Genomic DNA, 58,871 nt, shown 5'->3' with positions numbered 1-58,871 from the left:
ACGTCTACTGCTGGACAAAGCGCTCCACCAAAGATTTCCACGACGATCGGTCCTGCGCTGCCCTCATCCAACGTATTCCGGCGATCTTGACCAGATCGTCGGTCCATCTTGTGGGGGGCCTACCAACACTGCCTCTTTCGGTACGTGGTCGCCATTCGAGGTCTTTACGGCCCCGACGGCCATCTGTCCGTCGAACTATGTGCCCTGCCCACTGCCACTTCAGTTTCGCAATCATTTGGACTATGTTGGTAACTTTGGTTCACTTACGGATCTCCTCCTTTCTGATTCGACCTCGCAAGGAAACTCCGAGCATAGCCCTCTTAGCGACCATGAGCTTTCTCATAAGGCCCATAGTTAGCGACCACGTCTGCGTACCGTAAGTCATCACTGGCAACACACACTGGTTGAAAACCTTCGTCTTCAGACACTGTGGTACTTGGGACGAGAAGATTTTACGGAGTTTCCCGAACTCTGACCATCCGAGTTGGATTCGACGAGAGACCTCTTTGGCGAAATTGGACCTGCCTAACTGGATTATTTGCCCAAGGTAGATTCGTCGACAATTTCGAGAGTACAGTTCCCAATTGTTATTGGAGTAGGTGCGACATGTTCATTAGACATGATTTTCGTCTTGTCCATGTTCATTTTGAGACCTACTCCTTGGGAAGGCTGTATTGAGGCCATCGAGCATATGGCTTAGGTCTTCCATGGTCTCTGCCATGATTACGATATCGTCTGCGAATCGAAGGTGAGTGATGTATTCGCCGTTGATGTTGTTTGCCCAATCCGTTCCAGTCTAGAAGCTTAAAGACATCTTCCAACATTAGAATGTTACATATTTAAATAAAATACTTTTCAAAGGATTGAAACGCACGATCAGGTTATTGCGTAAAAGTTTAATATATTTTTAACATTATTTTATGTGTCTTGACCTTTCCAGAGCACGTTTTCAGATGGTCCCGATGAAAAGCCAATTTACCCCCTGAAAACAACTCCTTATGAAATAAAAACACGCTTATAGTAACATACTTTTATTTCTAATTGTTTCTCTTAAACAGAAACATGCCTCGCGCACTTAAATAACATAAAAAAATATTTCATCATTTCTTCATGATTTCAATTACACTACTTAGGTATAACAAAATAATTACTATACAAATTAATTACAAATCACTATATATTTCATAATATTATGATATTGGTTACTTATATATTTTCTGTAAAACTTTAGCGGCAGAGGGGTTAGGGCAAATGGCAAAATACGCCTAATTTATTGGAACGGGCAGTTTACCTCACCCAATTACATTGCAATGCACTTCTCTCCCTGATCCTTATAACTACCTCGTATACCTATAATAAGGATGGCATCATAGTTAAGCGTCAGCGTAGACTAATAATTAAAAAAATTGCGATGGAGTAAGGAAAAATACTTCTTAACACAATAATTGCCTTTTATTGGGCAAACAGCAAAATTCTGACCAGGTAAGTAAGTCATTACAACAGGGGAATTAGGGCAAACGCTTAACATTCATTAACGTATTAAATTATGTATAGTGATTGAAGAATATTGTAATAGGACAGACTGCATTGTATGTACAGTACCTAAACTAAATCATTTACCAAAATGATTTAAGGCAAAATTAGGTACCTAATAGGTAATAATTTCGGGTCACAGGAGATAGGCAAAATGGCGAATTAATAGTTATCCATGCTCGCCTGGTACAAATATAAAAATCTCCAATACGGCACAAAATACCCTATTGGTATTGAAAAGGCAAGTAGACGCAACGAACAACAAAAGGTTACAGAATCTTATAAAATGGCAAAAAATGTAGGATAATTCGTTCCAAAATACAAATAATTTCTGATAAAAGCGTCTTTGCCACGCTTAAAACAATCTATACGACTTGAGAGACAGCTTTAGATATAAATAGGTATGTATGTAAATTACAAAAGATATGGATAATAATATATTCATAAGAACTGCGGTAATTATTCTCAGACCGACTCCACATTATATAAAACTAGTGGTATAAGTTCCTAAATTATTTTTGTAACCATATTCACAGCGATCATTTCCAAATTAGAAATTGAAAGAATTAAGGCACTAAACATTATAAAATGTATCTCGGTGGCGAACGATAATTATATTACTAAGAGTTGCAAATGTAAAGTAGCTTTATAAAAAAGGAGTTTTTTTTAATGATAACAGATAACGAGACGGGTAACGCAGTACCTGTGTTATACCCTGCCCATTAGAATGTAGTGCCGCTCAGGATTCTTTAAAATACTAAAATTCAGAGTGGCAGCGCGATTGAGTTCGTCACATTCGGAAATTTGTCTCAGTAACGCGCAACATCGACTAACCACTAATCCGTCAAACACGGAGTTTATACTCTTCCCCGACAGACGCAGATATAGTAATCTTACTGCTGTTCAATACCAATTTAAGCCTTTTAAGTTAAATACCTTGGGGTTATTCTGAACAGTAAGCTGCTTCGGAATAAGCACATGAAACACAAGCTGGAAAAAGCGTGTATCATTTATTTATCTTTTAGTAGTGCAGAAGATTTATAGGGAAAACCTGTGTTGTTGGTCCAAAGATAAGTAGATGACTTTATACAGAATTCATAAGCAATTATCTCCTACGGAGCGATAGCTTGGTGTCCAAGGACAGAGATTGCGGCCATACAAAACAAACGTGCAGCGATTCCATTCCACGCTAACGTCCACCCCAAAAACCATACTTAAACACAGCTTGTCATACACCGATATGACACTTGACAACTTTAACATGAAGCGATAATGTCGCTTCTTCGCATGAAGCTGTGGTGTCTATGGAAGAATGAATACTGCCTTACAGCAAATCTTTGGAAGAGAGTTAAAAGGAGCATCCACTCTCCACCAGTTAAATGAATAATTTACACAGACTGTTCCAAAATGGCAGTTGGTGCTGGTGCTGGTATCTTCTCACGGGAATTGAACATACACACACCAATACCCGTGGGCACACACAGCATCATCCTCCAATGGGAGTGTGTAGCCATCAAGGAACCCGGAAACGCGATACTAAAAAGGAAAGTACATGGCCACAATATCAGAATTCTATCCGATAGTATGGCGGTTCTAACTGCGCTGAACAGCAATGCCTACAACTCAACGCACGTAATATACGAGTGTCGTGAATCCCCGGAACGAGTTGCCTCTAACAACTGGGTAACTCTGTTTGCATCAAGAGACACAGCAGTGCGTTGGGGAATGATGCAGCAGATGAACTTGCAAGGCAGGGATCAATGACCCAAGTGGACTTGCTTATTGCCAGCTTAGAAAATACTAGGTCGCTTCGAGAAGACTGCGAACACCCCAGCAGTGTCTAACTTCTGAAAGGAGCTTGTTGGAGTGGCTGGCCAACACTGCACACAAAATGGACCCAACTAAGTGGTTTAATTGCGGAAACGAAGCCACTATGTCATACAATACTTTAAAATAACATATAAGTTCTTATTCAGATAATGAAACGAGTTAAAATTTGGAAATAAACGTTAAGGGTTATTAGATTTGCTGCTATAGAAAAATGGTTGACATAAAACAGTGTACAAAAAGAAATTGTAGCTTTATGCGAAGAGACAGAAATACTGTGAAGACGGGCAAGTTTTTTAGCCCCCAGAAATCCCAATGAATTTCATTAAAATCGTTGGAGCAATTTCGGGATACATGATACACATCGTCGTGGGACCAGTGAATCAAAGGTACACAGTGGAACACATAATATTCAAATCAAAATCAGTTTATTCAAGTAGGTCACGAAAGTTACACTTATGAATGTCAAAAAAAAAAAATATTTTTCTTATAGAATCTACCGCTACTTCGTAAAGGGTTGAGCTAATGAGAAGAAGTAGCAAGAAACTCATTGCCACATTTTGGACGGAACGGTTTTACAGTAGCTGTCTATTTCCCTCGTTTTGCTTTCCACCATGCTCCGCTACAACTATAAAGTTTCTCAACAATAATCATGTTAATTTTGGTATATAAGTGATCATTATATTAAATTAATTCTCCCCAAACCAACCTTCGGAGGAAGCACAATACCCCAACATTCCTAAGTAAGAAAGAGAATAATGAAATAGGAACAATATCTGCGTTTATATAAAAGTATTGATGCACTGTTTCCAAAACGACTATGTTTAATAGAATTACTAATATACATAATATAACATAGAGTAGATATTGAACAGTGGCCTCGTCTGTTAGGTAGGTACCTCAGTGAATCAAATCAAATTCAAATAAAGGCCAAATGAAGGTACCTCGTCTAAGTCTAATCATTTAGCAAGCGAATTTAATTTATACTCAAATCATTACTAATTCAAAGGTATTTATTATAAATAGGTATATTTAGAATATAACAATTTAACTATCTAGATAATATGCAACAATTTCCATAATCATGGAATACACACTAATAGAGCAACTCCGGTGGGTTTAACAGTATCATTTTTTAAATGTTATTAACTAGTCTTAACTCAGAACCATGTTTATAAATATAAAATTAGAAGCCATTTTGGGAAATAGAGAGTGAAAGATAACTTTAGGCAAGATTTTTCTCAATCTAGAGAGATCAACTCTTTCTTTTTGGCCTATAAAAACAATAAATAAGAGAGGCTATTAGGTAAGAAATGTTAGCTTAGGATACTAAAATTCAAGAGGCTCTACAGTGGAGTTCTGAAGACCATGGCTATGTATGGGGCCCTTGTCTGCGTGGATACTATTTGCAGGAAGGGATGACACGGCAGATCACACGCCTAAATGTCAGTGTTCCGCCCGGACCTCTCAGTACCTAGCATGGTGAAGAGCATGCTGAGCAGGGAAGAGGCTTGGAAGCGGCGAATTTTGCGAACACGTTATGCTGCAGAAGGAGGATGCTTAAAGTATAAGAAAGAGGGCCGCAGTGGACCCTCAGTGAGCAACTCAAAAAAGGTGTCATGCCCATCTGAAAGCCTGTAAGGGGCCATCTGTCTTCTTTTCTCTTGAGGTTCTAAAGTGAAATAGCCTGTAAAGAACCCGCTGATATTCGCAATAAGGGTACTCGGCAAGATTCAAAGTTTAGTGGGTATTAGCACTTTACCTCTTCTACTTAAGTAGAAGAGGCAAAAGTGGTTTAAGTCTCGCACTCCCTGTGCTGCGCTCTTTGTTAAAAAAAGGAGAATAAAGAATGCGGCAAAAAGTATTTGAGGGGGTTACCTATCCAAATTTTGACCTTATGAATTGTTGGACTAAAATTAACTTTTATTACCACCTATTTATTACATATTATCTAATTCTCTGTTTCCTTATAGCAATCACACATTTCCCCAAAACTATCCATAAACTTAGAAAATTGATATTTATTTGAAGCTATAAAATTAATCAAACTCACACATACATACAGTCTGCTGATAGACTTTAAACAATGACTTTACACTTATCTAATTTTGTAACCATAACTACAATAGTTATGAAATTGGATGTGCAAGAAAACATTGCCAAGCAACTGCTGATTACTAAACATAACTTTAGTATTATTATTTTATACACATAAACAACACAAACAATTTTACATTTTCAACAACAGTGTTCTTTGCGGTAGATGATCTCGGCAGTTAAAAAGTGCTTATTGTCTGATCAAGACCTTGTTCATTCACGAAACCCGCTTTAAATAAAGGAGTTGATTAATTTACACTTGTCATTGGTGAAATCTAAAAAGGATGCGCCATTAAGCCAAACAATAATAATGAAAAAGGGAAATTATTTTGGCTATCAAAAATTAAAGACTTTATCACCCTGATTCAGAATCAATTGCAATAATTACAAGATTTACGAACAATTTTTTTATAATATATTATATTCCATTACCATTCAATGATTTATTGTCTCAAGTAATTTAATTTTAATTTAATAATGAATTCCCAATAAAATTCATGTATTATGACTAGAGACCGGATTATATGCAAATGCATATTGCATATTTAGTACCTTTTCAGTAGTACACCCAAACATTGCATTCAAATTTAAACACTGCCGAATAACCACAGTAGACGTAGAACACTCCTTTTACGCTAAATTTATCAAGCGATCGTAGACACAATTTGTCTACAGAACATTTAGAACAGTACTTAGTAGTACATATTTTTAAAGGTAAATCTTAAATTTCATTGTTACCTAAGTAGGTACATCTTGTAATAGGTTTTTTCACAAATAAGATTGTCAGTACAAGCCTCTATAAAATAAAATAAAAATATTTAAATATGACTTTTTATTTTTTATTTTTTCCTGTTTAATTGTATGCATATTTTGGCCCTTTTTGTGGATTTTCGTGCATATTTTAGCTCTTTTACTTGCATATTTGCTATGCAATGTAAACTATTCAGTAGATATATTTTAGGCATTTTTTGTAGCATATAATCCGGTCTCTAATTATCACAGTGTTACATAACAATCAATATTTTTAACAAAATTTATTGTATATTTATGTATAACATGTGATATAATATAAAAGTTGCCATGACCATACAAATCTTAAAACAAGAGTACAGTCTAGAGATCTCGATTTAAAGTAATTGTCAGTCCTACACACTACTTATCCCAATAATAACCTAAAATAATATAAATAATAACATTTTATTAGTTTATATGTTTATACAGGTTACATAATTCAAGTGGATCCAATTTTTACGGAAAGATTTTTTTTTTTTCAATTAATCAACCCATAGAATAGTAGTAAAACAAACTTGTAAATGTGCTTAAATATTAAAACATAAGTAAAATTATGATGTTGTGAAATGAAAATTAAAATATCTTCTAATCACATAATTTATAATCCCCACAGTTAAGTAAGAAATGATCCTCGAGTGTACTATAAATACTAACATCATATGTATGTATTTATATAATTAATCATCAGATTTTAAAAATAAATTGGATGCACTTTGAAAAATGGCCCTGTATTATGATGGTATTAAGTTACAACTCATAAATGTACAACATTAAATGCATTGCTAATATATTCCTTCAAATCTGTTGAATTATGTTGGTGATGAAACTTTTCTATTTCAAGTAAACTCAACAACTGAACTGATTAATTTCATTCATACTCAAACTAGTAGGTAAAAATGCAATAAGAATTTAAAAAAAAATACATGTCATTTTTAATCTCTGGACTTTAACTTTTGGCTGTGCACCATGTGCAATGTAAACTATTCAGTAGATAGATAATATTTCTTTCTTTTTTACGTAAATAATTGACATTTCTATTACTATAAGACACAAAGTCAGTTCTACCCAGCTGAGCACTGTATGTTTGGTGTGTATGATGCACTGATCTACAGGCATACTCTGCAACTTACATAATATCTATGCGCCACTAATGATTTGTACCATGCCAGTGATCCTGGCTATATTGAGGCAATTCCATGGGCAATTTCTTATAAACATTACTATTTTGTACTGGTTGAGGAGGAGGTGCTTTTTGTACATTAGCATTCCTAAACTTGGTAGAATATTTATAAAAATCAGACATTTCAAATGGCTTTGTTTCCTCTCTGTATGGTATGCACTTTCCCTGTTCAATTACCGTCATGTTTTTAGGTGATTCTAATGATATAGCACTTGGAGACATTACCTGAGGGCTAATCGGCTGACTAGGAGGACTCTGCATTGCAGAGTGGCGGCCCGTTGAGACCATTACTTCATATGGCTGAGACTTCCCATAACTTGGAGTTCTTTTAAGGCTTACACTTTTCTTCAATGCAGGAGCTTCTCTTGTTGGAGAATCTAATGATGTTTCATACCATTGTTTTTCCTTCACTTTCATATCCTGAGAGCCAGGTGAAAATTTGTTCATGCTAACAGAATCAAAGTTACCGTGTGAAAAACCTGACATTTGACTAACTGGACTAAGTGGATCAAGATATGATCTTTTATCATCCATACAATAGTCGTCAGTTGACACTTGTAGTTGCAAGTGCAGTGGATTTCTCACAGAATTTCGTTCCCGCAGTGGTAATGTATTCGGCACAGGGATATTTCGTTCCGTGGGTATATGAACTCTGTCCATTTCTTGGATATCTGGTTGGGACCTATGTTCATACATCGGTGCAGGTGGGCGGTACTGGACGGCCAGATTATCTAAATGGTGATTATAATCACTATGTGAAGTCAAATGATATGTCTGAGTTCTCTGTAATGTGTTTCTCCGAACACCATCTGGCCTCCGCTTTGACTGAATCTGCTGCTGATGATTTAAAGCACCCAAATGCTGACTTTGTGACTTTAACTGAGAAGCATACTGATATAAAATAGGAGTGTTTCTCATACCATTTGCATGCTGTGGTGGTATTGGTGGTGGGGCTACAGTGCCATGGGTGTAATGGGTTGTTATGTCTGGGTGACTGGAACTGAAGTGTGTTTCCCTCAGCCTAGACACATTGTGTGTATCAATTGGACTGTTATAGTAAATTTTATTGGTATATTCACTTGTTATTGTATGGTGCCGGTACACAGGCCCTTGTTGCAGTTCACTTTCAATGCTGTCAGCATCATGATCATGATGTGATAAAGCGGGGTAAGTATGTGATGTATGCATAGAAAATGTCTCTGGATGACGCTCTTGTGGTGGAGATGGGAAGAAGTTTGAGCAGCTCGTTTCCGGTCGACGAATTTGTCGAGGATGGATATTCTTGGTTGACATACCGGAAATGGATGGAGTTGACAGCCTGTGTGTAATATTCTTACGCATGAATTGTTCCGAATCTTGTCGATCCACTGTAGACCTAACACGCCTGGAAGAGCTGTCAGAGCCATCTTGAACGTCAGTACCATCAGTAGATCTATCCGTGCTGCGTATGCTACCCAATCTTTCTCTCTGAGGAACTTCTGGACTCAGAGGGGCTTCTGGAGGCATAATTCCAGTCAATTGCACTTCTTGCACGCACAGTTTATAAAGCTCTTCATTTTTAACAGCTAACATTTGCTCAAGTTCTTTCTTTCGAGCTTGAAACTTCAAAAGCTTGTCTTGTTTATCTGAATGTAAATCACTACCCATGGTGCTTGTACCCATATTCTCTTCGTAAATTAAGTAGTGAAATTCATTGAAAATACTATGGGTCCTACGAAAATTAATAGGATAATAGCATAATTAGAAAAAAATAGAAAGTCAAGAAACTAACATAAACAAAAACTTGGAAAAAATTTCTACACTCAACGCTGTTTTTTTTATGTTTATGGCTCGGTTCCCGGGGCCTTAGTCTAAGCCATTCTTTATACAAGTACAATCAATGATATAATAATATACCAAATTATTATTAAAGGAGGAAAATATCGCACTAGCGTCTAGCGCTTATTTGTTGTTGCAGACACAATAAATGACACATTCAGAAAATTGTTGTAATTTCTATTTATTGTGTCCGATAAAATAACATATCTTAAAATATGACAAGTTGTATGTTAAAAAAGTATAAAAACAATGATGCCAAGGTAAATTAGGGTGACGGAATTTTATTCCAAACGTAAGTATTTAATATAATGTGCAGCGGGATAAGGACAAGTATAGATAAAATATAATTCAAAATCATGTAAATAACACAAGTAGTAGAAAATAGGCATTAAAGGAATTCAAAACATGCAAAAGTTGGATTGAAGGCTTAAAGGTTTTGGATAAAGACCTTCACGGGCGGAATGACATTAGCACTGTAGCAACAAAATTATACAAATATATATTGCAGGAAGTCGTATTAAAACATTATACAAAAAATAATCTTGGAATATATTAACAGTGATCCCGTTAAATCAATAGACGAAATAAAAATAATAGAATGAATAAAAAGATTAAAAATAGAAAAAAGTGCTGCGAATAACATACCAAACGAGGCCCTTAGAGCTGCTCAAACGATATGGGCTGTACCATTAGCTCAGCCATAAAGCCTAGGATAGAGACATTTGGAGTTCTTTGGAGGAGGCCCTCACCCACACAGGGTTTCCCGTTAATAGTTATAAATAACCTACTAACAAAACTAAACAAATAATAATACTAACACTTGGAAAATAAAACAAAACTAATACTTGTGATATTATTTATTAAAAAATAAATACCTATGTTTTAACAGTCAAGTAATTAGCAGGTTCTTGATTTTCTCCTTTATTCTTATTTATTGATAAAAGACTTATATTAGGGACCTTCAAGAAAAGAGCATACTCCCACCTTAAAGCCTGGCAACGCGTTGCCAGGCAACAAAACACAGTGGTGACACCACTGTTGTTGTGGATGTCCATGGGCGGTTTAAAAAAACATTTGTGCAATTCACACGTGGTAGAAGTGCAAAAATTTTGGCATCAAGTTAATGAGATGAATGAAAATTTCGAGAAAAGGATAACTGTAGATTTTAGTAATTATCATAGTGATACAAAGTTTGATAATTATTCTACATTTTCTTCGTATGATATATTACATAGATTTATTCAGACTTAGCTTACCTTTTCGATAAATGATACAAGAGGCTTATGGTAACTAAAGTATGAAATTAATTCTTCGGTCTTAATATGGTCAATATATCTTTGGTACACTGCATCATTTACAGTTTATCTTGTTGTTAATACAGCGCGACTGCTGCACATTTTCAAATAAAATTTGGCGTCCAAAAACCGATTCTATAATGTAATGTGTATAATGCTTTCTATCTCATTTTCTCCCACGTTAAATCCTTTAAATTTATGTGCCCGTCTCTTTTTACTGTTACTTTTTCGTTGCATCCAGTTTCAAATCACAACTATGTTTAAAAAAGTTTTCTCTTCAAAAAGGTTAAATTACGAGGCATGTCATCATAATGTTGCTATTGAATAATTATCGAATATGGCTGTATAGGCTCCGAACCTTTTGCCTGTCCTAATAATCTATATATCGCATTACCGCGGGGCAGCCTAGCGAAACTAAAGCCATTGTATGAAACATGCAGTAATTTATAGATTGACAGATAACGGCTTTAATCTTGTTGGACATAGCCGAAATCCACTATATCAGCACCTATAGCAACATTGCGTTAAAGTTATGCTTGTTATTGGAACGAAGCTCCATAAAGGACGATGCGGAGAGGTACGCTAACCGGGAAAAAACGTCCGTAACGTAAGATTATTATTATTTATGTATAGGCTTTGTATGATGCCTATATAGTGTCTAATGTATAGTCTACGTGATGACTGTTATTATTATTATATCATTTAGTAATTACACCGTCTGGTGGTTAAAAGTGGAAACATCCGATCATTATTACTACGTTAGTTAAACGCATGGATGCTATGTATAGGTGTATGCTTACACGATGTATAGGTATACACACAAACGCTAACATTTCATTCTTAGCGTGGCTTGTGTTCGTGTTGAGTTATTTTGTGAATTACCCCCTGATACCTGATGAGGTAGCCCTAATAATTTATTAAAACATAATTAGGCTTAATTCGTAGCCATCTGGAGGGCAAAGCCAAATTGGCTTCAAAGAAATTGGGCGTCATTAATAGAGCACGGCAATACTTCAAGCCGGCCCACATTCTAGCGCTGTACAAAGCGCAGGTCCGGCCACACATGGAGTATTGCTCATCTCTGGTCTGGCGCACCCCAGTATCAGCTCGATCCATTTGACCGCGTGCAACGCAGAGCAGCTCGAATTGTTGTGGACCCAGTGCTCTATGAATTGCTGAATCACTTGGCGTTGCGTAGAGACCGCGTCGGTTCATTGTGTGTCTTCTACCTCATTTATCACGGGGAGTGTTCCGAAGAGCTGTTTAACCTGATTCCTGCCGCCGAATTCCACCTTCGCACGACAAGCCACTAGTTAGGATATCATCCCCACCATCTGGATGTGTGGCGGTCCTCCACAGTGCGGTTTTGATGGAGCTTTCTTCCACGTACTACAAAGCTGTGGAATGAACTTCCTTGTGCAGTGTTTCCGGGACGATACGACATGGGTACCTTCAAAAAAAGTGCATACATCTTCCTTAAAGGCCAGCAACGCTCCTGTGGTTCCTCTGGTGTTACAAGAGATTGTGGGCGGCGGTGATCACTTAATAATAATAATAATAATAATAATAATAAAATAACAGGTGACTCGTACGCTCGTTTGTCCTCCTATTCCAAAAAAAAAACAAAAATAATTATTAATATTCATATAAATAGCTGTTTCTTTTATAGATTATAATTATATATTTTTATAAATCACTGTAAATAAAATAAAGTTGATAACTGTATAAGTTAGTTTTTTTTTAATTTAATCAATAAAAATGTATACCGATTATTTTCTTTATACCTCGAATAGAACTTAAAATAAATATTTTTATAATAAGGAACTTCGTTCCTATCCGGTATCCCACGACACCACACGGTTTTTTATTAAATTATACTATTAGTAGATATACTAGATAAAGAGTGTCTCGAAATTAAAATATATTATCTTTGAAATATTAACAAAAATTGTAAAACCGTAATTGAATCAACTCTCAACTCAGCGCTAAATATTTAGTTTATTCTAGGATTAGGTGCAAGGCTTACGGACTTGCAAGCCGTGCCATGAAGTAAATTTAAAAAAATGTAGTTGTCAATTGTCGTAGTGTTTTCTCTATAACATCATAATTTGTCCAAGTGTCCAATCATCCATAGGGATGAAACCTTGGATGAAACGATAACCAAAAAGAATTTAAACAATACGTTCAAGAGACAGGAGTGCCAAACAAAATAATGATAAAAGTCGCTTGTATTGCACTAAATCTTGATACCAACATAATCAACTAATAATATCAGAGCTGCCAATATAATAAATATATAGGGTCGGAATTAATACATAATTTTTATCGATAATTAACTAATTGACCTGAGCAAAGTCTAACTAGTTTAAATGGATACGTTTTAGTTATCTCAAATAAAAAACAATTAACAATTAATATTTTATTGATAGTTTTGTTTTGCGTTGCAGTTTCGGTTTAGAGAGTCTTAGGTATTCGTTTTTCAGATGTTGCAATAAAGTCGTAGGCGAGGGTCCTGTATCTGAAATTATAACAGAATATATATTAGCAGAAGTTAGTTAACCCTAATTTTTAGGCTTTAAATATTTTTTGCACATCATAACCACAATATAATATAATAAAAAGGATTTTAAAGGTTAATAAACTTATAAAATATTTTAAGATCAATAAACTTATTAATCAAAAATATAGATACCATAAAAATGAAATAAATAAATTTAATAACAATGATAGTATAGCATTAAAAGAGGTAGATATGTCACTAGCGCGCCGAAAATCAATCGCCTAAATTGAGTCAATTGGTTCATTTGGTACGACCAAGTCCAGATGGTGAGAAAAAAGTGTCAAACACTACAAATAGATTTTAATATTATAATTTTTATTCTAGATGAATTAAATCAATACTCTATCACTTTTAGCATTCTATATTAGCTTATTATTTGTTCATAAGTGCTTACCTTTCTATATCCAAAAAGAATTTAGCCATGAAAATTCTCTTACTCCCATCTGACCAGCCAGATTTTAAACTACTTATTTTACACATTTTTTATTACAGGTTATACTTATTTTCTAAGTATCGATTCTAAAACTACTTGGTATCGGTGAAAATTATTGAGTATGTATTTGTATTTACTGGTATCGTTTTATCCCCTTCTTAAATTTAAATTGTCTTCATGTGATTACCTACTATTTCAAAATTATGTCAAATGACTGCACGTTTCATACTAAATTTCAATTTTTACTTAGGCAGTCCCGTCCACAAAATACTATTAGTATAACGAGGTCCCGTCTCTTGTGACGTAGTTATATATTTATAATATCCTCTTTGTTGAAAACTTCATCTGAATGTTGATTAGTTATTAAGAGACAAAAGAAGTTATAAACCATTATATAAATATATTAAGAATACAATTCTAACAATATAAAATAAAGTGAAGTGTTAAGTGAACTGTGAAATGAAAAGTATACATATTTAGATAATAAAAAAAGACTTGACTTAAAGGTCTTAGTTACCAGGTCATAAAATCCCAAAAAAAAAAAAAATGTTGAATTATCTCTACCTACGAGTGTTAAATATTAAATAACAAATTAATTGGCAACCCAATCTAAACCGACCAGATTTTCTTTGTAAACTATATATTTTCCCATATAACATTTATTTTTATCAAATTATGTCGAAAGTATACAAAACTGCGGTTTTAATTGCTGATAAATACGTGCCTCAAAAGCTACGACCCTTATGGGAACATGAAGCAGGTGCTTATTATAAAACAAAATATATTTTCAATGGATTTGTATTTCAGTACATAAAATGACGTGTTTTTTTGTTAACAGGTCCTAAAACAATATTTTTCTGGGCTCCTGCATTTAAATGGGTATGTTGATAATCTATCTAAAACAATTTCCAAGGTTATATGTCATAAACGACTTTGGGCAAAGGGCAATCAATTAATTCTTCTCGTAATTACCTGATTATCTTTTCAGTACTTACACGCAAGATCGTGAAAAAATTCTAAATTTACAGCAAAATTAACTTTTAATGTTCTGTAAGTTATCATCTTCATAATATTTTGTGTTCATGCTATTTCATATCGTATCAGATCACTGAATTTTCTCATTGTTACCGTAATTTCACCTTCATATTACAGGGCTTGGTGATGGCCGGTTTGGGTGATTTAACGAGGCCTGTGGAGACCCTCTCCATTCCACAGTCTGCATCCCTTGCGGCTACGGGTATCATTTGGTCGCGGTATTCACTTGTCATAATACCAAAGAACTACAGCCTGTTTGCTGTAAATGTATTTGTTGCTATAACAAGTCTGTATCAAATAGGAAGAGCTTACAATTTTCAAAAACAGCCAAATAAAAAGGCAGACAATTAATACATGATCTATTCATACATGAATAATGATTACTATTTGATAGTAAAAATAGAAATATTAATAATAATTATTCTTTCAAGGAGTGATACCAAGTGTTAGTAAATTGTTGATTAGTTGGTAGTTTTAGGTGAAAATCTCAGTGGGTAGTATAAAATTGACTCAACCTGTTCAGGTTGTTTCAAGAATAGTATATTTACTATATAGGCTATAATTTATAAGGTTACAGCAATATCATATTGTATGTCATTCTTTATAATATACATGAATTTACACCATGTATTACTCTAGTTTTTGTTGAATTTGGTGTACAAATATTATGTTCCATATAAAAATAACATTAACAATTTTACTTGAATGTCTTTAGCCATTTGTTGCATGGGTTGAAAGATCTTTCTTGGCCCCAACCTATGCCTAAATAATTGAACCTCATAACATAAAAAATTGGATTTACTCCAGTCAGTTTTCAGTATAGTTGAATTACATTGTGTCAAATTTGGCCTAAACTGTATATACAGTTGATATCAATGAAAGTGATTGTTCAAATCAAAAACATAATTTGACTATATAGAACATGTGACAGCCACTAACACTTCTGAATTGAAGAATATGTAGATGTTATATCTAAGTGGTGCTCAATCAGTTTAAAATGGTTATTTTAGTCTGTGATAATAATTATACATTTTAATAGGAATTATTATTTAGTGAAGATAATATTGTCTTGTATTTTACACTATATGGTAAGTTATTGAATGAAAGTTGTTCAATCTATTTTTTATTTTATTTATATGGGAAATGTATAACATACAAATCCTAATGATTTTATTATGTGTCAATAACAATCATATAAATTGATAATCATGTAAATAATGTTAATTAAATGAGTATCCAGAAATGATGACTATTTTTGTAACCTTTTTCAATTAGAAAATATATTTACTGTTTTAATTACTACTTTTTATTTCAACCACATTAATTTCTATGGTATTAAACTTGAATAATTTTGACTACTAGCTGACCTGGCAAACATTGTTTTGCCATATAAAGTATAATTCACGATGCGATAGTTTTATAAGTAATAAAATATTGCCTATATATATATTGTACATCATTTTGTTCTATTGTCAATAGTTTTTGCAGCGCACGCAAAAATAGGTTTTCGATTTTACACCTTGTGTTACAAAATAGCAATTTTATTACGGATCCCTAATTTTGAAAAAAAAAAACATAGCCTTCCTCGATAAATGGACTACCCAATACTGAAAGAATCATTTAAATCGGACCAGTAGTACCAGAGATTAGCGCATTCAAACAAACACTGCAGCTTTATAATATTAGTATAGATTATATCATGCATGTTGGTAATGTTTTTACAGTTACAGGTTACAGGGGTAATTTATATGGCATGCATATTGGTGATATATGGTTTCAGGATGATTGAAATTTAAACAGTTAAATATTTTGAAAAAGCATTTATTTCCGAGTCATGGATGTTCATGTTTGTATATGCATGTTTACAATTGTTATCAATCTATATATATAAAAATGAATTGCTGTTGATTAGTCTCGCTAAAACTCAAAAACAGCCTGACCGATTTGGCTAATTTTGGTCTTGAATTATTCCTGGAAGTTCAGCGAAGGTTTAAAAGGTTAATAAATATGAAAATGCTCAGAATTAAATAAAAACAACAAAAATGTTGTTTTTCCTTTGATGTGTTACATAATTTCTATCAATTTCAGTATAGCAACAGGGTGCATATTTTACGAAATAATTCTTGATGTTATGATATATTATTGACAAATTCATAAAAAATATTATTTTATTAATAATATACAGAACAACGTCTGTCGGGTCAGCTAGTCTAGTATAAAATATGCCCACAGTACCTACATGCTCTCTAGTGTGCGCCTAGATAATAGTCGAGGAGCTGGTCGTTTTTTTTCTCTAAAATATGGTTGTGGAAGGTGATGGCTGGTCCCACATGCTCGTGTGGCTAGTTGTGGTGATGATCCTGTGTTAATTTTAAATTTGATATAATAACTATATTTTCATAATGTAGATATAATGCTTTCATTATACTTTCATTTATGTAGTAACAGTGTGTGTGGATTGATGCTACTATTCTCTTGGTTTTTTTTATACTACTCATATTTTAATTTCTCGTTTCAGTCATGATGTCTGGGTATAATCTGATGTAGATATTTTTTAAAATAAATCGTAAAATGATGAATCTTTAAATATTGATTGATATAGAAAATAGTGGCAATGAGTTTCTTACCACTTCTTATTAAAGCTCAAACTTTTCCAAAGTGGTGGTAAAAGGTAAAATTTAAGTTTTGAAATTCTTAATTCTCGTTTTTAACCTAATTTAGTGAAATTTATACGAAATTTAAATTATGTAACTTTGAATATCTTTGAGAATTATAAATGATTTATATCTAAATGATCGGACAGCCTGGGACTAGATTGTGATGATTTTATAGCGATAGAAATGTCTACAATATTGTATATTTTTATTGAAAAGAGCGCAAAAAAAAGAATGCTGGGAGAGTTTCTTGCGCCGCTTCTTCTCTCTCAGAACGCCATTTGTTTCCGAAGCGGTAGTAGTATCTAGTATATTAGAAATGACATCAAAAAGAATTCTAAAGGAATCAATTTTGAGAAAATAAATTCCTATTATGCCCTTTTATTGCCGTTTCTCTTTTTAGTAACATAACAAAAAAATTCCTGTCTAAAATGAGGTGGATTGCGCATATTTATCATAAACTTGGAGAAGGCCAATGAGAAAGTGGTTAGGAATGGTGGAGGAGGTGGAGGACTTTGGCTATGCATTGGGTGAATAACGTACTTATAAGCCATGCATTCACTATGAAGGCTGATTTGTTACTTTTATGCCCTTTGCTTCCCCGGGGCATAAAGTTCCAGGCCCAAGGGTATTGTAAGAGGCGACCTAGGGCATTTACCAGTGGGAGGCTCCTTTGCACAGGCTACCGACTAGATTATGGGTACCACAACTGCGCCTTTTTCTGCCGTGAAGCAGAAGTGTAAAGTTACTGGGCAAATGAGACTTAACATCTTATATTATCACGTGCTCTGTAAGCAGCTCTATCGCTTGACGTTGCTTTACTGTCATCTACCGCATTTATCACGGAGAGTGGTCAATAGAGCTGTTTAGGCTAATTTCAACACTACACCACACGCTACAAACTAAAAAACCGTCCGCACCATTTGGATGTTTCGTGCTGGTCCTCAACAGTGCTGCCACGGAACTGTCTTACACACAACTAGGGAATGAGTTTCCAGGCCGATACGACATTAGTATTCCAGAAACTTACGAACACACACCTGAAAGGCCGGCATCGCTCATGTCCAAAGAGAATTTAAACACTACGTTCACTAATGTCATTCCTCTGGTGTTGCAAAAGAGGGTGTGTGGATGTAGTCACTGACCATTAGATGATACGAACGCATTTTATTCTCCTCTTCCACACAAAAACCCCATGTTATTTTTATTTAAAACTTTTAAATTCGTTCTCTATCATCCTCAAAACAAGATTATCTCTCATCATTCGTAAATTCCAATATCTAATTATTGTCATGTCAAGTCTGTTTGTGTATCTGTCCAGTTTTAATAATATTATGGTGGAACTTTCACCTAAGGCCTTGGCTGCCGGATTTTCTGTAGGATTTTTCTCCTTTAATTTTTACATACTCCTCTCTAACAAGGCATGGCTGAGGGTTTAATTTGTCTGCCTTCACTACCGTTAGGAATCTTTGTCCTCTAACCTTGTAGCCATTGACCAATTATTATCGGTCACCCAGACCCTTACATGAAAACCGCCATTTGGACGAAAAGGTCCCGGGTGTTATATCAATGTTTATACTCCTTCGGCGCCAAGGAGCCATGCAAGCCGTCTGGTGATAAGTGATAACCACTGCCTTCGCTTTATTACCAATAGCCCGTCAGTCTTGACAGTTTAATAAATGAAAATTAAGTACGTATATTTTGAGGGAATTATAATAATAATAAATTAAGTGTATTAATATTTCCTTTCTCAAGTGTTTTTATTTTTATCTACACCCATGCTTTAAATCCTCTATTAAAGATTCTGAAACAGCTTATTGCCAACATTAAAACACCCAATGTTCTAATAACCATTACATCACCCAAAAGAGTGTTGTAATGTTGTACTGAATTTCATAACAACACTCCTATGTTTTTTTTTATCCCTTTATGCGCAAAGAGTTTCAACATACAGCCACATTCTTATTGCTCGATGCGTGGTATCTGTATGAATTTCAAAAAAAGAACATTTTCGTTTACGCGCGCTCCACACTCCCAGAACGTCGCGTGCCGTAAAAAAAAAGTAAGTTATTCGAATCCCCGCCATTTTTCTTCGATATTTTTATTGTTTTGTTTACAAAAAATGAGCGATTCATTCTAAACGCTGCAAAAGAACATTATATTCGAGTGAATTTTAATTATTGCACTATACAAAATGTAAATTACTACTAAAATAAATAATTGTTTCTTAATACTTATTTTATTTGTATATAATCAGTAACGAATTATATTAGGTTACTACTTGGACTGGTGTTTTAATGTTAGCAGTAAGCTAACTGTTCCAGAATATTTTAGTGGATTCATATTCTGACTGTAGATAAAGTCTTGTACGCAACTGTTGATAAGTAGGTATTAAAACACTCATGTGATACTATTATCACACCCGGCTTCGCCTCGTGAGATAAATCCACATTCGTGTTTTAATACCCCTTATTACACAACAGTTGCGTAAATAACTATATTAACACTGAAAAAATATATATAATTTCAGAATTTTACCCATTTTCAGGCACTCGTATTAGCCTCGCTGGATGAATACCGGCGGCCATTAGATACAGTGTCGCCAACACAATCAGCAACGCTTGCCGCAACAGGGCTTATTTGGACGAGGTACTGTCTAGTCATTCGACCAATCAACTATGCACTCTCTATATGCAACTTCTCTTTGGGGCTGGCCAACGCTGTGCAATGCTACCGTGCTTATAGCTACCAACAACGTTATAAAGTTTCCGAATAATCATACTTCAAGGTTCTTAAATATTTGCATTTGGCGGGAATTGCAAAGATATAGTAGTAGAGTAACAGAAATAAAAGAAAAACTCTACTTACAGTTTAACACTAAAAAGTTTACATATTGTACAGTTTTCTGTCCATCAAGAGAACTTATTCCGCCACCATATTACAGAACTATTTCTGCCATTGATTTCTTTAAGTAGTAAGTAACATGTAGTAGACATCATCGAGCCGATAATATTACTCGACTGGTCTAAAGTTCGGTTACAAATAATAAAAAATGTGTGCACGCACGCAAGAAGTAATAATACTTCATTGGCGTAACAAAATAGAAAACCTTATTTTTTTTATTCCTCCTGCTATTTTACGTCTGTAGAAATAATAATCTTGTAATCGGATGACGACCACATCCTTTCCGTTTCCTTGGCCTATAAATCGTGCCAATAAAGAAACGACTCCAAAATGGCGTCCACTTATGATTCGCCCTCATTCGCACATGCAATATCCCTGTTACGCCGCCATTTTAGAATCGTTTCTATATTGGCACGAGGTGTATGAGCGTACATTTTGTCGTTTTCCTTGTTGTACCGCTTTTCAAATGTGATATTATATTATACTATTATCTGGATACGAATGACACCTAGCTTTTGAACTGTCTTGAAAATGACTAATGGCTCCATATCCGCTTTGTGCAAGCAAAGCTGTATCTGTTATCCTTAACACCCCATTCCATTATTGTTAATTAATATTAACCTTTGAAATGGCGGCAAAAAATAAAAAAGGAGAGCGTCTCAAACTCGAAACGCCAGTCTAGTTAATAACTTAATTACTATTACCTACTCCACTCCCATCTCGAATACAAATCGAACAATATAATATTTAGTAATCCTAGATAATTTATACGTCTGGATAGCCTCTTGCTGTTACACAAACAATAAAAAAAGGCCAGGAATATTAGTTTAGTGTGCGTGGCGAGCTACGTCTTACACTTGCGATTTGTATGACACTTCGTGTTAGTGTGTGTGAATTGCTCAAAATAGAGATTAGTTCTATTTTCTAAATTCTATTTTTTTCGACGTTTTCACAGCAGCTGTCATAGTGTATCTCGACGTATAAATAATCTAAGGTAGTAATATCGTTTTCCACCTATTTATAATAGGTATTTTTATGTTTATATATTACAAAATAATTATATTAAGTATGTCATATTATACTTTATAGGATGTATAAAATTTAACATAATAGTCTGAAAGAAACAATAATTTTACTTAGGCAGGTTTTATATCTATCCTCGAATTTCCGCAAGATGACGATATCTAGGAACCTACGAAATAATATCTATGTTATAAAATGTTGTAAAATTTACATATTTGTCTTTTTATCAGATATGTAATTAGTTACTTGTATATAATCTTTGATATAATTATTGCCTGTCACCTACATCTTAGAATAACCACCCGATTTTTTATCGTGTGCCATTATAACGTGCCAAATTTTATATGCAATGCTATGCTAACCTATGCAAATTGTAATAAAAATTATTTTATCTCCACACGTTTTTTATTGCAAAACAAAAACCTTTCTTATGAGATAAATCTCCGGATATTTGATTGAACCCAAAATTACATGCGGCATTGCAATTGCGCTTGTCACTTCGAGACAAGATGTTGAGTCTATGAGCTTATTAATTTCACTCGTTATGGCGCGCTTCAAGTTGATACAATATAATGATGCTCGCACATTACCTACTGCTAAAAAAGAAAAAAAAGGCAGCGAGGTACCTTTGTATAATGGAGGGTTGAAGCAAGGAGTATCATTTCTATAGGGAGAAAAGTTGAAAAAGTGTCCAGCTTTTACGTAGTACATAACAGTTCAGAAACCTTCCACAGTGGCGCTGGTGTAGGTATAAGGTATGGTAAGAACTTCAATGAAGTATTTTGAATGTAGCAATTGTAAACGAATTGAAGTATGCTTAGTTAAAAAAATTAATATTATTGTCGGCTAAAGTAGTTAAATAGTGAAAAATTCAACGACTTAGGTACCTTGTACGAAATAATGTAGTAAATGTAACTTTTAAGAATTATAGGGAAACGTGCGTCTAGAGTGATTAGTATTATTTTTTATATTTGGCGCTTCTTTTAAGATTTTCCCACCCTGATGCTACTGTGGCTCCACCCTAATTTAATGCATTTTAACGGTCACTTTTTCATATACACAGATTCTACTTACCTCTACCACAGTAGACATATTATGTAAGTCGACTGCGCCCTCCGTTAAAGCCTTCCCTATATATTATTATACTCTTTGGTTAAAGCTCAGCTCGGGTTCAAAGAGTCTTTCTATCGAATCTGAACGTAGTGTTTAAATTCTCTTTGATCAAATCTGATAATGTAATGTCAAAGAGGATTGTAATAATGTTTTTACAAAAGTATACGAGATTCAATGCATTTAGTAAAGATTGATCGAGATCATATCAAGAATTCAGTTTCGGTTTTAAACCATAAATGTCTAAAATATACAGAACAATAATTGCAGTTGCCGATAGATTTGTACCTGGTCCTATCCGGCCACTATGGAACCATCCAGCTGGTAAGGAAACTGCTTAACCGTATTGATTCCTTGGTGCTATAATTATTTCATATTACCTCCAGAGAAGGTTAATGGATATTATTTGATACCACTGCATATTATAAAAGAAAGTCCTCCGCCACGTCTGTCTGTCTCTTCGCGATAAACTCAAAACAACAGCAGCGATTTTCATGTTTGCTGTTTTCACTTGAAGGTTGCCCGATAATTCGTGACTAGTTTTGATGTGTCAATGTGTGTGTTAGCTAGTGGTTTAATAGTCAAAAATCTATGGAGCCAATTACAAGAGTGGCTGGCTGTTTACGACTTGTTGTAATTGTATCTCTATGTATTAAGTTCTCGAAACTCAAAAACTGACTCTCAGGTCTCGCATTAAGGATACTAGATTCCTCATGAACATGACCTAGGTACTTTTTCTTTTTAAAAAAAGCCAGCCAAAACTGTAGCAGTAATTGTATCTACAGCCCATATAGTAAAAGTGAACCCAACTTCGTTAGATATAACTGTTTATATTAATTCTAACGTTGATATTAAATTAAAATTTAGAATATTTTCATTCTCGTGTAGATTTTTTTAGTTTTAAAAATTTGTAGCGTGAAATCGTTGTTGTGGCAACTTTAAATGGACATGTATAAAAAATATTTGGAAATTCTTAATGCACGGGCGACACACGGTCACGCCACGGTCGCCGTGCCATAAGCTCTCATTGTAGCTCATACATTTCTACTGAACATGGCTCTCCGTGTGGTCCGTATGCATGTGAAAAGGCACTAAGTCATCGGACGATTTGGTGTTTCTTCAGTTGTTCGTCTTAATTCAGCGGTTTATAACAATAACATATAGCTAATAATACATCGCGATACAATAGCGACAAAACGCGGGTAGAGTTTTAACTTTAATCAAAATTAATCTAAAACTTAAAGTAAATAATTGAACATTTTAAATTTTTAAACAAATAAACTATAATAATATATTTAGGAAACAAAATTTGAATCACTACGCAAACCGGGACGGCATGGTAAAGGATTAAAATTTTTACCAATGGATATTCAAACATATTGATATAGAAAAACGACATAAATTGCTATTCTTTAAAATGACGCCTTGGCATCGAAAGGGATTTCATTCGACGGCATTAATAGATGAAAGAAACAAGGTCGATACATATTCAACAGTGCCTAAAATTTGTCATAATCCATTCTATGACAGTCATAAAATTTTGTAATTATCGATATATATAAAAATGAATTGCTGTTCGTTAGTCCGCTAAAACTCGAGAACGGCTGGACCGATTTGGCCAATTTTGGTCTTGAATTATTTGTGGAAGTCCAGAGAAGGTTTAAAAGGCGAATAAATTGGAAAATGCTGCTAAATTAAATAAAAACAACAAATTTGTTTTTCCTTTGATGTGTCCATACATAATTTCTATGAGAGAATTTATTGACGCATGGTTTGACAGTTCTGCTGTGAAGCAATTTCATTACGACAGCAGGGTGCATATTTTACGAAGTAATTTTCTATGTTATGATATATTATTGACAAATTCATATAAAACATTATTTTATTTATTATATACAGAACAACGTCTGTCGGGTCAGCTAGTATTTAATAAAGTTTACGTGGTTGCACAAGATGGCACACCTAGGTGTCAGTGGCTACGCTAGCGCGGCTGCCAGATTATTTACAGGTTGTTACAAAATGATATTAATAGACAATTGTTTTATTTTGGTGAATAATATGTTTATATTTTTAAATATTTTTTTATGTTTAAGGTTAAGTACTTATACCAGTGTATTCATTTGATTTCGCTATTGTGATTTGTAAGAGCACGCTGTATACGTTACTTCCCGCGCGTCCACTACCTACCGCATGTGGAGTTATGTCATTCGATTCATATTTTTTTATGGAATTAGGACGACCAACGTATCACCTTATTCACGTGTTCACTGATGCCTTAACTCGCTTAACCTAATAGAGGACTTACAGCAGCATTACACGCGTTTCTGATTCATTTACTCACACAACGTAACATTAGTAATTTTTTAGGTCCCAAGACAATATTCTTCTGGGCGCCAGCATTTAAGTGGGTAAGTTTTTTTGCAATAATAGAAATTGTCTTGAAATAAAATGTTTATAGTTGTCGTTCGATGTTTTATAAATGTATTGCGTAGATCTCAACTACGCTTTATCGATTATTTACAGATGATATATACTGCCTGTAGACAGATTCCACAAAAAGAAAATAAAAAATATCTCAGTTCAAACTTTATCAGAGTAGCAAAATAGCTTCCTAAACACAAACATGGACATATCATTCACAGTCTGATAGCGGAACGGCAAAAGTGCGCTTTAAGGCGACACTAAATGCCAGCGACCTTGAGCGATATGAGTTCACGGCTGCCGGCCCGACATCTATGTAACAAAGCCAATATTTTCAAACTTCTTGCGTGGAAAACAGTTTATATGCTTACAATCCTCGCTATTCACTACTAATCTGAATAAATGAACCTACACAAAAAAGTACAAGCTGTAAGAATAACTTTTCTGAGAAAAGTACCAAAAAATGCGTCACGCCATGCCACAAAACTTGTTTAACTTCAAAGAAAGTTGGTAGTTCAAAAAGGCTCGGCAGTGTTATCTATAACGAACAGCAAGCATTAGCAACCTACAAATAAGATTTAAGGGTATGTGTAACAGGATTAAGTAGTGTTCATAGCTCGAAATGCTGTACTTTCACCACAAAACTTGTCTAAAAACACCATATTTGCGTGTTTTCTGTTTACTCTTCGCCTTAAGACAATGTAAGCACATTTTTTCCTTAGTCGTGTGGCAACTGTCACTATTCGAATTTAATCTGAACTGAATAAATATTTTAAATTGCTGATTATTGACCAGGAATATTTGATAAATATAACAGGCGAGGGTTATAATGGTGTAATTTGTGGCATGTTCCATATTTCGGGTACACATTTGGAGTATTGCTCTCATTTCATTTCTGGTTCAGAACTTCTGGTGCACCCCACTATATATTTGACTTCGAGCTGCTTGAATTATCAAGAATCCAATACGCGCCATGGTCTTGTCAGTATCACATGAGATCATAAATAAATCACTTACGTCTCGTTTGTCACCTTTCATAAAGAAATGGTTGATAAAGTTTATGATTATTCTTACGCACTCATTACAGCTGCTTTGCCATTTTGAATTTTTAGTCTGTTAATGCTGTAACGGCCGTAGTGACATTACACATATTATATAGAATTACACTGTCGAAATACCGGGGAGGTACCACTTGGAGGTTTTCCTGCAGGCGAGTATTGTTTTAAGTACAGTGAATGTCAGCCTATATTTCTTTGCTGCAAACTCTGGTTCAGGTTTGTCTAAAGGACAAGTGAAAACTATCTGAATTAATTTGTAAGTGAATCGCTGCAAGATACGTACCTCGTTCGTTTGCTGCTAGCTATAAAAACTTTAACGGTCTTTCAAATAAACTTGGTAGAAACCTGAGAATAAACTAAGAATATGCAAAATGTAGAATATATCGCTGACAACACTGTCAATACAATGATAACTCTGCAGTTTTTGGAATGTCAAACAACCTTTCAAATAAACGCGGGAAACGTGATACGTCCGAATAAACCAATCATAAGCAAAAGCCTATTTGTAAACATTTTACATATTCTTGGTTTATTTTCGAGTATAACTTTATACCAAGTTTATTTGTAAGGCCGTAAAGATGCAACTCTGGTTTCAGAGCTTGGTAATAGCTGGTTTAGGAGACATTACCCGGCCAGTCGAGACAATATCCACGTCACAAACTTTGTCCCTCGCTGTAACTGGGATGATCTGGTCAAGATATTCTCTGGTGATTGTACCGAAGAACTACAGCTTGTTTGCAGTTAATATTGTTGTTGTTTTTATAAATTGTTATCAACTTGCCAGACTTTATAGCTATCAGAAAGCTGTGTGATGAAAATCTTGGTGTTTGAATAAAAACTCACCTCAAATTCATGCTTTATTTGCGGACACATTGAGCACTTAATGAGTATAGCAATAAGTCATAGGATACAATAAATATTTAACGCCACATTATATTACCTACGTATTATATTCTTCAAAATTATACAGTAACCTAGTTACTATCTAAGAAATCCCATTAATAAATTAATATGTAAATGCATTGCATCTAATGATATTTTATATTAAAATTAGCGCAAGGATTGCGGGACTCAAAAGCGTCCCAATTAAGACACATTTTGACAGTAAGTAACGTTTGTAACACAAAGTTTGTTAGCTATAAACACAAACTTTCTTCAAATTCTTCTATTAAATAGCTTGGTATGTATGTATGCACGTAACGGAATTCTTGAGTTTTTTTATGGAAAAGGAGGACAAACGAGCGTACGAGTCACCTGGTGTTAAGTGATTGCCGCCGCCCACATTCCCTTGCAACACCAGAGGAATCACAGGGGCGTTGCCGACCTTTAAGGAAGGTGTACGCGGTTTTTTGAAGGTCCCGTGTCGTATCGTCGCGGAAACACTGCACAAGGAAGTTTATTCCACAGCTTTGAAGAACGTGGAAGGAGCGTGAAAGGAAGCTCCTTGAAAACCGCACTGTGGAGGACCGCCACACATCCAAATGGTGAGGATGAAATCCTAACTTGTGGCGTGTCGTGCGAAGGTGGAATTCGGCGGCAGGAATCAGGTGAAACAAGTCTTTGAAACACTCCCCATGATACATGAGGTAGATGACACACAAGAAGAAGCGATGTCTCTACGCAACGCCAAGTGATCCAGCCGTTCACAGAGCACTGGGTCCCTTACAATTCAAGCTGCTCTACGTTGCACGAGGTCAAATGGATCGAGCTGATACTGAAGTGCGCCAGACCAGAGATGACAGCAATACTCCATGTGTGTCCGGACCTGCGCTTTGTAGAGCGCTAGAATGTGGGCCGGCTTGAAGTATTGCCGAGCTCTATTAATGACGCCCAGCTTCGTCGAAGCCAATTTGGCTTTGCTCCCCAGATGGCCGGGGAATTGGCAATCGCTCGAGATATCAAGACTCAGAATTCCGATACTAGGCGAGGCTTTAAGGGAAGTGTTATCGAAGAGCGGTGATACGACAAATGGGGTTTTTTTGTGGTAAACGCGCAAACTTGAGTCTTCTGGGGGTTAAATTGAACAAGGTTCAATTTTCCTCATTCCGCGACCTTCTCAAGAGAGGACTCGATAGAAGACACAAGTTTCTCCCGGCACTGGTCGACGATTTCCCTAGAGAGACCTGCATGGCCCGTGTATACGGCATCGCCCGTGCTGTCGTCTGCTTAGCAATGTATGTTGGAGGTGTCCAACATATCATTGATATGCAGCAGAAACAGTGTGGGTGATAGCACAGAGCCTTGGAGTACTCCAGCGTTCACGGGCTTCGGGTTCGAGCAATAACCGTCGACAACGACCTGTATTCTGCGCCCAGTGAGGAAATTGGAGGTCCGCTTGCATAAGCTCTCGGGAAGCCCAAATGATGGAAGTTTTGAGTGGAGCACCTTGTGCCATATACGATCAAAGGACTTCGCTATATCCAGGCTAACTGCCAGGCCTTCCCCCTTGCTTTCAATAGCCGCCGCCCATCTATGTGTTAGGTATACCAGAAGATCACCTGCCGACCGACCATGGCCGCACTGCCGGTCGTTGATCAACTGGTGACCCTCTAGGTATACCAAGAGCTGGCGGTTAATTATGCTCTCCATGAATTTGGAGAGCAGGGAGGTAATAGCTATAGGCCTGTAGTTTGCTGGATCCGAACTGTCTCCTTTTTTTTGGATCGGATGGACAAGGGCTGACTTCCATGAGGACTACGCCCTTTGTATATGAGTACCGCAATAGACGCGTTAGCACTTAATTACTTGAGTGCTTAGTTTAATTGAGTGTGATTTTCACCCACTTTGAAACGTTGGATTGAATTGAAACTTCACACAATCATCAAGGATTCTTTGTATATTTCCAACCCCTTCAAAACGTCGATATATTAATTTGGAATTTTGCACACTCAACCGGACCGAAGGAAATGCAATAATAAGTCAGTCCCCTTAGATTAAGGATTGGTCTCCGCTGCGCTCCAACTAGATACCGCAGGCGTAGTCGCAAAGTGCGGCAACAAATACTACGCCCAAGTGGGCGTACTCGAGCCAGTCTCGAACAATTTTTGACGTTGACGTGCCACAATTTCTGTTAAATTTGCTAATAATTGAAACTTGAATGCTGGGTTGCGTGGTAAAACTTTGTAAAAATAATATAACAAGAATAAGGAAGACACTGGGATCACATATCAGTAACTATTTTGTGTTTTATTAATTTACTGATATATACTCAAATAAATATAATAAACCTACGTTTTATTTTTCAAAAATTCTGGGTTCGAGTTTTATCTCCTTTATTCTTGTTACTGAAATCGATGACATGTTTCGTAAGAACTGAAGGCCTACCATCAACTTTTATTTAGCGATTGTTTTCCGATGCAGTTCAGCTTAAGTAGCACCTAAATTGAATCGCTAAGATCCTACAATGAAGTGCCTATAACTGAATGGCTATTAAATCGCTTATGGAAGAATGAACGAAATAAATTTGTCTGTGGTCCGCGGTGCGAGAAAGAGATGACGCTCTACAGTTGTTGCATCAGTCTGTGCCTCTTACTCGAACCATATGCGTTGCGTTTCGAAACCTATAATGATATGTTTTTAGTGGCTTTTTACTTTCTTAATTCATTATTGCGAACAGGCTATATCCAGTGGCCTTACTGCCTCGTCTTTAGTATTTTCATTTTCAGTATTTTGTTTTACAAAAAAAGTCTAATAATGTATTCTCATCTCATCTTTCATTAATTCTGTAGTGTAGACACCCAGAAATATTGTCTCGGGTTTGACGTGAATTGTCAGATATTACATAATGTGATTGATTGTTAAAATAACTGGTGGTTTCATTTCTTGCTCCTAACACGAGACATTATAAATTCCATTTTCCTTTTTTGTATATTTTCACTATTTTTCAAATGTTATTAACAAACAATTCACTTTCCGCTAAGAAACAGTAACTTTTTTTGAATCGCTCACTTTGACACATAAGCCATACATCCAGTTTAGGTTGAAATATTACCTCATGGTACGAATGAATGAACGATCTAAACGGTTTGCGATTCAATTTCAGACTTGAATTGACGTCAACCTAAATTGGATAGCTCTAATGACGCCGTGGTATGAAATAGCAAAGCAGTTCATTTTAGGTCGTCAATTGAATCGCAATAAGAGTTCATGGTAGACCGGCAGATCTTTGTATGTCTTATAGTTGCAGACTTGCCAATACTGACCGATCCTATAATTAAAAATATATACTAAAATAGATGACGGCTATTTCAATACCCTTTCTACGTAAATATTGGGAGCTGTCACAGTCTAACATTACATTGATTTTAGTTTTATATTAAAATCGTCATGTTTTTTATGAAGAAAATACAAACCTACTAAATAAATACATCTAATAACATACAAAGATAATATAAACAAGACAAAAATCACAGCTAATAGATCAAGATACAGCTTCTGGTAGAGCGGCAGATGAAGAGCTGGTGATCGCAGATGATGAGCTCCCCGAGTCTTCACCACATGCTCCACCCAGTGCACCAGCTCTGCTCCAGGAGGTACCAGTCTGTCGTGGTATATCACCGACAACTCCTTCACTTTTTCCATGTATCTAGTAAAAATAATAATTATTACTACACTAGCTGACACGACAGACGCTGGTCTGTCAATAGAAAAAAATTATGTAATTGTTCGCAGAACGTAACTTAAGTTGATCTTAGGCAGGTAGCCTAGTAGTAGGCAGGTAGTCATTCATAGATTACAAATGATCTTCACGATATTTCATGATATCACAAGAACGTGAAATAGAGTTTTCAGAACCCATTACAGACACTAAAAAGTAATAAATAAAAACAAACTGCATTTAAAAATCGACTTCAAAAACTAAAAAGTATAAAATAACTTAATTAAGATTGAATTACCTCTTATGCAAACCATACCATTAATATTATTGATAGGTTTAAATTGGGTGCCAAGCCCTAAACAAAACCTAAACCATTTCTTTTATTAAAACTATAAGTGTATCGTTACTTGTGACTCTATTCACACTCTTATTCAGTATTAGCACTTAATAAACTTTGCTTTATTGATCTAAACTCTAAGGTAAATAATCTATAAACTTACGTTGAATTACTAATCATTTCTTGAATAGCTTTCTCCAGTTCAGATACCATAGTGTAAGACATATCAACTAGAATAGCGAAGCCCCCTTTTACTGCCTTTTTAACGTTTATAAACTGGTCAGCAAATACGGGGATACCAATAATTGGTACCCCGAAATGGATAGCTTCTGTGGTCGATAGGAGACCGCCGTGCGTGATGAAGAGAATGCATTTTGGATGAGCTGAAACAAATATTGAGACTTTTATCCCTCTTTATATGTAGACAAGTGACGGAACGAGAAGATAACCCACGTTATTTGGTATTGTTAAGTGATCCCTCAAGTCTCGGATTAAATATACAAATTTAATTAATTCTTTATTTATTTATTAATTTTATTCATAAGAAACAAAACAGTCGGTTACACAAAATAATTATAAAATATTGCTTACAATAGGACCTGGAGTTTCCTTAATTTACATTAATGCAGTCTGTATTTTACTTTACTATAAGTTCTGGTGATTTATTGTAATGTATATATAACTTTGTATATAATATTATGAATTATGAAAGCCTATAAAAGATATTAGGATACAAAAAAGAGATACATTTAGGTACTTGAAAAGCTCATTTTAGTGCGATAACTGAATAGATTTTTTTTCTGACACTAGACTCTAAGATGTATTTGATGTAATAGTGAGGGGTAATCCAAAACATTGTGCATAATTTTATAAAATACCACGTAAGTAAGTTACCAGTGGTAGGCTCCTATGCACAGGATACCGGCTAGATACTGTATACCACAACGGCGTCTATTTCTGCCGTGAAGCAGTAATTTTGAAACATTATTGTGTTTCGGTCTGAAGGGTGCCGTAGCTAGTGAAATTATTGGGCAAATGAGACTTAACATCTTACATCTAAATGTGATGAGCGCAATTGTAGTGCCGCTCAGAATTTTTTCGGGTTTTTCAAGAATTCTAAGCGGCATTGTATTGTAATGAGCAGGGCGTATTAATTACCATAAGCTGAACGTCCTGCCCGTTCTCACGACGGTCACTGAGAGTTTCAAGGTTATGGTGGGTCACTTACTCTGAATAGTTAGTGTGAGTGTGACCAGTTCAAAAATCTAGGGTTCTGATAAACTTTTTTGTATCTGTTCTACTTTCCCTAGATCTTCTTCTTAAATAAAATACTCTTTAAAGGATATAAACGCGTGTAATAGGTTTTGCATAAATGTTATTTTTTATTATTATTATTATTTTTAACCCGACGTTTCGTGAACTTTGCAGAGGTCGTTTTGAGGGGGACGTGCATGTTAAAAGTTGGTATCAATATAAATCTATATTGAAATAACACACATCAAACCTAATATGCTATTCTGTGGCGCCCATTGTAGAACATGAACATTATCAGGTCGATTTAATAAATCATCTTCATATTTCCATAGAACAGTCTCTTTCAATCCACCAAAAACTCTCAACAATCCATCTTTGATCTCCGCAGGCAGTTCTTTACTTTTCAAGTTGGAACCGAGACTGAAGTAGATCACACCATGTCGTGAGTTATCCATTATTGATTTTATGTTCTACAACAAATAAATATAATATCTCATTCTATTCTGAACAAGTACTTCAGCCAGAGCTGTCTCACTCTCCGTGTACGTGCGGCGGCCTCTACACAGTAAGCCAGCCAGCAAGGACTCAAGAGCGTGCAGTGACGCACGCACTACTTTTGGTCACCTTCATCACCGGTCCGACTGATCTTTTAATAATGGAGAAACATAAAAAAGCAAAGTATGTTAAGGGTCAATGTGATCCATATTTAATTTTTGGAACATCCTAAAGGTTTGGTGTTTCCCGGACGATACGAAATGGGTACCTTAAAAAAAAGCGCGTACACCTTCCTTAAAGGCCGGCAACGCTCTTGTGATTCCTCTGGTGTTGCAAGAGAATGTGGGCGGCGGTGATCACTTAACACCAGGTGACCCGTACGCTCGTTTGTCCTCCTATTCCATAAAAAAAAATCTAATTTAAAGATAGCTAGATAGCTACCTATTTATTTCCTATATTAATTAGGTATGACTTTATAGTGGTCTTCCAACGCATATATATTATCTGCAAATAATGTACGTTTGACAACGAAAGAATATTGTTTTAAAATTACGATTACAAACCTATTTATATCATAGAAAAAAAACTAAACAATTTTTAAAAGATGACCTTATACTAAGTAGGTACAGATTTGGGTACTGAAGACAACCCTATTCTCGTCGGAATAGGTAAGAGTCACGCCATAGAAAGAGAGGCGATTTCTAGGTAAATAAAAATGTATTAATAGAGCTGTGCGATCTGAATTACACCTTATTGTATGGCAGCAAGAGTCCCTATTTCTTTAATAGATTTTGCAGAGTGAGACTTCTGTACTTGTACTAATATAATATATTCAGCCCGAATTCAACCGAGGAGAATCACATTGATAAAATTAACTTTAAACAATTGTTACATAATTATGTAGGTATGTAGTATATAATTATTTTATGATATTATGAACAATGACGTTCTACACACATAATAATATAAGGACATATTATCATTGCCAGTCTTATAGCGAAACCGCAATGTTTTAAAATTGCTTTACTTAAGAATATATTATTTATTGTGTTATAGAACTAATTAAGAATCTAGATGCATATGGAGTTACTGAACCTACACTAATAGGTACAATGAAGTTGGTAAGTATTCTATCACCAGCCTGATATTGGCAAAATTGTCTTCTTTGACCCTTAAATTATTGCTTTTCTTACCTCTGGCAGATCTTTAACACGACCATCAATGTGAAATCCGCCGATATGCTTATAATTCTGTGGAAGCCTCATCGGATTTTCCATGGTCACGTGTGAATTCCCCAGAATCAGGGAAGCGTTATACCTTATATCATTAATTGATGGTGCAATCCTGTTTCTTTTGCTAATAAATGGAACAAGAAGATCTTTGTAGTACTGCTCTTCCTTGGCATAATAATATCTGAAAATAAAATTGTTAAATTGAAGTGAAAAAAACTTGGTGTAGGAAAAGGATTTATGCGTTGCGTTACACCGAGAACTTAATGCGAGGCGATTAGATCGTTGATCACTGATGAAGAAGTCTATGAAGAAGAATGCTTCTTGCTTTAATCTCAAGATATATTTGCAGTACAGATCCGAATCGGATGGTTCTGCCCGGCGGTAAAAGTTTAATAGATAAAGCCCTTTCAATTCCACTATATTACACAGCATCACAGTGAGCCCGGGTTTTGCCACAGCATGTGAAGCCTGACAGACCGACCACGATTATGTTGGACGTTCTTGTCGCACGTGATCCACTTTTCATCACCGGTCATCTTCATTTTGCCAGGTGGAAACAAAGGAAAAGTAGCACGAAGCAACACAATACTAATTTGTTACTTTTTTTATTACAACAGCCAAAGAGATTTTAATCGACATTTAGGTTTATTATCGTTAAATAGTAAAATCTATATGTGTAATGAAATCCCCTGTTAAGAGTAGTAAAATAGGGGGGTAAGGTACGTACGTATGTATAGAAAAGTTGTAACTATAGTTATTTCAACTTGAAATTTGAAATGTATGTTTTTTGAAATGAAATTGCAAGTGCAAGAAAAACGGATGCTATGAAATCCCCCGGAAAACGGAGTGAATTGGGAGTTCGATGGTTGTATGAAAGTCCTATGTTTTTGAAGTTAAAGACGTAAAAATCGTAATTTAGGTTACTCGCTATAAATAATGAAAATCTTTACCTATACGTTATTTTGGTAAAACTCCCCTTAAGGGTGGTTAAATAGGGGATGAAATTTTGTATGGGAAAGTTTTAATAATTGTTAAATTGAAGTTTGGTAGGTCTTTTTAGGGAGTAGGTATCAGCTAAGAAAGATTTTACGAAAACCCTCTTAGGGGGGTGAAATTGGGTTTTAAATGTTTGATGAAAGCCTTATGAAGTTCGGCCGTAGTGGTCTTTTTTGTATAGGTAGCTATATAATTAAAATACCTTTGACACAGACTCCATTCGATTATAAAATTATTAAATAGAAAAAATGTTATACGAAAGACGGCTCAGTCTGCTTTCAAATTACCTTTTAACCTGAACACGGCACAAGTGCTTCGAGAAGCCATAATTATTATGTGAGATGAGTGTGCTATGGACCATAAAAAGGCATTGAAGCTCTAAGTAGGACTCTCCAAGATATAAAGAATTGTAACCGACTAATGGGCGGAGTCACTGTACTGGCTGGTGACTTCAGACAGATGTTGCCTGTTGATTCACGAGGGGCACGTGCAGATGCAGTGAAGGCTTTCCTTAAGTCATCAGTTCTATGGCCTAAAGTTAATATCCTTAAAAGTAAATATGAGTGTCTATCTTCAACATGATTCAAAGGCGGAGGAGTTTTCCAATTTGTTGCTAGACATTGGTGATGGAAACATTTTGAAACACAAAACAATATCATGTTTTTCCATTCATTTCCTACGCATGCGCTATACAAATGCAACTGCCGTAAAGCTCTGACCTTGCACTTTTAGATTTTTACCTGTTCCGGTATCTTTAGTATTATTTGGGTAGTGTCAGGTCATCAGGAGAAGACTGCTAAAACTACTTTACACATTTTTTACACGTGACACGTGACAATGTGCACTATCTACACGATGGCAAAAAGTCATCGAACAAAATGGAACATATTAAATGGAAATAAACTTTGAAATAAAAATGTCTTGAGTTTTCACATAAAATGCAAAGAAAATTTTTACCCACCCTAACCTTTATATATATTATAGATGTGAGTCGCTACAATTTACGTAAACTACATTATAATTAATCAAATTGATTGCTCATTGCGCGCTACTCTAAAATATTTTAAAGCAACTTGGCTTCGTCTGAAGACTTATAAAGGCTTGAGGTAGGTATATAATATAGAATTAGATCTTACAATTTTTGTAGAAGCAGAGCATATCCCTGATAGCACAGCTCTACGAGGCGCTCATAAAACTTAAATGGTATTACGTTCCTCGAGATGGCGTCAGCGTTGTACGCTGGGTTCGGTGCCTCGTCTATCAGCTTGAGGATCATCCAGTGAGGGTGCACCGACGACAACCAGACCATCGGGCAGCCGTATATTGCAGATATACTAAAATATAAAAAAAATACATGCATTATCATTGCATAGTAGTTGCTTTAATTTTTGGTCCAGTGCATTCCAGTGTGATCTTGAAGCTTTTGACGTTAGGCAAATGTTGCTTATGCTTTGAGACGTCGCTTCATTATGTGTCTTCTACAGCATTATTACGGTGACTGTTCCGAAAAGCTATTCGACCTGATCCCTGCCACTGAATTAGAGCATCGCTCTTGTTCGGTCTTTGCATTATGTATTGTTTGACAAAGTGCCAGTTAATATATACTGTGAATATCGGATACTCTAAAGTCTCTCATCTATCGCTGTTGTGCTAACCCTAAATTGAAGCCAGTAGGAAGTCGGTGAAATTAACGTCAGTGGCGCTAGGTGCGACCATTGGCGTGTCGTATCTGGGGGCGCTGGAAATTAACCTACACACTTTTGAAAACGCAGCGGCCGTGCTATGCGAACCGTTCTCAGTCATCCCTCGATTGTTGAAAACCACGTTGGTTAATAATTACTTATAATAAATAATTAATACAGTAAATTTTTAGTAAAGAACAGCTCCAAACATCATAATATTTGATTAATTCATCATCTGGAAGATTGGCATTCGCACAGTGTGCGAATTTAAAGAAGCTTTCTTACATGTCTTGTGACTTCATTCACATTATTACGAAGTGTACGATATCAGTAAAGATTACACTTTTTAAGGCATATTGCCAATCTTTCTACACCTGCAGCCTGTGGGTTGACTGCACGCAGAGGTTATACAGTGATCTACGAGTGCAATATAATAATGCACTCAGGGCACTGCTGAGGCTGCCGTGGCGTTGCAGTGCATCAGGGATGTTCGTGGAGGCGTCCATTGATTCGCAGCCATAATACGAAAAAGATGCGTATCTCTGCTCGCTCGAGTCCGCGGCAGCACCAACACTATCCTGAGTGTTTTTGCAGATCGGTGGGAGTCCCCTCTTTTACAAAGGTGTATGTGGCTTCACACCAATATAAAATAATTTTGATTTAGGTACTAACATTATTGCCTCAGTAAGACATTACTAACAGAGATATGGATCTACTCCGAAATAAATGTTTTATTATTATAAGTCCCTGTCTACATACAAAGAACGACATCAAACGCTAGGTGGCTACAGATGTCCCTTTTCTTTAAGTCGTCTTGCTGCACTCTCTTTTTCATATTTGTTTTCCACGCTTAATTATATGTTCAAATTAAAATACTTCTGATGTGTAACATCTTTCCTCGTGTTGCGGGATATTTTGCGGAGTGATTTCATGTAAAGGGACGGAATTATGTTACACGAATCCAGGGAAGATTATCTATTTCATTCTTGATTTCAGTGCTCTTTTTGATTTGACCAATGAGCGCGCGCGGTGGCGAAGATATAGACGGAGATTGTTGTGAAATGGGTGCCAACCCATTTTGCGTGACATTGGTACCACGACGTACTTTTGGTCGACTGTACGCCTTGCGAAAGTGGTAGGTAGGGATATACAGAAGGCGAACGCCGTGCACATAATATGGTATAATTATTATTCGAATAAATATTCAAGTGGGTTAGTTCCAGAAAAGCGCGTACACCTTCCTTAAAGGCCGGCAACTCTCCTGTGATTCCTCTGGTGTTGCAAGTGGGCGACGATGATCACTTAGCACCACGTGACCTGTAAGCTCGTTTGTCCTCCTTTTCCATAAAAAAATAAATAAAAGTGCGGATCTTTTTCATACTTTGAGGTTAATTCCTGACAACTAGGGTCGTTTGTTTAAAAATGATGAAAATTCGTGTAAATGTGTATTTTTTCGATCACTGTTTTTCAGGGGGAGTGCCTCGTGTTAATCAAAAAAAAATACCAAGCTTTACTATAACGTCTGTCGTTATATGTGGACCCGACGTCAGTTAGGGATCTCTTAAAAATTCGTGGAAAAACAAATCAGTTATCCTTTTCTGTACATCTGACAAAGTGTTTGCAAAATTTCATGGTGTTCGGTTGGGTAAGATAAGACGTTTAAGACTCTAATAAGCAATTATAAAAATATTTAAATATGGTATTATTATTAAAGAATAATATTTTGTTTCACTTTGTAAAGTTCTGTACAAGTAACCAATGGGAAATCTATTACTAAACTCCTCTGTCCGCTTTATATAAGTTGGCCATCTTCTGCAAAATTCTAGATGGATTACCCGGCTGGCAGTTCGGTATACATCCACTCCGCAATTATCACGTCAAAGTGTTGGTTGGTATCACTGAGAAGCTTCTGGACTGCTGAGTTTGATATGGCAGTTCTCGCAACCTCCAATAACAGATCTAGGAGAAACTTTAAGTTCGTCATATCGATCTTCTTGTCCAGTATTGCTCTTATGTTTAAAACATTTCCTGAAAAGAAAATTACTTACAATATTCATCTATACTAAGAAATAGAGAGACTTTTATTCCTTCGGTTATACTGCGAAATTCGCAGTTTTAATCTTTTATAATGTATTTTATTAAAATGTTATTACCTTTTGATATATTTAAATATTAACACAATGTATAATATGTATAATACTCACCAGATATAAACTTATTGTTTTCACTTATATCGATAATGCTGACGTTCTGTTGGCTTATTGTTTCCGGGCATCCAGTAATGTAAGTAATCTGAAATTAAACTATGTTTAAATGAAAACAAACCCTCATGGGATCACCTCTTTGTATGTCTCTCCGTCTGTCATTTTCTCCGAAACTCACTGATAGATCTCAAGTTGAAATTTGCATCGAAGGCAGTTGACAGGCTGACGTTGTGAAATGCTGGTGAAGTGTGAGTTGGTTTTGAATACGAGGGGCTTATATTATCATTGTAAAAGATATAAATCTCTGTACAAGTACTTTTTAATTACTAAGAAATATTTTTTATGATGTGCATGACAGTTATTTTGAATTTCGCCATTTTAGTTTCTATTATTATTATTTTTATATAACAGGGGGTCTATTGCCAAAAGGCTCACGTAATGGGAAGTGGTAAACTGTTCATGAACATCAAAACAAGGCGTACCTTATATGCCTTGGTATGCATTGCCGTTCTTTAAGGTGAAAGAGTTGTCTATGCTTGAATGCCCCTGAGTCGTATCGGTTCGGGAAAACCGCAGCCGGTAATTGATTCCCCAAAGTGGCTGTGCGAGGCAAGAAGTTCCTCGCAAAACGTGACGTGATGTTTGTTGGTGGAATTTGGTTGCGATTATCAACCCGAACAACTCCTCTGTGCACTCCCCGTGATAAGTACGGTAGAAGATACAGAAAAGAATCTGATCTCTACGTAATGCTTTGGCGTTTGGTTTCTCATCTCTCTGGGAATCATCAGCCGATCGGAGATGACTTGATCGTTGATGATTCGAGCCGTTCTTCGTTGTATGCGGTCAAATGGAAGATGCTGGTAATTGAGAGCGATCGCCATCACTGTGAGAACAGTATTCCCCATAAGGCCGAATTTATGCCTTATATACTTGCAGGTGGTTTTAAGTGAAGTACTAAGTCACCCTACTGAGTACACCAACCAGTTTTAGAGGCCTTTTTACCTGTCTCTTCCATGTGACCACGAAACTGAACGCCGGTCGATATATCGACGCCGCGTATGCCGATCTGGCTTTGGCAGTAAGAGGAGTGATCTCGAAGCGAGGGGATAAGACAAAGGAAGACTTTTTAGCGGTGAATGCACAAACTTGTGCCTTCTCAGAGTTAAACTGGACTAAATTTTGTCAGCTCCATTGCGAGACTTTGCATAGTCTTATATTATTGTATAGCATTTGTTATTATAGCCGCAATATTCACCAATTCTTCATCAGTCTGTCCATATTTCAGCTGTTTCTATAAAAAGTTTTACTCCAAAAGAGATTCAAGATTCAAGAAAAAGTCATTATTTTCAATTCTTAACAGCTCTCGGAAGTTTTGGAGGAATTCCGAATCAATTTGCAACGAATATAGAACCCGCCCTTTGTAGCCTCCCAGCTAAACAAGCAGGCATTTTTAACTAATGGGCTCCGATTTTCCAAATGCTTAATTTACCTGATGCCCTGCCTGCGACAGATGTCGGACCACTGCATCCATCAGTATCGCATGACTCCTGCCGGGGGTCGTATTCATCACCAGCACCTTGAAACCACTTGAACAGACCAACATACTAACTAGACACAATTGTAACAACATCTTTGATGTTTGACTTTTGCTGAGATCTGTACACGACCTTCTATAAAGCCTAAAAAGGGAAAGTAATGGATTAATGGTTGAAAAATTTTGTCATGTTTAAACGTAAAATAAAATAATTTATTTTGCATTTGGATAGGGTATGTCCAGATCACAATGTTAGCATACAAAAATTTAACACTCATTAAGATATTCATTGATACTATAAACAATATTTTTAAGCAACCATTTAAGTGTCTTGATATAAATATTGTCTATATTATTTTAGTATATTCAAGTCCTCAGGCAAATTTGTTATAATATAATTTATACGAATGCTGTGACTGCTTTAATAAAAGGTGCAGTTTTCGGATAGCTGAGATATTTGTCAATCTGTATTCCATTCAAAGTCATTGTAATAAAATAAAAACAAAAGTGGTCCCAACGTGTTTCCCTGGGGAACTCCCCGATTGTTTACTAGACAATTTGATCAATCTGATACCCTAAAGGTATGACTGAAACCATAATATTGATGTTCCCCTGATTCGATAAATATCGCAGTGGCATGCCTGCCTAAGATCAAGATAGTTTGTTTCAATCAAATTAAATATAGCTGGTGCAGTTGATTTTCTCTTCTGAAAACCATATTTTATACTTGTCATATATATATATATATATATATATATATATGTGACAAGTAAATATATATATAATCGATGAGCCTTACATCCATTTTTCCAATATTTTGCTACTCAGAGTTATGGGTCTCTAAATCGACATTTTAGTTTTCTCATCATTTTTATATATTTGTATGATTATTATTTTAAAATACTTAAATAAATGCTTCTTTATGCGTTTAAATTGGAGTTATAAATTCATTAAAAATTTTGGTTAGAAAAATAAATTATATCCACAAGTATTTTAAGTTTTTATTTGATGCATAATATGTTTGAGATCTTCTGTATCAATATTATTAAAATAAAATTAGTTGAGCATAGTTTTATTTGCCTATATATTAAAAAGTTGTTAATACTTTTGTGTGTCATCTGGAGGTGCACTCAAGAATTGTTCAAATCATTTACTTTCACTTAGCCACATGTTTAAATTTTATGAGAACAGTATTGTCGAAGTTTGAGATCACTCTTTGTTTACTGATCCGGATTCATTTAATTTAAGTGTAAATAAACACTTCTATGTATGCTTTAGACTAATCTATTTGGTGATATTAATATATTGCTTCTTTCGCCACTTTATATCACTTAAGTATACAAAAAATACTACGAAAGACACACCTGTTCTGACGTATTAGAGCTTTAGGGCGAGGTATTCCCAACACTTCAGGCCAAAAGCGCTCGAAATGGTATCTATAGCATTACGGCCTGGCCGCTGGACAATCGTATAGCGAATATTTGCGCCGTACGATCGGTGCAACGTCTAGCGACTAGATAAATGTATCGAAATGTACTGATCAAGCCACACGCTGCGGCGAATGGTGAAGCGAATTGCAAGGGCGACAGACGGCGTGGCAGGCAACTGAAACAAATGCATGAATCAGCAGAGTACGGAGCGAGCCACGGAGTCGAGAGGTAGACGTGGTAATCGGTGTCAGTCAAGGTAGATTTGTCACTACATGTGCTTGAGTCGCACGCGCAAAGTGACCGGCGTGAGCGGGGTCGCGGGAGGACACCGATTCCAAAAATAACAATAATCGTAGCTAAAATTAGATTAATTAATAAGATTGTCTTGGAAGACGCAATGTTTTCTTTTTAGTGCATATTATATATTTTATTGTTTTGGAATAGTGTTTTTGAAATAAGGAATTATATAGAAATAAGGGATTGCTTGTAACTAATTCTAGTAGGCTTCATAAGATACATAATATATTTAAGGTTAAATGTACTTATACACTTTTATAATAAAGTCCCAGCCACTGGTCAGGCATTATCTATAAATAAATATAAATGTTTTATTAAAAAATGGCTCTGTCGTAAAGCCTACTACTCCACAGCTTAATAATAAAATATATAAGTGATCCGACAGCGTGGGACTAGATAATGATTATTTTATAGCAATAGCAATGACAGTAAAATATTGTATAACTCATTAAAAAGACCGTAAAAAAAAGCTGGGAGAGTTTCTTGCGCCGCCTCTCTCTCAGAGTGCCATTAGTTTCCCAAGCGGTAGTAGTATCTAGTATATTAGAAAAGACATCAAAAATAATTCTAAAGGAATCAATTTTAAGAAAATATATGCCTTTTATTATTGAAAATACTTCAATAAAATTAATATTTATTATCATACCATAAAATTTCTAAACGGCAATATGACACTTTAACTCGTACTGTACAGAAGGCTCACTCGGAAAAATAATTAATTGATGTGACCATTTCTGGCGTAAAAACTTAATAAAGAATAATAAACGACTTTATACCACACTCACGCCTTGTTCCCGTCGGGGTAGGCAGAGACAATAGACTTTATAATTGAATAAATTTAATTGCGTTGTAACATTCAAATGATACAATGAAGAAGAAACATTATTTTAATTGGCTTTTTACTATCTCAACCATGACGTGAACCTTATTAAATTATCATTACATCTAAGGAACTTGTGTTTTCATATTTTTTATTATAAACGTAAGAATAGCGCCGCTTATTGGCGCCGTCTTGAGTAGATTAGGAATTTATTATGAATAGAATAGAAAAAAATCAAAAAAGTTTTAACGATATTTAGCGTATCAGTTTTAAACACCCAGAATTTAATTTATTTAATTAAACTATTTCACAATCTGTAATTCACCAGTAGGAGGCTCCTTTGCACCGTTTGCCGGCTAGGTTATGGGTACCACAACGGCGCCTATTTCTGCCGTGAAGCAGTAATGTAAGCATTGTGTTTCGGTCTGAAGGGCGCTGTAGCTAGTGAAATTACTGGGCAAATGAGACTTGACAACTTATGTCTCAAGGTGACGAGCGCAGTTGTAGACTCAGAATTTTTGGGTCTTTCAATAATCCTGAGCGGCACTGCATAGTAATGGGCCAGGCAATTACCATCAGCTGAACGTCCTGCTCGTCTCTTCCCTTATTTGCATAAAAAAACTCTCTTTTTGTATTACCCTCGAAACTAACGACCATTTTTTTTCACTAATCAAAGTCAATACAACCTAAATATATGTGAAAATTCTAAAATCGGGCGTGAAGAGAATAATATATCGAGCACCTAAACAGATGGAAGAAAATGCTATAAAATTCATTATTTTAACATTTGTTTCATTTAAGTTTTACAAACATTTTCACTAACATTATTTAACTAATGCAACCCAAATAGGGTAAAGGTATGCATTATTTAAAAAAATACTTAATTTGATTGTATACATATTATCGTATTAGTTGCCCTGTGCTTCCCCGGGGAGTAAAAAGAATAGGGGAGTCCCAGGCCCAAGGGTGCCATCTTATGACGTCAGCACAATCGGGCCAGACTCGTCTGGGTTAATTACCACACTCGTACAGAATACCGGCGTGAAGTAGCTTAGTTGGGATAGAATGCGGTCCTTTTTTGAATCCTACCCTTGGGGCAAGGTTTGTTTCCGTTTGGATGATGTCAGTGCCTGCGCCGTTGCAGTAGCCGATGTAATACTGCAGGGCATGGATATTTTTATACCAAGCTCTGTAGTTCCGATCGGTGGAAGATCATAGCCCTGGTTCGATGCGTCAGTTAAAGCATCTGACTGCAAAAAACAGGCGTATCGAACTTGGGTTGCGGCGCTGGGCATACACCATATTATACTTATTCTAACGTCAACCGCACGACGTATTACTTCATAGACACCAGGAGAACATAAATATGGTAGCGGTAACAGTAATGTCTATCATAGCGGTTGAAATCATGTACCAGGACTTCATATGCAGTTTAGAGGTTATGGGTTCATGCACAGTGCACATGTTAAAATTTTTGTACAAGTGCTGACCTGTTTTTGTTGGTTTTTGGTGGTGTTCGTGGTTCTCTTTGTGCTCTGCTTCGCACCCCCTCCACTCCTGTTTACCAAGGTATAGGGGGAGGTTGCTTGGGTCTCAGCGTTGTACATGTGTTAATATGTGTTTGTGCGTGCATGCATAGTACAAAGCAAGAAAAGGCATCTCAACAATCGTGGTTTTGTATACATATTATATCTTTTAAATGATTTTTCATCATTTTTATACTAAAATTGTTCATCATTTGTGAAGGTTTCACTTCTACCACATGTTTTTTGCATTTTGTATATCAATTTATTCTCCTCATTCTTCTTTACTTAGGTCAAAGAATATGTAACAATACGAGTACAGAAGGCTGACTCGGTAAAATCAATTGAAGTACCCTTGCGGTTACAATTCCGGTCGCACAGCGCTATTAACCTAAAGTTTTATTCACCTACTAGAAGTTGCCTCTCTTTCCATCGCGTGACGCTTACCTCTTCTGACGACGTTAGGGTTCTTTTCTTTTCCTAAAACTCTACCTAGCTAGTATATGATCATCTTATAAAAATAGCTCAGCTTTATTCTATAATATTGTCGCGTAGCAACGCTTCGACGTATATGACGAGAGTTGACAAACTTCAAGACATTGATAATTTCAACAGCTCCGTCAGCAATACTCGTAGCTTTAGCGTAAAAGTGTTTACTTTAGACGCTGTAGACCCGGGTTCGATTTACCTACCAGTGTATGGAATTTTTTGGGTTTTGTAAAGTTAATGGAAATTTCTAGTAAGTTCAGGATCAAATCGAAAAGAAAAAAAGGGATGGAAAATGTGTAAGCAGGATAAAAATATTTAAAAGAATTTTCTAGTACAATTTAAATTTAAAGATGGAATGGGAGAATCATTTTGAAAATCGAACCGATCCGGGGGTATATAAGCCGTACTAAGCGTGGCCTACGGTAGTTCTAGTTCTGACTCGAAAGTGTAAAGAAGAAGAAGAAGAAGTGGTGAAAAGTGGAAGTGTTCCAAGAAGAAGAAGATAGAAAGAGACTTGGTGTTCGGTGCGGTGTGACGCGTTGAAGGTACCGCCGCGCACAAGAAGAACAGCGGCAGACCGGCGAAGTGTAAGTTCAGAAAAAGTGAACGCAAATAAAGACTCGTTCCTATAAGCGGAGTATTATTTCCAATCACTGACCCACTCCCGTGTCAATATAAATAGCTTATATGTTATCGTAATTTTAAATCAATATTATTTCGTTGTCAAACCTAAATTACTTCCAGATAGTAATGTATGCGTTAAAACACCACGACATAGTCAACATAGTGCATTTTTCATTCAAAAGTAGGAACTACTTAAATAGGTAGGTATTTACATACGCGCTTGAACAGAACCATGTCGTGAGCTAGACTTGCCGGATCTTGACTCTTGGTCTCAGTACGAAAACCTCAAAACAACCATTGAATCTACTTAGTATAGATAATAAATAGGCTATCAATTATTACCAATCACCTAATTATGCATTACGTACGTTCTGTTTGTAGTCCTAATTATGAAAAAAAATACTCACTTTTGCATTTGGCTTTCAATTAATTAAATAAGTAGGTACGTAGTAATGTTTCGAAAACTATTATACCAAACTGGTAACTGTGTAAAATTTCTGTTTTAGTTTTTGAGTAACAAAAATATCGACTTATTTCGTTACCTACCCAAAAAAATATTACACAAAAAATAGTTTTCAGAATAATGTTATTTACTGATAAAAATTCTTCGCTTTGATGTGCTTTGATGGAATGAAATATAAACTCACTAACTACAAAACAAAGATAGATCCAGCCATTTACGTCCTTTGCGTTATTTGGAGTGATACAATATATCAAGCACTGCATTCCGTAAAGATTTCTGACTTTATCAATGGCAGATAAATTAAAGCACAAAACTTAGTAAACGGTAATAGAACTGCACTAAATACCCAAAGTAATTGCAACATCCTTAAACTTGCCAGAATCTACAGCTCAAGGAATTATTTTAAACTAGTATGGCATAGTACTTTCATAGCATCGTGTCATACATTAATATTTATAAATAAAACGCTTTATAAGCAAGTACTTACATATGAAAAGTGATAAATATCCATAAAATGTCAATTAATTTCAGAAAACATGTGAAAGACATTCAATATTTACAACAGAAACAAAGGCAACTTTTTACAATAGCGTAATCATAAAAAACAGACACTCGCACTCGGGGACTGCCGCAGTAAAGCTAGTGCATAGCATTTTTTATCAACTTATACAATTATAATTAAGTAATTAATTATTCTTTGATAATAATTCAAGTTTTTTCTTTGATACTAATTCAAGTTACATTTTTTGAGCGTGGTGACCGATAAGAAAACATGTTTTTTTCTTTTATTGAATAAATGAGAAGTTACTTAATATCGTTTAAAATATTTTTATTATCATACAATACATTTAGGTTATTCAGGAATTTTTATCATTGAATCCATAGGTTTATGGTAATTGAAATAAGAAACATAAGTTTGAGACTTGATATCCTCTAAATATCTAGAAAATACCGCGTCAATGGTGGTCCCATATTTCGTTGTGGATTCTTGCAGCAGTTAGTTATTATTAATTACATTAATAAACAATCTACCTACATAGGTTTTTCGTATTTGTGAATCAGTTACTGGGTGATCTGGTCACTAGGCTTGGCTAGAGGTCCTAGGTCTATATGTTGAATTTAAATAGACATCTATCAGTGAATTTTACTTCACACTTAAGCAGGCTTAGGACTGTCTACAGTGTCTTCGCTCAAAATAGTCCCATTTAGAAGCAAAGCATCATCGTTCCGCCATAATTATAAATAAAAGCTTTTTTATACAGTTATTTGAAGATTTTGTACACTGTGATCACTAATTACTAACACTAATCAACTAGAAATAAGAATTAAATTTAATAATCAAAATGAACGAACAACCAAAAGTCAAAAATATTTCCGAACCAATAATGTTCGCTCGACTTGTCACGGCACCGCTATGCAAAAATTATGAAAATTAAGACTAACTGAGATTTGAGGAATACTGAACACAGAAAAAAAAAACATTCGATTCAATTTCAGAATATATCTACTAGAGCAAGAGCCCGTGGACCCCAGACCTACATGCTCCCAAAACAAGTAAGAATGATGGTCCATTTTGGAGTTTGGGTTGCAGTGGCATTGTCAGGTAAACGGTACTAAAATACCGATCTAAATACATCAAAGAATAAAGTCCGATTCTTCGGTATTACCTTCAGAATAATATTAAAAATCACGTTATTCATTGTCAGACACTTACCATCGTGGCAACCCATTGCCAGACACGCTTAATGGTCACAAAATTATAATTTTACTCCATCTAAGTTGAATTTAAAAATAAATAGTATTAGCTTATGTGACATCTAGTGTCACTTTCATAAACTATTTCGTATGTCCAAATCGAACGTTAAATCGAGTGTAATACAACATAACAGTTTCCGATAGATGGCGCTGATCGTGGAACACTGGGGGGTGTTAGGTTTGATTTCGTTACGGAATTTCTTGATTCGGTCGCCGCGCTCAAAGCCCGCGATAAAAGCTATGAAATAGCTTAAAAATATTCAAAATTACAATGTATAACTCAGGTAAATAAATAAATTTTGCATTATATTATTTCAGAACAACCTGTAAGAAATCTAGTAGTCGCGCGCTAGCGTAAGCACTGTCACCTACTTCGTGCAGTATTATGTGAACACGTAAGAATGATAAAAATTTTGTTAAATGTTTCCTAAATAATTTTATATAACTAGCTGACCCGGCAAACGTTGTTTTGCCATGTAATTTATTTTTAGTGTTCAACGGTTTTTTCTCCGACGTATTTTACAAATACAATTACTATGAAAAAGTATTTTCAGTTTTGGATTAGTAAATAGTATATATATGACACTCACAAAAATTTGAATTTCTATTGGTAACAGAATTTTCAAAATCGATTTAGTAGATCCAGAGATAAAGGCCGGCAACGCTCTTGTGATTCCTCTGGTGTTACAAGAGAATGTGGGCGGCGGTGATCACTGAACAGCAGGTGGTCCATACGCTCTTTAGTCCTCCTTTTCCATAAAAAAAGATAACCATCTAGAAATTGTGATAATGATTTTAAATGAAAGAAAGTATTTTCTTGTTTCGTCAATTTTGCAACGATTTTATATTATTCTGCGATTCGGGACGGAGGCAAATCCAACAAATTAAAAATCATAGAAATCAGACCAGCCGTTCTCCAGATATAAGTGTTCGAACAACTATATTGTGTAATGTGTGTTAATTTGTACTAAGAATTTTTATGATGATTCACCAATTATAGGTATTATTAACGTTATAGTTTGTAAGAATAGATAGGTACGTATGAATGCATATGATGGTTGAAAGTAATGCAATAGTTATAGGTAGTTACTGCAATATATTCCTATGTCCTCCTAAATTATGTTAAACGAATTATTTTGCGACTTAAAAACGCGCGCCAAAGCCCGCGCAAGTCACGTAGACTTGAGAAAAACATGGCATGTTTTTTTCCTTGTTTGTGCATTTTCCACGAAAAGAATTATATTATTATGGTTAATTGCTAATTACTTATGTTTTTGTTTATTCTTACGAAATAAAGATTTGTATATTTATATATTTTCATTTTTTAATATAAGTATAATATTATTTCACCTTACCCAGTTTTAATATACAACATCAAACTCCATATGAAATTCCATAAAACAGTGTGACATGTTTTTTTTTCTTTTTTTTGCGTTGCCGGCCTTTAAGGAAGGTGTACGCGCTTTTCTTGAAGGTACCCATGTCGTATCGTCCCGGAAACACCGCACAAGGAAGCTCATTCCACAGCTTCGTGATACGAGGAAGAAAGCTCCTTGAAAACCGCATTGTGGAGGACCGCCACACATCCAGATGGTGGGGATGATATCGTAACTTGTGGCGTGTCGTGCGAAGTGAAATTACGCCAAGTGATCCAGCCGTTCACAGAGTACTGGGTCCCCGACAATTCGAGCTGCTCTGCGTTGCACGCGGTGAAATGGATCGAGCTGATACTGGGGTGCGCCAGACCAGAGATGACAGCAATACTCCATGTGAGGCCGGACCTGCGCTTTGTAGAGCGCTAGAATGTGGGCCGGCTTGAAGTATTGCCGTGCTCTATTTATGACGCCCAGTTTCTTTGAAGCCAGTTTGGCTTTGCCCTCCAGATGGCCACGGAATTGGCAATTGCTCGAGATTTCGAGACCCAGTATTCCGATACTAGGCGAGGCTTTAAGGGATAAGTGTTCTCGAAGAGCGGTGATACGGCAAATGGGGTTTTTTTAGTGGTAAACGCGCAAACTTGAGTCTTCTGGGTGTTAAATTGGACAAGGATCAACTTACCTCCCGAGAGAGGATTCGAAAGAAGACACAAGGTTCTCCCGGCACTGGTCGACGATTTCCCGAGAGAGACCTGCATGGCCCGTGTATACGGCATCACCAGTGCTGTCGTCTGCATAGCAATGCATGTTGGCGGTGTCCAACATATCATTGATATGCAGAAGAAACATCGTGGGAGATAGCACACAGCCTTGGGGCACTCTAGCGTTCACGGGCTTGGGATTCGAGCAATAACCGTCGATAACGACCTGTATGCTGCGCCCAGTGAGGAAGCTGGAGGTCCACTTGCATAAGCTCTCGGGAAGTCCAAATAATGGAAGTTTTGCGAGGAGCGCCTTGTGCCATACACGATCAAAGGCCTTCGCTATATCCAGACCAAATGCCAGGCCTTCCCCCTTGCTTTCAATAGCCGCCGCCCATCTATGTGTTAGGTATACCAGAAGATCGCCAGTCGACCGACCATGGCGAAAGCCGTACTGCCGGTCGTTGATCAACTGGTGACCCTCAAGGTATACCAAGAGCTGGCGGTTAATTATGCTCTCCATGATTTTGGAGAGTAGGGAGGTAATAGCAATAGGCCTGTAGTTTGCCGGATCCGAATTGTCTCCTTTTTTTGGGATCGGATGGACAAGGGCTTACTTCCATGAATCAGGGACTACGCCTTTTGAATAAGAGTGCCGGAATAAACGCGTTAGCACCGGCGTCAACTCAGGGGCACACGTTCTAAGCACGATTGGAGAAATGCCACCCGGCCCGCTCGACTTCCTGACGTCCAACGAAAAGAGAGCTCGCCTTACAGTTTTCTGTCGGAACTGTACTTCAGGCATGGAGCTTTGACACCGCGGGATGGTCGGCGGTGTTTTTCCGTTGTCGTCAAGAGTCGAGTTGGAGGCAAAAAGAGTGCACAGGAGATCGGCTTTCTCTTTTGCCGTATGGGCCAGGGTGTCATTCCTCATGTGCAACGGCGGCATGGACGGCTGGTTGAAGTTACCAAGAGCAGCTTTCGACAACGACCAGAACTTGCGTGTTTCGGTCGGGTAACTGGAAAGCTGCTCGCCAATTTTGACGACGTGCTTCGCTTTCGCACAGGCGATTTGCCGCTTAAAAAATCTGGAGGCACGGTTATATTTCCTCTTCAGAACTTTGCAGTTCGGATCCTTTGAGCCCAGCGCCGCAACCCAAGTTCGATACGCCTGTTTTTTGCAGTCAGATGCTGCTTTAACTGACGCATCGAACCAGGGCTGTGCTCTGCCACCGATCGGTACTACAGAGCTTGGTATAAAAATATCCATGCCCTGCAGTATCACATCGGCTACTGCAACGGCGCAGGCACTAGGATCATCCGAAGGGAAACAAACCCTGCCCCAAGGGTAGGATGCAAAAAAGGAACGCATCCTATCCCAATCTGCTGACTTGTAGTGCCAAACGCGGCGGGTCAGAAGATCTAATAAGGACGGCATGTGGCTATCCACATCCGGGAGCCGCGTCGACGACTCAACCAATTGGGACAGACCATACGCCAATGCAAAATTATGCACAGATCGCCCTGCGTAGTCTGTGGTACGTGATTCAAGCCATTCGGCATTGTGCCCGTTGAAATCACCCAAGACTACGATTTCAGCAAGCACGTCATCAAATGCCGCTTGAACGCAGCCCATGAGGTGATCCGTTTCTGCGTTACCAGTATGGGACCTGTAGAAACACGCATAGATGCGGACGCGGTCCTCTAAATCTACGCGGAGCCAGAGAGTAGACAGGCCCCTACCCTCAAAATTGCCGAGACGGCGACAGCAGATATCCTCCCTAACGTTCACACATACCCCAGCATGAGGCATGAAATTATGCTCAATTTTGTACCCGGGGTACGTTAAATATGACGTATCGCTAGGTCGAGATATCTGCGTCTCCGTAAGGAAACACAAGGCCGGCTGCGCCGTCTCAAGGTGGTGGTGGACGGCGATTAAGTTGGAGTGAATTCCCCGGATGTTACAAAAGTCCACATTAAGCGTGGAGCGGGGTGCCGTGGTGTTTGCTGCCCTGTTTGTCCTGTGACATACGCGGTACTGTGCCCTCCCCAGAATACGAGGGGCAGCCCGAGCGCGAATGCTCGGGGAGGGATTCTCCGGCTCTACAAGAGCCGGTACCCTCCTGGGGTAATTTTCTTTAAATACCGCTCTCATATTTTGTTGGGGGGGAATGGCCTCCGGTCCTCGACACTCACCTATGCGAAACATAGCGGCACTAGGCCGCTACTTCACGCCGGTATTCTGTGCGAGTGTGGTAAGTAACCCGGACGAGTCTGGCCCGATTGTGCTATGTGTAGATTGTGATGTATCCATATGTAGTAGATCTTTCCGTAGAATAACGTCGCAAACTCACAATAAACGTTAAATTCTACCCAGTACAATGTCGGATAATTACATACGAACACAGTTTTTTTTTTCAAAAATAAATAAAATTAATGAATTTTAATGTACATATAACCTTTAGTAAGTGATAAAAAGCTATTACAAAATTAATTTTCAATATGTTGATTGGGAAAAAAATTATGAGGAAAAATGTGAGTCCTAAACTTTAAACAGCGCTCCTGTAAAGTTGATATTTTGCAGATCCGTCTTTGTTCTACGACAGTGTCGATACATCCATACATCCAGACGTCCATATATTCTTACAAACTTTGGTATTTATAATATTAGTACATCTTTGGAAAGCCAGAAGGTAGGGTTGAGATTTTTACAGGGTTGTAAGATTAAGTTTAGTATGTATCGATGTATGGGGATGTTTATAGGATTTTTAAGTTTTATAATACATGGGACACACTAAAAGTTTTGCACTTCTAGCTAATCGGAACTATTTGAATTTCGAATGTTATATTTTTTGAAACGTTGCAACAACAATTGGCGGGAAATTATTTTTTCCACGGGAACTCTTTAGTTTTCCAGGATGAAAGGTATCCAAGATGGTGACTGGCAATATAATTATGAGCATGCCAAATTTTATTAAATTAGATGCATAATTTGTTCGGCACTAAGCTGTATAAAAAACTATAGTTTATTTACATTCCCACGGGAACTCTTTAAGTTTCTGGGATGAAAATTAACTAAAGTGTTGACCGGCAATTTATGGTATCAACATCATAAATTTTACTGAATTAGGTGCATAAGTTGTTGTGAACTACGCAATATACGTAAGTAGAGATTTTTAACTGTCCCACGGGAACTCTTTACTTTTTAACCGACTTCAAAAAAGAAGGTTCTCAATTCGTCGGTATTTTTTTTATGTTTGTTACATCAAAACTGATCATCCAAGATAGTTTTGTAACTATATACATAGTTATAGGTGAGATGTGCTTGAGTTGTGAAGAGGCGAGAAACGATAGCGGGTCGCGGCGGAAGGACACCGATTCCAAAAATAACAATAATCGTACTTAACTAGAATTAGAATGAATAAAAATACGCAATTATTTTTATACTTTTTAGTGAATATTATATCTATTGTTTTGGAATAGTGTTTTTGAAGTCGGTTGTTTTTTTGTTAAAAAATTTTATGGGATGAAAAGTATCTATTATGATGACCGGCAATATAAGGTATCAACATGCCAAATTTTATTAAATGATGTATGTAAGTTGTTGTGTACTACGCTATATAAATAAGTAGAGGTTTTTAACTGTCCCACGGGAACTATTTATATTTCCGGGATGAAAAATATCTAAGATGTAGACCGGCAATATAAGGTACCAATATGCCAAATTTTATTAAATTTGTAGCTGACCCGACAGACGTTGTTCTGTATATAATAAATAAAATAATGTTTTTATATGAATTTCTCAATAATATATCATAAAATCAAAAATTACTTCGTAAAATATGTACCCTGCTGTCGTAATGAAATTGTTTCACAGCAGAACTGTCAAACCGTGCGTCAATAAATTCTCTCATAGAAATTATTTATGGACACATCAAAGGAAAAACAAATTTGTTGTTTTTATTTAATTTAGCAGCATTTTCATATTTATTCACCTTTTAAACCTTCTCTGGACTTCCACAAATAATTTAAGACCAAAATTAGCCAAATTGGTCCAGCCGTTCTCGAGTTTTAGCGAGATTAACGAACAGCAATTCATTTTTATATATATATAGACTAGTGGACCCAACAGACGTTGTCCTGTAAACATGTTTTAAATTTGAAAAATCGGTCCAGCCGTTAGGAGCAGTTCACTAACATACACATGAGCAGGAGAATTATATTATATGGGCGGAATTGAGAATCTAAACCAATCTCAAATTCACTGAAACAAACAAAAAAGTCATCAAAATCAGTCCAGCCGTTTAGGAGGTAGTTTAATTGTGAATCTAAACCATTTTCGAATCCACCTGAAGACACACACCAATCTCAAATTCACTGGAACACACAAAAATATCATCAAAATCGATCCAGCCGTTTAGGAGGTAGTTCAATTGTGAATCTAAACCATTCTCGAATCCACCTGAATACACACAGAAAGTTTCATTAGAATCGGTCCAGCCGTCTAGGAGGAGTTCAGTGACATACACACGCACACAAGAATTATATATATAAAGATAGGATATCACTTAATGAACGTCAAAAAAGTACCACACATTCAAAATGGTATGTCTGAGAAGACCTGCGCAAGAAACTCGGCGGGCTTATTTTTTCTTCTTTTTTTATGAAAATAAGGGACGTGACGAGCAGGACGTTCAGCTGATGGTAATTGATACGCCCTACCCATTACAATGCAGTGCTCAGGATTATTGAAAAACCCAAAAATTCTGAGCGGCACTACAATTGCACTCGTCACCTTGAGACGTAAGATATTAAGTCCCATTTGCCCAGTAATAATTTTAATAATCTTCATAATTTAGTTACAATATTATGGAGTATCGTACACAAAAATTTATAATTAAACAGCTTGAGAGCGTTCGCTCTATTCCTAGTCTGTGGTATCATTAAGAAAATCATTTATGTGATAGTAACCTTTACCACACAAACGTTATAACAATTCTTCAATCATAATGCTTGCTGTTAATCGTGTTGTGAAACTTCTGAGCAAGCTTTATGAATTTGGACCTTGGAGTTTCAAGCAATAATCTGCACATAGTCACCAGGGACGAACTACCTCAGCTTAGCTGAAATTCAGGAGCTGAAAAGCTGGAGTTTAGGAGAACTAAAGACTAGCCCTAATCTCTAGATTAGGGCTAGTCTACCAGATGGGAACCCCTTGAACTATAAATTACGGTCAACTTTATAAGACGTGGACTGCTATAGACGACACTTTAGTGTAATATCGCGGCGGTGCTTTACTTTCTAGAAGAAGCAGTGACTCCCAAGAAAAAAATTCGTTAATTCACAAATTCCCGACCAGATAGATAAAAGGCGTGAATTAAAGCTAAAGGAATTCATTTCGAATAGAATTCTATTTAATTTATTGCTGTTACTTCAAATAAATAAATAAAAAAACAGTGCCGTCTTGGGACGCCCGAAAGAACTTTAAAAATGGTATACAACAGCACGGTACAAAACTAGACATTTTTAACAAATCTATAAACTATAAATATATTTTGCAGTGGCAACAAAATATATTTTTCACGAGTACCATTTTTTACTTAATAATAGTTATTTACTTTCACAGCTACGTGAAACACTGAAAACTGTTTTCGAAAAATATATATATATATCGTGTAACAATTCTTAATCTACCGTTTTCGTGTAACGGTCCTAAATCTGATGTGTTCGTGTAACGCTAGAAAATCTTTCCCGAACGACCGTATAAAAGCAAGGCTTCAATACATTTATGTTTTATTAAGGTTACATATGTCATAAAAAATAAATGATTATACATTTTTAAATAATTATATCAATGTTAATTCCATCAAATTCAATATCTATGGTATTATTAAATTAGTTATTCTTTCCCTATAATAATTTTCGAACTTTGGCTGAAATAAATTCTTTTTTCTAACACTTTTTGTATGTAAGCATTTCTTATACTTACTAAATTTATATTAATCACTAAAATAACATTTTAGTCACTTACGTTTTTCCACAAATTCTTTCTGTAACGATGAAAAAAATAAGGTTCCAAGAAGTTTGAAATTTTAGTGAACTGTTTGGTGAAGGTACAATAATGTGATTAAAGCAAAATTAATCTGAACTGCAAACTTATAAGTGAGTACAATGTAAAACTATTTTCTAGCTAACCAGTAATTATAGTTTTTATTACCATTGCAGATAAACAGGATGTGGATAGCAATTGTATTAAAATTTCAGAGTGACGAGATAAATGCGATAGATAAAATATGTATAAGCAAAAAATTTATCTGACATTTTTATATAAAGAAATAATTCATGGTTTGGAAGAATGTATTTATTTATTTTATTTTATTTTGGCAGCAAACAGTCATATACAAAAAAAATCTTATTCTAATTCTTAATATATAAGGACCTTGAGTGCCCACAAATTATAATGAAGTAAATAATAATTAATGTAAATATTCATAAAGTATTAGGAAATTCAACAATAACACAACGCAATATACAAAAAGAGAACAACAAAGAGGAAAAAAAACAAACATTAATGTAATTTAATAAATTTATTTAAAATTACTTTATTTAACGTAATTATGTTCGGAAAAAGTTGAACTCGTGGCAAGAACATACAAAAAACTCAACGGTGACTCATTTAAATCAAATAGTGTATTTTACATCGGCTGCATTATACATAACGAATTAGTATGTAAAATAAATTAATTTAAATAATATAAATTATTTCATAAAAAATAATAAAGAATAAACTGTATAAATATAAATTATCATATTATATTGGACGCATAAACCTTTAGACCTTGAATTCATTGTTTGTGTAAGGATGCTTGGTCTAATTGCATTCAACAAATACAATGACTCTTTAAAATGCAATTACAGTGGATTCTATATAAACCAAGAGAACATATTATATTCATGAGATTATACAATCTTATTATGAAGAATTATTATTAGGTGGACCAGGAGCATCTATTTCCCATACTTCTTTATTCTCTATATATTCTTTAATTATAGTAGGCATAATATAGGTAGCATTCCCCCATAGCAAAATTCCATATGATATAATCCTATGGAAATAACTGAAATAAATCAATCTCGCTGTGTTAGTATCACTAAGATTTTTTATTCTTCTGATAGCAAAAGAAGCAGCATTGAGTTTTTTTTTTTTTTTTTTATGGAATTGGAGGACAAACGAGCGTACGGGTCACCTGGTGTTAAGTGAGTTTATTTGAGATTGCCTCAATATGAGCGCCCCATTGTAGTTTTTCATCTAAGACAATTTCAAGAAACGAAGTAGAATTTACAAGTTTTAATAGTTCCCCATTTAATATTATACTTCTTGATACAATTTTTTGGTGGGGAGTATTCAATACATTATGTTTTGCATGCGTTAAGTGACAAATTATTAACCCTGAACCATTTAGATATGTTTTTCAAGGACAGGCTTATTTTATCTGAATTCTGTGAATGTATATTATAAAATAATTAAGTGTCGTCTGCGAAAAGAACGATCACACATTCTTTCGAGGCTACAAATGGCAAATCATTAATGTAGAGAAGGAATAAGAAAGGTCCTAGGATTGAACCCTGAGACATGCCTATCCGCATTCATATACGATGAAAATTCATTATTAATTACTACTTTCTGGGTTCTATTAAATAAGTATGACGTAAATAGATCAAGTGATTTGCTTTTTATACCATAATGATTGAGTTTACGGATAAGAGTACAATAACACAGTAGAAATATGGAGCAGTATGGAAACTCAGCCGAGTTGATAAAATACTTACCTACACGTGCCTTCACTCTATTGAAGAAATAAGTTTGTCATGTTATTTTTTTAACCGACCTTAAAAAAGGAGGAGGTTCTCAATTCGACAGAATTCTTGGAACGAAGATCCTTATGGTAGCGTTGCAGAGGGTACCCTAGCCGGCAAAAAACACCCATGACGCAAAAACCTTTGCCGTCATCTTCGATTTACATTTAGACGTCACTATCTATTTTAGCACCCTCGAAAACCATGAAAACGATACCCATGACGAAAAAGTTGATAATTGATTGCAGCCGCCACCTTGGTTATTAAGTACATGCTAGTACAGCACTAGCACTATTAGTTCCAACTTCCTCGAAAACCTTGACAAAACACAATATGTAGGTAACCTAATTTATTGTTCAAAATAAACAAAAAAAAACATCCTCGAAAACCATTAAACCACACCCATAAAAAACTTGTTAATCTATTGCAGCCGCCATCTGAGTTAAACATTTTGAATTATGTTCATAATCACAAGGACTTATAATTCGAATACCTACTAATTATAATAATAATATAAAAATAGATCATTCTCAATTATATTATACTATACGTTTATGTAATTATATACTTTGTTTAAAAAACGATTTTAGATAAGCTCCAGTTTTGATGAAGCCGACACCAAACAGCAGTACATATACCAATACGCTGGCATTTTTAAAAGATCGCGGAAATAAATAACAACGTGACACTCATCTTAACGTGGCACTCGCTACTGCAACACCGCGAAAACCTCTTAGGGGCCTCGTCGATGCGCATGTGTGCGTGAGTGTGCCGTTTTGAACGATTGTAGGTAGTTTCCATACTAGTATTTTCTTTAATTAACGCGAGTGTTCCACAAAAGTGGAAAAAAAATAAAACACTTTTAAAGGATTAAAACGCGTGTAATTGTAACGGTTTTACATTAGATGTTTGCGTGAAAGTTACATTTTTATTTTAGTTAATCCGACGTTTCAAGACCTTTCCAGATCTCGTTTTCAGGGGAACTGCAGATGAAATGAGTCAAAGATAGTATTTGTCATAGTTGTCATTGTGAAGTATAGCGCCATTTATTTCCTCGGAGGTGGTATTTGCTGTACACAGATGGTTTTTGGCAAAATTTACTCACAGTGTCCTCTTCTTTTTTGGTATGTGTAGTTATGGATTTTAATCTCTTAATTAAAACACCTGATCCCAGGTGTTAGATAATTTTAGACGATCTTCTCTATTGAAATTTGGGTGTTTTTTAATTTCGATGGCTTCACGTACCAGTCTTGGGAGAAATCTATTCTCTTTTACCAAAACTTTTGGTTGGTCGAACAGGAAGTAGTGGTAAGGACGGTCTGTTACGTGTTCACATACAGCTGACTCAGAGTGACGTCTGTGTTTGATATCCGCAATGTGTTCTTTAAGTCGGCTTGAGATATTACGTTTGGTTTGCCCAATGTAAGACAGGCCACAGTCGCAGTCCAGTTTATAGACACCT

The 58,871-nt window shown here is 35.9% G+C and overlaps 4 protein-coding genes across 7 annotated transcripts; 2 read left to right on the top strand and 2 right to left on the bottom strand.

Moving 5' to 3' along the window:
* Window positions 1–877: 877 nt before the first annotated feature.
* LOC126975611 (uncharacterized) lies at window positions 878–9,236 on the bottom strand. The gene is made up of 2 exons (XM_050823583.1): window positions 7,655–9,236; window positions 878–982 (listed from the first exon to the last, which is right to left on the bottom strand). Exons 1-2 carry the CDS (start codon window positions 9,089–9,091, stop codon window positions 950–952), a joined length of 1,470 nt encoding a protein of 489 aa, XP_050679540.1. The 5' UTR covers window positions 9,092–9,236; the 3' UTR covers window positions 878–949.
* Window positions 9,237–14,081: 4,845 nt separating this feature from the next.
* LOC126975642 (mitochondrial pyruvate carrier 2-like) lies at window positions 14,082–15,866 on the top strand. The gene is made up of 3 exons (XM_050823651.1): window positions 14,082–14,295; window positions 14,374–14,414; window positions 14,688–15,866. The coding sequence occupies exons 1-3, from the start codon at window positions 14,211–14,213 to the stop codon at window positions 14,919–14,921; spliced, it is 360 nt and encodes a 119-aa protein (XP_050679608.1). The 5' UTR covers window positions 14,082–14,210; the 3' UTR covers window positions 14,922–15,866.
* Window positions 15,867–22,397: 6,531 nt separating this feature from the next.
* LOC126975542 (mitochondrial pyruvate carrier 2-like) lies at window positions 22,398–26,552 on the top strand. Its single transcript, XM_050823471.1, has 3 exons — window positions 22,398–22,585; window positions 24,629–24,669; window positions 26,337–26,552. The coding sequence occupies exons 1-3, from the start codon at window positions 22,501–22,503 to the stop codon at window positions 26,550–26,552; spliced, it is 342 nt and encodes a 113-aa protein (XP_050679428.1). The 5' UTR covers window positions 22,398–22,500.
* Window positions 26,553–26,584: 32 nt separating this feature from the next.
* On the bottom strand, window positions 26,585–55,602 carry LOC126975612 (UDP-glucosyltransferase 2-like). 4 transcript variants are annotated; one of them, XM_050823587.1, is made up of 10 exons: window positions 55,584–55,602; window positions 41,436–41,676; window positions 40,027–40,216; window positions 38,538–38,625; window positions 38,169–38,361; window positions 35,788–35,985; window positions 33,617–33,836; window positions 32,179–32,398; window positions 30,838–31,057; window positions 26,585–30,325 (listed from the first exon to the last, which is right to left on the bottom strand). In XM_050823587.1, exons 3-10 carry the CDS (start codon window positions 40,165–40,167, stop codon window positions 30,034–30,036), a joined length of 1,572 nt encoding a protein of 523 aa, XP_050679544.1. In that variant the 5' UTR covers window positions 40,168–40,216; window positions 41,436–41,676; window positions 55,584–55,602; the 3' UTR covers window positions 26,585–30,033. The 4 variants fall into 4 exon arrangements, with proteins under 4 accessions (XP_050679544.1, XP_050679542.1, XP_050679541.1 ...); XM_050823585.1 differs by lacking the exon at window positions 55,584–55,602 and adding an exon at window positions 46,205–46,343; XM_050823584.1 differs by lacking the exons at window positions 41,436–41,676; window positions 55,584–55,602 and adding an exon at window positions 46,205–46,343.
* Window positions 55,603–58,871: the final 3,269 nt, after the last annotated feature.

Source organism: Leptidea sinapis, chromosome 36 (assembly GCF_905404315.1).
Source record: "Leptidea sinapis chromosome 36, ilLepSina1.1, whole genome shotgun sequence".
NCBI lineage: Eukaryota > Metazoa > Arthropoda > Insecta > Lepidoptera > Pieridae > Leptidea > Leptidea sinapis.
This window is presented reverse-complemented; position numbering and strand designations above follow the sequence as displayed.

Coding starts and splice junctions, on each gene's coding strand:
- LOC126975611 (XM_050823583.1), bottom strand. CDS start 9,091: ATGGGTACAAGCACCATGGGTAGTGATTTACATTCAGATAAACAAGAC. Junction 983..7,654: donor GTCAGCCGATTAGCCCTCAG/GTAATGTCTCCA, acceptor AGTTGTTTTCAG/GGGGTAAATTGGCTTTTCAT.
- LOC126975642 (XM_050823651.1), top strand. CDS start 14,211: ATGTCGAAAGTATACAAAACTGCGGTTTTAATTGCTGATAAATACGTG. Junction 14,296..14,373: donor CTTATGGGAACATGAAGCAG/GTGCTTATTATA, acceptor TTTTGTTAACAG/GTCCTAAAACAATATTTTTC. Junction 14,415..14,687: donor GGGCTCCTGCATTTAAATGG/GTATGTTGATAA, acceptor TTCATATTACAG/GGCTTGGTGATGGCCGGTTT.
- LOC126975542 (XM_050823471.1), top strand. CDS start 22,501: ATGTCTAAAATATACAGAACAATAATTGCAGTTGCCGATAGATTTGTA. Junction 22,586..24,628: donor ACTATGGAACCATCCAGCTG/GTAAGGAAACTG, acceptor GTAATTTTTTAG/GTCCCAAGACAATATTCTTC. Junction 24,670..26,336: donor GGGCGCCAGCATTTAAGTGG/GTAAGTTTTTTT, acceptor CTCTGGTTTCAG/AGCTTGGTAATAGCTGGTTT.
- LOC126975612 (XM_050823584.1), bottom strand. CDS start 46,266: ATGTCTTTCACATGTTTTCTGAAATTAATTGACATTTTATGGATATTT. Junction 35,986..38,168: donor TATACCGAACTGCCAGCCGG/GTAATCCATCTA, acceptor TTTATATTTTAG/TATATCTGCAATATACGGCT. Junction 33,837..35,787: donor GCTCTGCTTCTACAAAAATT/GTAAGATCTAAT, acceptor TTTTATTTTCAG/ATATTATTATGCCAAGGAAG.